Below are 72,089 nucleotides of genomic sequence, written 5' to 3' on the forward strand. Positions count from 1 at the left end.
TGAAGGGGTTACTTGTGACAACTACAATAAGTATTTGGGCTTACCTACTGTGGTAGAAAGGTCCCAATATAATACATTTAGAGGGCTCAAAGACAAGATTTGGAGAAGGATAAATAGCTGGAAGACAAATCTACTATCCTCAGCAGGGAAGGAAATGTTGGGTGCAAGGTTTTGTAGTACTCATCAAGAGTGTATTGCAGGCTATTCCAACCTATACTATGAGTGTATTTCGATTACCAAGGTCCTTACTTAAAGAAATTGAAGCCATGCTTGCAAGGTTTTGGTGGAGTCATAAAAAAGATGGGAAGGGTATACACTGGAAATGTTAGGATAGGCTTGGTATAGAAAAAATCAAGGCAGGGCTAGGTTTTCGTGATCTTAAGTGTTTTAATAGAGCCCTGCTTGCTAAACAATGGTGGAGAATCATTCAGGAGCCCTCTTCTTTGGGGGCGCGTATATAGAAAGAAAAATATTTTAAAGATGGTCAGCTAGTGGATGCCAAGTTAGGCTATTATCCATCTCATATCTGGAGGAGCATATGGTCAATCATGGATTTGGTTAAGGATGGATATGTTTTGAGGGTTGGGAATGGAAAGAGTATTAGAGTTTGGAGGGACAAATGGGTGCCTTGTCCCTCTACTTATCAGATCCAAACTCCAATTAACAAGCTTGAGTCTAATGCCACAGTGGATGCTTTAATTGATGAGGAGAACAAGACTTTGAAAAAAGAGGGGATTGATGCAGTTTTTAGTCTAGAAGAGGCTCATAGTATTTGCAGCATTCCCATTAGTGCAAGGGGATCTGAAGATAAAATTATATACCAGTGAAGGGGGTGTTCTCTGTGAAAAGTGTTTATTATGCTGATTTGGTGAAGAAAAAATAAATGGGTGGGGAGTCCTCAAGAGGTGTCTAGGATGAGGAACAATGGAGGAAACTGTGGAATTTAGTAGGCACAAGTAAGGTCAAATAACTAGTATGGAAAGCTCTCAATGGCATCTTACCAACCAAAGGTAATTTGTTTAAGAAACAGATTGTGGAGAATTCAATTTGTCCAATCTACAACAGAGAAGAGGAATCAATCATTCATGTTTTATGGGAGTGTCCAGCAGCAGCTGATGTATGGGGGGAGGAAGGAAGTGTGACGCCCGACTCCCACGTACAAAAAAAATACGGGAATCGTGACGTCAGGATGACGACAACTCGGTCACGCATCCCAACGAAAGTGCCAAGTGTGTGTACATACAACAGTGTACAGTAAACAACGCAGCGGATAATATAAATAAGTCTACTAAGTACCAGAATTTTAAATACAAATATTCAAAATAAATCATCTTTAAAAAGTTATACAGTCATCCTAAAATATATTACAAAACAAATATATAAATAATTGATAAAGCGAATCTCGATAAACAGGAGCAATCCCAGATCACTCCTCCAACGGAGCGAAGCTTAAGGCTCGTCATCCTCATCTGCATCAAAATCTGCGATACCATAAAATGGTACCACAGGTAAGTATAAACCAAACAACCATGAGATAAAAACATATTGATGCAACCAACATGCATGCATATGATGAAATATGCATTAGATCCAAAAGTACCATTTTTCCTGAAAATAGATATTTTCAACACACGCCAAAATCCCATTTTGGCCCAAAAATAATACTCTGTCATTTTTCCAGAAAATGACCCAAATCAATAAAACCTCATTTTCTCATAAAATGAATCACAAAAAAACCTTTTAATAAACACATGCTATTTTCCAAGAAAACAGCCCATTATTCCATTAACCAATGCACCATGATCTCTCCTAGGGATCATCCACACGTCCTGGCTTCGTAGCGATGCTCAGTTCCGCGCCTAGAGCGTTCGTGGCCAAGCACCCACTACCCAACGAGCGATGCCCAGTTCCCCGCCCAGTGCGTTCGTGGCCAAGCATCCTCTAACCCCCGCCAGCAGAGGGGCCACGAAGTCAACACGAGACCATCTCATCCGATCCCGTTGTCGCCCAGCGACAATCCAGGGGACGTCACTCAGTATATTCCGCTCCCGAGTGACCAGAGGAGCTCCACCGAGATAATACCCCATCTCGGCTTGGGGTCGTGATACACACGCACCCAAAATCTTTTAACACATGAAAACCCAGTTTTCATGAAACACATGAACATGAATGCATGTACACGAAAACCCAGTTTCCTTTACAAACATGATCATGCATGCAATATGCCATGTACATGAACAACACCATACCAACAACCAACATTTCACAGTACCAACCAAACACACAACTCCATCCACAATCAATCCGACCCCCGAACTCCTCAGACTCAGTCCGGCATGTCCAACCAGATCACAATAATATGAGTTAGTGCAAAAATATATTTAAATTACAATAGTTCTTTGGAAAAATACTTACAGTGCTATATGGTAATTTTTGAAGGATCATGGAGCTGCAAGAAGTGGCGGCACAGCAATGTAACAGTACAAAATGCATTGTGGCCGTGGGTCTCAAAAACTCACTTTTGAATGGGCACAAACTAAGACCCGAAATTGATAGGGTAGAGCTTAGGGATGTCGGTGAAGCTAGTGGTGGTGGTGGTTGGCCGTGAGTGGCGGCGCAAAGGGTGGTTGAAGACCAAAAATACCCAAATTGAAAATGAGGTTGGTTGTGCTTCACCGGTGATGGATTGGAGCTGGGGTTGGGTCCATTGGGTTGCTATGATGTCGAGGATGAAGTGGTGAAGAGATGGTGGCCGGAGGTGCCGTGACGGCGGCGCGTGAGCTTAAAGGGTGCCGCGGCTTAGTGTTGGGCATGAGGGCTATCGGCGGCGATGGAGGAGCTGGAAACGGAGGGAGGTGGTCGCCGGCCAGTGGGGGAGCTGAAGGGAGGGGCGGTGTCATGCACGACGGCGCGACGGCGGTGGGTTGGGTGAGGAAGAAGCAACGCACGGCAAGAGAAAGGGACGGCGCGCGGGAGAGAGCTGGGGGAAAAAGAAAAAGAAGAAAAAAGAAGGAGGAAAGAAAAAGAAAAGAGGAAAAAGAAAAGTGGGGAAAAGAAATGAGGTCTAATCCTCACATCTTGGGTCACAGAAAATGATTCAACGAAAATAATTTCAAAACAGTAAGTTAAATAAAATAATTTAAACGTAATGATAAAATGAAGATAAAAAAATTAAATCCAAAAATCAATTAATTTAAAAATAAGAACAATTTAAATGTACAACAATAAATAAATATTAAGAAAACATAACAAATTAATTTTCACAATTTAAAAATCATAAAATAAACCATTTAAAATATCCCATAATTTTAAAACAAGAGAATAAATTTTTGAATTAATAAAAATAATCATTCAATAAAAATATACTGTAACACCCCGTATTTTAGTGTATTTTTACTGAAGGAATTATTTTTATGTAATTAAAATTTATTCTCTTATTTTAAATTGGTTGGATTTTTAGTGAGTTTATTTCTATGATTTTTATTTGGTGAAAATTATTTTTATGTGCTTTCTTAATATTTATTTATTGTTATGCATTTAAATTGCTTTTAATATTTAAATTAATTACCGTGGGATTTAATTATTTCAATTTGACTTTACCATTACGTTTAAATTATTTTATTTAACTTGAGGTTTTGAAATCGTTTCCGTTAGATCATTTTTGTGACCCAAGTTATGAGGATTGGACCTCATTTCTTTTCCCTCCATTTTTCTTTTCCTTTTCTTTTTCTTTTCTTCTTTTCTTTTCTTTCTTTTCTTTTTCTTCTTCCTTATTTTTTTCTCCCCGTGCGCACGATTTCTCTCCCTCTCTCTCTCCCCGCGTCCGTTTCTCCCCCACCAGCTGCGCCGCCGTCCGTCGGCGGTGGTCGACACCGCCCAGCCCATTAGACTCCCCAGCCGCCGGCGACCTCACCCCACCAATATCACCGCCGTTCGTGCCGCCGTTAGCCCCCACAAAGCCCACGAAACCCACGAAGCCGCGGCACACTTTCCGCCATTGGCCACCATCTTCCTACCATTTCATCCCCGGCCTCTTGGCAACCCATTGGACCCAACCCCAGCTCCGATCCGTCACCGGTGAAGCCCCACCAAGTCCATCTCCGATTTGCACATTTTTGGCCTAAAACCACCCCTTGCGCCGCCACCCACGGCAAACCACCACCACCACTAGCTTCACCGACCTCCCTAGGCCCTACCCTATCAATCATAGGTCTTCGTTTGTCCTCGTTGAAAAGTTGGTATTTGTGACCCACGGCCACAGTGTATTTTACACTGTGGTGTTGCTCAAACGTCGTATTTTTCAACTTCGTGATCCTCGGAAAATTATTATATTGCACTGTAAGTATTTCTCCAAAGAACTTTCGTAATTTAAATGTATTTTTGCACTAACCCATTTCACTGTATTTTTGGCATGCCGGACTGAGTCCGAGGAGTTCGGGGGTCGGATGGATTTGTGATTGGAGTTGTTTGGTTGATTTGGTTGAATTGGATATTGGTTGTTGATGGGTTGGTTGGATTTGTTGGTATTGTTCATTGATGGATGTTAGATATTGTGTTGGTACATGTGCATTTCATTATTTCATGCATGATCATGTTTGTAAAAGAAAACTGGGTTTTCGTGTATTGCATTCATGTTCATGTGATTTGAAAAGCTATGATTTTATGTGATAATATTTTTGGTGCGTGTGTATCACGACCCCAAGCCGAGATGGGGCATTAACTCGGTGGAGCTCCTCTGGTTACTCGGGAGCGGAATATACTGAGTAACGTCCCCTGGATTGTCGCCGGGCGACAATGGGATCGGACGAGATGGTCTCGTGCTGACTCCGTGGTCCTTCTGCTGGCGGGGACTAGAGGATGTCTGGCCACGTACGCGCTGGGCGCGGAACTGGGCATCGCTCGTTGCGTAGTGTGAGTGCTTGGCCATGTACGCGCTGGGCGCGGAACTGAGCACCGCTGCGAAGCCAGGACGTGCGGATGGTCCATAGGGGAGACCATGGTGCATATGGAAATAATGCATGGTGCATTTGGGATTAATGCACTATTTTCTGGGAAAATAGTGCGAGTTGATTTTTGGGTAAATCATTTTCTGGGAAAATGTTTTACGGATAATTTGGACCAAAATGGGATTTTGGTGTGTGTTGGAAAATTATCATTTTCTGGGAAAATGATGTTTTGTGGAAAATGCATATTTTCACGTGCATGCATGTTAGTTGCATTTAATGCATTTTATATTACGTTGTGGTTTGGGTTATACTTACCTGCGAGACCATTTTGTGGTAACGCAGATTTTGATGCTGATGAGGAGGAGGAGGGCGAGCCTGAGGAGACGGCTCTGCCTGAGGAGTGATCTGGGATCACTCGTTTGTATATCTAACTATTGTAAATTATTTTATGGATGACTGTATAACTGCTATTTAAATCTTTACTGATGTTTGATTGTAAATAAATTCTGGTACTTAGTTGACTATCCGCTGCGTTATTTTATTTGTACACTGTTGCATGTACACACACTGGCACTTCGTTGGGATGTGTGACCGTGTTGTCACCATCCTGGCGTCTCGATCCCTGTGTATTTATATAAGGGGGATTGGGGGCGCCACAGGTGGTATCAGAGCAGTTCGGCTCTGGGTAAAACCACATGTCCCTTAGGATAGTACCAGAAAATTATTTTTATTATTATTTTAAAATAATAAATTTATTTTTTTTTTTTTTTAAAAGAGATGTAAGTTAAGTTATTTATTTTATATTATGAGTTTGTTGCTATGTCATTTTATGTTAATTGATGTTATTTAAATTATTTTATTTATCGCTTTAATTATTGTTTATTTTTGGTTGAGTATAAATTATCTGGATTTAAGCGGGGTTGGAGAATGTTCTATGACAGGATTATGGTGAGACCAAGAAGGCAAGCTGAGGTGCCTGAAGATGAGTTACCTAGAGGTGATGGAAATTATGCTATGGCAAGAGCATTAAATAGAATGACAGAATTTCTTCAACAGAATTTCCGACCGCCGCAGGGAGATTCAAGTAGAGGAGCCCAAGTGGGGTGTCCCTATGAGCGCTTCCTAACGCATAGGACCCCTGCCTTCACTGGGGAGGAGGACCCAATGCGAGCTAGGAGGTGGATTCAAGATTTGGAAAGAACATTTGAAGTTTGTGGATGCACGGAGGCTCAGATGGTATTATATGGAAGTTATATGCTGCAAGGTGAAGCGGCAAATTGGTGGGAGACCAAGCGGACATTATTAGAAATGGAGTTGGGTTCCTTGGCTGCTGTGTCTTGGCAGCGTTTCAAGAAAGAGTTCGATGACTGGTTCTTTCCTGCTTCAGTGAGAAGGCAAAAGGCTCGGGAGTTCAATAATTTGGTCCAAGGTGGCATGACTGTGGAGCAATATGCAAGAAAGTTTATGGAGCTTGGACGGTTCGCTCCTCACCTCATTACTACGGAGGAGTTGCGGGTCGAGCGCTTCCTGGAGGGTTTGCGCCATGAGGTACGTAAACAAGTGGCCTGCCTTCGGATTAAGGACTTTCAAGAGTTAGTGGATTTAGCCAGCATTGCAGAACGGGAAAACAGTTTTGGAGCAGGTTCCCCTCCGGGTCAGAAAAGGCGGAGTTACCTTGGCGAAGGGAGTAGTTCTGGGTCGCCTCATAAGTTCGTGCAAAGGACTAGTGCCCGTCCGTAGACGACCACCGGTGTTCGTGCTGGAGGTCGAGCTCCAGTTTGTAACAGGTGTAATAGAGCCCATGAGGGTGAGTGCGGCCAGAGAGGAATTCAGTGTTTTAGATGTGGCCAGCCGGGTCACTTTGCTCGGGAGTGTCCTGGTCAAGTTCAAGGAGGGCAAGAAGCGCGAGGAGCGCGAGGAGGTCGACGAGGTGGAAGGGGCAACCAGAGACAGTTGGTACAAGCTCGGGTTTATGCAGTGACCCCTGGTGATGTGGATTACGGAGCTCCAGAGACCCACGATGCTGGGGTTATTACTGGTATGCATTTAATCATTTAATTTGATTTAATATTTGTTATGGTTGGATTATTTGGGATTGTCGGGTGGATGTGTTTGCTTCAGGTAGAGTTCGCCTATATGATTTCTATGCATGTACTTTGTTTGATTCTGGGGCGTCTCGATCTTTTGTGTCTGCCACTTTTGCACGGATGTGTAATCTGGTCACGGAGCCTTTATCGCAAACTCTAGTAGTGGCACTTCCAAATGGTGAGATGGTGTGGTGCTCTAAAGTTGCTTTGGGCTGTCCTTTGGATTTTGGAGGGAGGACACTGGATGCAGATTTGATTGTATTCAAGTTGCTGGGATTTGATATAATTTTGGGAATGGACTGGCTATATCGATATTCAGCAAATATTGATTGTAGAAGTTGGGTAATTGGTTTTCAACTCTCGGATGATGATTATGTGGAATTCGAGGGAAGTAAGTTGAAGGCAAAACCAACAATTATATCAGCAATTCAAGCTAGGAGAGATATAGCTCGTGGAGCAGATGCTTTTTTGGTCCAAGTTGAGTCTACGCCATCTGAGAAGAAGTCGTTAGTAGATATTCCAGTTGTGGGCGAGTTTCCTGATGTGTTTGTAGATGATTTGCCCGGATTGCCTCCCGTTCGCGATATGGAATTTGTTATTGATTTGGAACCTGGTGCGGCTCCTGTGCATAAAGCACCTTATCGCATGGCACCGGCTGAATTAAAAGAGTTGAAGACTCAATTGCAAGAACTGGTCGACAAGGGATTTATTCAGCCTAGTACTTCACCGTGGGGAGCGCCCGTGTTGTTTGTCAAGAAGAAAGATGGTACTCTCCGAATGTGTATAGATTATCGGGAGCTTAACAAAGTGACTATTAAGAACAAGTATCCTCTACCAAGAATTGATGATTTGTTTGACCAACTTCAGGGAGCGGCTATCTTTTCGAAGATTGATTTGAGGTCAGGGTACTATCAGTTGAGAATAAGAGATAAGGACGTGCCCAAGACTGCTTTCAGGACGAGGTATGGGCATTATGAATTTAAGGTGATGTCTTTTGGGTTAGCTAATGCCCCTGCTGCTTTTATGGATTTAATGAATAGGGTGTTTCGGCCTTTCTTGGATTCTTTTGTGGTGGTGTTTCTCGACGACATTTTGATTTATTCTCGAGATTTGGAAGAGCATGCTTGTCACCTTCGCCTGGCACTTGGGAAATTAAGAGAACATCAATTGTACGCTAAGTTGAGCAAGTGTGAATTCTGGTTAGAAGAAGTTAAGTTTCTTGGACATGTGATTTCTCAAGAAGGGGTGGCTGTAGATCCTAGTAAAGTAGAAGCTGTTTTGTCGTGGCCTCGCCCTTCGACAGTTCGTGAGATACGAAGTTTCTTGGGACTTGTCGGTTACTATCGAAGATTTGTGGAAGGTTTTTCTCGACTATCAGGACCTCTCACTGCCTTGACTAGGAAGAATACTGAGTTTGTATGGTCTGACAAATGTGAGAGAAGTTTTCAAGAGTTGAAGAGAAGATTGACAACGGCACCTATTTTGGCACTTCCGGAGCCACACAAGCCATTTGTGATTTTCAGTGATGCATCCAAATTCGGGTTGGGATGCGTTCTTATGCAAGAGGGACGGGTTGTTGCTTATGCATCTCGTCAGCTGAAGATTCATGAAAGGAATTATCCCACGCATGATTTGGAGTTGGCGGCAATAGTTTTTGCGCTTAAGATCTGGCGGCATTATCTGTATGGCGAAGCCTGTGAAGTTTATACTGATCACAAGAGCTTGAAGCATCTGTTTACTCAGAAGAATCTAAACATGAGGCAGAGACGGTGGTTAGAGCTAATTAGCGACTATCAGTGTGAAATCAAGTATCATCCAGGAAAGGCAAATTTAGTCGCTGATGCCTTGAGTAGGAAGTCACAACAAGTGGATGAAGCGGAATCTTCAGATGTGGACTCTCTCCTTTGTGGAATGAGGAGACTTCTTATCGAGAGTTCACAGCAAGAAGAATTATTATCTTCAGTCTTGGATGTCCGAGTAGTGGATTTTGATGAATTAAAGACTCTTCAAAGAAAGGACCCTAATCTGTTGGCTATCAGGAAAAGAGTCAGAAAGTCTAGAGGACCCTTGCATTACAGCTTGGATAAGGATGGCATTCTTAGGTTTCGGGATCGTAGAGTGATTCCCCGAGATTCTGAATTTAAAGAGCGAATTTTAGCAGAAGCTCATGCAGCTCCTTATTCGGTTCATCCAGGCAGCACAAAGATGTATAGGGATTTAAAGAAGAATTTCTGGTGGGAAGGAATGAAGTCGGACATCGCTCTGTTTATTGAGAAATGTGGCACATGCCGACAGGTGAAGGCTGAACATCAGAGACCTGCAGGTAGACTCCAACCTCTCCCTATTCCGGAATGGAAGTGGGATGATATTTCTATGGATTTTGTGGTAGGGTTGCCGAGGACTCCTAGTGGGAAGAACTTCATTTGGGTGATTGTGGATCGGTTGACCAAGACTGCCCATTTCTTGCCTGTTAATAATACTGACTCGTTGGGTAAGTTGACTCGGTTATATGTCAAGGAGATAGTGCGTTTGCATGGAATACCCAAGAGTATTGTGTCAGATCGGGACTCGCGTTTCACGTCCCATTTCTGGAAGAGTTTGCAGGCGGCATTAGGCACTAAATTGAAGTTTAGTTCGGCGTATCACCCCCAAACGGACGGCCAATCAGAGCGTACTATTCAGACTCTGGAGGATATGTTGCGGTCTTGTGTCATGGAATTCCAGGGAAGTTGGGAGAATCACTTACCACTTATTGAGTTCTCTTATAATAACAGTTTTCATTCCTCCATTCAGATGGCCCCGTATGAAGCCTTATATGGACGGAAGTGCAGATCGCCTTTATGTTGGGATGAAGTTGGCGAGAACAAATTGCTTGGGCCTGAGTTAATTCAAGAAATGAAGGATCAAGTTCAGTTTATCAGGAAGAAGATGGCTGAAGCGCAAAGTCGCCAGAAAAGTTACGCAGATACAAGAAGAAGAGACTTATCCTTTGAAGAAGGAGATTGGGTTTATCTTAAAGTCTCTCCTATGAAAGGCGTTAAGCGCTTTGGTAAGAAAGGAAAGCTTAGTCCAAGATATATTGGCCCTTTTCAGATCGTAGAGAAGGTTGGGCTTGTTGCTTATAGAGTTGCCTTGCCAGATTATTTTGGAGATGTTCATGATGTGTTTCATGTGTCCTCATTGAAGAAGAGTTTTGGACAGCAAGAGCCACGTTTTGTGGATCCCGAACGCATTCAACTGCGGCCCAACCTTACTTATGAAGTTGCCCCAACCCAGATCGTAGATTGGAAAGAGCAAGAGTTAAGGTCCAAGGTAATACCTATGGTGAAAGTGGCATGGGGTGATCCGTTGGCTCAAGATTTCTCTTGGGAGAGAGAGGCCGACATGAGGGAGCAATATCCATACTTGTTTGATTGATTTTGACGGTATGTTCTAAGTATTCTCTTGGTTGAATCTTGATCTTGTCTTGGTGCAATATTTGACCTTGCCAATTTCGTGGACGAAATTTTTTTTTAAGGGGGGAGGATGTAACACCCCGTATTTTAGTGTATTTTTACTGAAGGAATTATTTTTATGTAATTAAAATTTATTCTCTTATTTTAAATTGGTTGGATTTTTAGTGAGTTTATTTCTATGATTTTTATTTGGTGAAAATTATTTTTATGTGCTTTCTTAATATTTATTTATTGTTATGCATTTAAATTGCTTTTAATATTTAAATTAATTACCGTGGGATTTAATTATTTCAATTTGACTTTACCATTACGTTTAAATTATTTTATTTAACTTGAGGTTTTGAAATCGTTTCCGTTAGATCATTTTTGTGACCCAAGTTATGAGGATTGGACCTCATTTCTTTTCCCTCCATTTTTCTTTTCCTTTTCTTTTTCTTTTCTTCTTTTCTTTTCTTTCTTTTCTTTTTCTTCTTCCTTATTTTTTTCTCCCCGTGCGCACGATTTCTCTCCCTCTCTCTCTCCCCGCGTCCGTTTCTCCCCCACCAGCTGCGCCGCCGTCCGTCGGCGGTGGTCGACACCGCCCAGCCCATTAGACTCCCCAGCCGCCGGCGACCTCACCCCACCAATATCACCGCCGTTCGTGCCGCCGTTAGCCCCCACAAAGCCCACGAAACCCACGAAGCCGCGGCACACTTTCCGCCATTGCGCCGCCGTCGCACCGCCATTGGCCACCATCTTCCTACCACTTCATCCCCGGCCTCTTGGCAACCCATTGGACCCAACCCCAGCTTCGATCCGTCACCGGTGAAGCCCCACCAAGTCCATCTCCGATTTGCACATTTTTGGCCTAAAACCACCCCTTGCGCCGCCACCCACGGCAAACCACCACCACCACTAGCTTCACCAACCTCCCTAGGCCCTACCCTATCAATCTTGGGTCTTCGTTTGTCCTCGTTGAAAAGTTGGTATTTGTGACCCACGGCCACAGTGTATTTTACACTGTGGTGTTGCTCAAACGTCGCATTTTTCAACTTCGTGATCCTCGGAAAATTATTATATTGCACTGTAAGTATTTCTCCAAAGAACTTTTGTAATTTAAATGTATTTTTGCACTAACCCATTTCTCTGTGTTTTTGGAATGCCGGACTGAGTCCGAGGAGTTCGGGGGTCGGATGGATTTGTGATTGGAGTTGTTTGGTTGATTTGGTTGAATTGGATATTGGTTGTTGATGGGTTGGTTGGATTTGTTGGTATTGTTCATTGATGGATGTTAGATATTGTGTTGGTACATGTGCATTTCATTATTTCATGCATGATCATGTTTGTAAAAGAAAACTGGGTTTTCGTGTATTGCATTCATGTTCATGTGATTTGAAAAGCTATGATTTTATGTGATAATATTTTTGGTGCGTGTGTATCACGACCCCAAGCCGAGATGGGGCATTAACTCGGTGGAGCTCCTCTGGTTACTCGGGAGCGGAATATACTGAGTAACGTCCCCTGGATTGTCGCCGGGCGACAATGGGATCGGACGAGATGGTCTCGTGCCGACTCCGTGGTCCTTCTGCTGGCGGGGACTAGAGGATGTCTGGCCACGTACGCGCTGGGCGCGGAACTGGGCATCGCTCGTTGCGTAGTGTGAGTGCTTGGCCATGTACGCGCTGGGCGCGGAACTGAGCACCGCTGCGAAGCCAGGACGTGCGGATGGTCCATAGGGGAGACCATGGTGCATATGGAAATAATGCATGGTGCATTTGGGATTAATGCACTATTTTCTGGGAAAATAGTGCGAGTTGATTTTTGGGTAAATCATTTTCTGGGAAAATGTTTTACGAATAATTTGGACCAAAATGGGATTTTGGTGTGTGTTGAAAAATTATCATTTTCGGGGAAAATGATGTTTTGTGGAAAATGCATATTTTCACGTGCATGGATGTTAGTTGCATTTAATGCATTTTATATTACGTTGTGGTTTGGGTTATACTTACCTGCGAGACTATTTTGTGGTAACGCAGATTTTGATGCTGATGAGGAGGAGGAGGGCGAGCCTGAGGAGACGGCTCTGCCTGAGGAGTGATCTGGGATCACTCGTTTGTATATCTAACTATTGTAAATTATTTTATGGATGACTGTATAACTGCTATTTAAATCTTTACTGATGTTTGATTGTAAATAAATTCTGGTACTTAGTTGACTATCCGCTGCGTTATTTTATTTGTACACTGTTGCATGTACACACACTGGCACTTCGTTGGGATGTGTGACCGTGTTGTCACCATCCTGGCGTCTCGATCCCTGTGTATTTATATAAGGGGGATTGGGGGCGCCACATATACTAACATACGGAATATTACAGGAAGTCTAGTAAAGAAATGGAGAAGGAATTATGATGATTTTTCACCTTTGTGGTCTAATCTCATTACTAGACTTAATTCTGATAGTTTGGACTTGATTGCAGTAGTTTTCCATTGGTTGTGGAGTAGGAGAAACGAGTTAGCTTTTGAAAATAAGTTTAGAGGTCCTACTATTGTGTTCAATTTGGCAATACAGGATCTTGAAACTTACAAACTAGCCCACTTTAAGAGTTGTAATACACCTAAAAGGGTGGTGATATTTGTAGAAAGGCAGATTTGGAGACCACCAACTACATCTTGGTTTAAGGTGAATGTTGATGATGCCTTTGACAAAGTGGGGGAAAGGATGAGGATTGGTATTGTGATTAGAGATTACAGGGGAGATGTGGAGGTTGTGCTTGCTACTCCAAAGAAGTTTGTCAAATCTCTTTATGTTGTTGAGAGCTACGCTTTGCTGATAACTGTTAATTTATGTCATGAGTTGGGATTTAGGCAGGTGGTACTTGAAGGGGATGTTAAGGCTGTGGTGGATTCTATTAATGCTACCAGAGTAGATTCCTCTTGGACAGAGCAAGTAATCGAAGACATCAAAAGATAGTTTTGTCACGACATCCAAGTTGGCTGCTCTCATTCATTCGCAGAGAAGGAAATCAAGTTGCTCATGCAGCTACAGAACTGGCATTGTCTTTAGACTTTGAGCATGTATGGATCGATGAAGGAAGGACCTGTTGAGGTTCTTGTTTAAGTTCATGTATTGTTTAAGTTCAATGAATTGAACTTTCCTTTAAAAAAAAAATTTCTTGTTCTTAGTTGCCCCTGGGTCAACGTGCAGGGCATTAAATTTAAAGATGCATGTTATCCTTATTTAGAATTAATTAAATAATTTCCCTCCGTTTATTAAAGTATAAATAAATAAGTTAGTATTTCATGGGGACCGTGCATGGGAACCATATTTCTTCGGTGGGCCAAGAATTTCTTCTTTTTATTCAACTTTTGTTTTGTTTTGTTTCGTTTTTATTTTTTTGAAGTGTGGGAGACGATTATACTATTCCATCTATTACAGATGGGGTAAAGGGTAATATAGTTATTTTATTGTCAAAGTTAATTCCCTGATCAGACTCATAAATCAAGTCCTTATAATTAATAGCAAGAAGTTTGATTAAGCGGTGATTTGTCATGAGTTTGGAGATGGATTTGAGATTAAATAATGTTAGATACAGTCATAGATTATGCAAGTATTGTACACTTTTTTAGAAAAAAAATGAAATCTATTATTAAAAAATTAATTTTTTTATATAGATCTCATCTTTATTTATTTTTGTTAAAAGAGTACGGGGCACTTACGCAATCAATGACTGTAAATATCATTTCTGTTTAACATTAGATGACAGTTTAAAGAGATTTTTTTTTTTCCACATTTAGCCCTTCGATCGGTTGTAAACTTTATTAATTAATTTTTTCTTTAATTTTATAAAAAAAAAAATAGAATTTAAAATCGAAAATCTTTTTGCACATGCACTGTGTCCGTCCAGGCTGACGTGCCAGTGTCATGTGGCACTACTACGTCGGCTTGGTCAATGTAGCACTCTGCATGGTCAGTCAAGGATATTGAAGAAAGTACCGAACATAAGAACATGGGAAGATAAGAAAGAACCTACCGGGTTATCAGTATCTGCCAACAGCAAATGCATCCAACAAAAGTTCCATAAAAGTGAGGTTTAAATTGAAAGAGGCCATGATTCCCGGCCAATTCCATTATTATCGTTTGGACCAGTTACTAAAATAGAAAAATTTATAGGATCTGAAATATATTTTGGTGTGAAATATTCTTTTATCTTTGCTATATTTGCATCTTCCTGCGCTTATCTGACCAGAAAAAATGGAATTACATTTCTTGAGATGTTTGATTATATGATGAATTGTAAGAAGATCGGTAAGTATGATGTAATGCGTTATTATTATTAGGTAATGGTATACAATCTTGTTCTAATCACATGATGACATGTCATTAAAGTTACAACTTTTCCAAACTTACACGAAAAATACAAAAAATAATTAAACTTTTTCAAATCTCAAAAAAAAAATATTAAAAAATTATATTCTAATAATGTTTTAACTTTATAATATTTTTTTTAATTTTTTCTCTCATTTTTTAAAACTCCATAAAATATTTTAACTCAAACAATTCTATTACTATTAACAAATTATCTCACTAACTACTATTCACAGATTTCTTATCATATCTCATATATGTAACCAAACAATATCTAAATCTGAACGAGGACTTCGGTTTTAGTGATAGCTCTCTATTGTGAAATAATATGCAAAGCGCAACGAAGGCAAATAAAGTAAAAGCAACACAATCAAGAACATGACACACAATATACGTGGTTCGGCAAATTGTCTACGTCCACAGAGCTACAAAAATCTTATTAACCAGAGGAGATTACAATCACTCAATCTCAACTCGTACTCTTTAAGACTTTTTACTCTCTCACACAATACGCACTCACTAGACAATTGTTCTCTCTCAAAATATGCTTAAGGCCGTCCAACACAAGTCTAATATGACATATATATAGTGAGTGGTCCTGGAAACCCTAATCTGACAAAAATTGCGTACTTCGTTCAAGCAGAGTGTCAAGTAAATACTAGGGTTTGTGTCTAGCTCGAGCGGAGTGTCGAGCGAGACTCAAGCGAACTCTCTCTGACTTGCCTTTACTCGAGCGGTCTGTCGAGCGAACCTTGGCTCGAGCCAACAGTCGAGCCAACTTCAACAAACACTTTTTCAGCTCCAAAACCAGTCTCCACATATACCCCTCTCGTGGGCAGCTCAACTTCCTGTCAAAAGCTAGGTGTAATTTATTCTCATGCCAGTGGGTTCTACTAATATTAGGACAGTCAACTTGGTTTTGCGATAGTCAAGCCAAACAACTTGGCCAGCCCGGCCATGATCTCTTTTTTCGTGATTCTTTCATGCGTGCATGCAACAACTACTTAATTTGTATATATCTAATCCAATACACGTACAGGAAACGTCTTGCATGTCAAGATAATTTCGAATATATTGTCTCACCATAGTGTACACTTCAATCATATATGTTCTTTAACCATAGATCAATAAATTAGCCTATAAAACCCCCATGCATGCGGGAGTACTCCTTCGAAAACCAAGCCAGAAAAGTCTATAAACCTATTTGCGGCCTTTGCCACTCAGCTCCCTGTTCTAATAACATGACTCGTCTTGTGGCTAAGCAAGGGCCCCTAACTGCAGATCAGGTACGGGGTATTATTAAAAAATACGATGCTAACAACGACGGGGGTCTAAACAAGGAAGAGCTAAAGGATGCCTTCCGAGCCCTCGGTGCTCGTCTGCCCGGCTGGAGAGCTCGTCGTGCAATCCACCATGCTGATGCTAACGGAGATGGATTAATCGGGGAGGAGGAGCTTGGCGCCCTTCTGCAATATGCTTCGAAACATGGATATAACATATAGTGATCTTCTCCTATACCTTATAATATATATATATATATATATATATATATATATGGTGTGTCAGGTAACATGTTAGTATATAAAAGTAGTAGCTAGCTAAGTTTCAGCTTCACATAATGTAAGAACCAAGCGGCGGCCGGCTCCTTGCGTACTGCAAGGTTCAGTGCTTGTATGTGTTTTGGTTCAGTACTGCTTGTATATGTATATATTTTATATGATGAAGTAGTGCTTCTTTGTGTTAGCTTGTTATTTTCCTTCTATATAGTGTTTTCGTCAGCTTGTAACCAATGGGAAGATTACTATAAGTTTAACCAATTCCAAGCAATTTTCCTTATGAATTTTAAACTTGCTACAATTGGATCCTTTTGGGGATCGACTCGTCTCTAATTAATACTTCTTGTCTATAATGCTTTTGGTGGATTTGCTAAAAAATAGGTGGAGTGGGAAAGTAAGATGATTATTTAACAAAGTAGAAACGTGGTAAGCAGCTAGGGCTCTTGAGTAGAGCACTCAAACTCGGATTGTTGCACTCGAGAAGCCAAACTAAACTGCAAATATATATATATATATGAGAATTATCTTTAGATTGCTGACGTAAATTGGGATATTATTTATGATCAACCTTGCAATTACAAGGTTGAGAGTGGATCTCAATTTACAAAAAATAACCATAACATACAATTTGAGAAGGGTAATAAGTTATAACCATCTGCCTACAACCTGACGAATTCAGCCTTAATCTAATTCTAACCACAACAAGGGTCGAATTGTAGGTAGCTAATATACAGGTTTTTACATCTCCTAGAGTTCTTGTCTAAAGTACTCTAGGACTTAGAGTAGGAGATAAAAGATAGAAGATAGACATACAAAGTGGATCTAATCACAATATTTATTAAGTACTTAATGCTGCCAACAAAATTTACTCGGGAAGCTTTAAATGGTATGGGACTCATTATATGTGTCTATCTCTCTTGTTCTCAATCTAGATCTTGGTGTATGCAGATCATGCACAGTCCTTTTGAAAAAAGTGGAACAAAATTTCAGACTCATGGTCAACTAGTTTTTGGTGGAATATTGTCAGTTCAACATTAACCTGGATTATACTTCAGATAATGCTATATATATATATATATATATATGTATATATCTTACTAGGATCATTCGAGTTTTTATGTAAACAATTAAGAGTAATTAAAAGGAATTGAAAGATTCGTTTCTTTGTTTCTTTTCTAATTGTTTTGATGACTACGTACATGGCCCACAAATTTGGATAAGGATCCTCCCTACTTCACATGATATCGGAATGTACGGCACAACTGTCGGTCCTGGCCGCCGGTGGACAGCACCAAAAGCCACTTGAAATGTTATATAATCTTTCTTAAAAAGACAACGACAAACATATATACCTTATGTTTAGTACAAACTTAATTGATGTTATCTATAACATTTCAAGTGAAATGGAGATCATGATATTCTTTATCCAACCTGCTGCTTTCAGATTTTCTTGCCAATTGCAGATCATTACCATATTTTGATGACCATGAAACTATTATAGGGTGGATCAAATATGAGGGCATCAGTTTGTTCAACCAATAAAACCTTTATAATAACTTTTATAAATTTTGAAGTATGATTCAACTCAAATATATTCATGAGCTACCCAAATTATATTGTACAAGTTTAACCTTTCATATACTTAATATCTATTGAATCCCAACTTAGCACAATATCTATTGTTCATGATCTCTACATGAGTACTGTTGGCACAATAAGTGAATTACTTTTGCCATATTTCATGTGTTAATTCTATTCTCATAATTTGTACCGCACGCTCTAAAATTTGTTCTCCTATTGACAGGTTCTACTAGTAATAGGACATTAGTCGACAATATTATTGGGTTCTGCGAGGGTCAAACCGAACAACTTGTTGAGTATTGTGGAGTCTGGTCCACACCGCTCGAGCAGAGCCTCTAGCCGCTCGAGCGTAGACGAGTTCACTTAAGACAGCTTGACAGACTGCATGAGCAAACGCAAGTCAGAGAGTTCGCTCAATACCGCTCGACACACCGCTCGAGCGGAGGGAAGTCAGAGAGTGCACTTGAAGAGCTGCTCGACACATGGCTCGAGCGATTGTGGGAAACAGGTTCGCTCGATGCGGGCTCAACACGCCGCTCAAGCGAACATGACTATTTCTAAATTCCTTAGGGTTTCCACCGCATAACATATATATATGTTTTTTGTTTTGACTTGTGATCATCAGAGTGAACAGTAGCCATCCCACACATATTGTATTCTGATTCCTTAAGAAATAAAATCCTCTGCAGCTCTCGTGGATGTAGGCAATTTGCCGAACTACGTAAATACTGTGTCGTGTGTGATTGCTTATTTTTCTCGTGTTTGCTTTTACTTTATTGTCATCGTTTTTCACAACAATTGGTATCAAAAGCCAGGGTTCATGTCTGAGGAAAAACGATGGCTAGAAAGGAAGTGAAGGTATCGGGGATCGAGAGGTTTGATGGCACGAATTATGGGTATTGGAGGATGCAGATAGAGGATTACCTCTATGGGAAGAAACTTCATCTTCCATTATTAGGGAAGAAGCCGGATAGCATGTCAGTTGCTGATTGGACCCTGTTGGATCGATAGGTTCTGGGGATTATTTGGTTAACCCTGTCGAGATTCGTTGCCCACAACATCATCAAGGAGAAGACGACTACGGATCTCATAGCGGCTTTGTCAGGTATGTATGAAAAGCCATCAGCAAATAACAAGGTACATCTAATGAAAAAGTTATTTAATTTGAAGATAGCAGATGATACGTCTGTTGCACAACATCTGAATGATTTTAATACTATCACAAATCAATTGTCGTCTGTTGAAATTGAATTTGATGATGAGATACGTGCATTGATACTATTAGCATTACTGCCAAATAGTTGGGAAGCCATGAGAATGGCTGTCAGTAATTCTATCGGTAAGTCAAAATTGAAATATGATGATATTCGTGATTTGATTTTGGCTGAAGAGGTGCACAGGAGAGATTCAGGCGATACCTCAGGTTCGAGTTCAGCACTGAATGTTGACTCTAAGGGAGAGCACAAGACAGGAACTCAAACAGAGGCAAATCAAAATCAAAGAATAGGGGCAAGAGCAAGTCAAGGCCTGGTCAGCAGGCAACTTGCTGGAATTGTGGCAAAGCTGGCCACATTAAGAAAAATTGCAGAAATCCCAAGAAGACCGAGAATGATAGTGCTAATGTGGTAACTGAAGTAGTATAGGATGCACTATTGCTTGCAGTTCATAGTCCGGTTGATGATTAGATACTTGATTCAACGACTTCCTTCCATACATCTTCCCACCGGGAGATAATGCAGAACTATGTTGCAGGTGATTTTGGGAAGGTGTATTTGGTTGATGGAGAGGCTTTGAATGTAGTAGGGATGAGAGACATTGACATTGCACTCCCTAACAAGAACAAATGGACCTTGCAGAAGGTCAGACACATTCCTGAGTTGAAGAAGAATCTCATTTCTGTTGGGCAGCTTGATGATTGTGGTCATTCAGTGGTGTTCTCATATAGCACCTGGAAGGTTACCAAAGGGGCATTGGTACTAGCTCGAGGTAAGAAAACTGGTACACTCTATATGACTACTAGTTTGAATAACACTATTGCTACTACCATTGCAGAGAGCATAGCAGATTTGTGGCATTGTAGGCTTGGCCATATGAGTTAGAAGGGCATGAAAGAACTTCTATCTAGAGGCAAGCTACCAGAACTGAAGTCAGTTGATCTCAGTATGTGTGAGAGTTGCATTATGGGGAAATAGAAGAATGTTAGTTTCTTGAAGAGTGGCAGAACATTGAAGTCAGGGAGACTAGATCTTATGCACACTGATGTGTGGGGACCTTCCCCAGTGGCATCTCTTGGAGGTTCTCGTTATTATGTTACATTTATTGATGACCACAACAGGAAGGTATGGGTCTATTTTTTGAAGAATAAATCTGATGTATTTAATGTGTTCAAATTTGGAAGGCCATGGTCGAGACAGAAACAGACTTGAAACTAAAATGTATGAGGTCTGATAATGGTGGTGAATATATTGATGGTGGGCTCAAAGAGTGTTGTGCAACTCAGGGTATCAGAATGGAGAAGACTATTCCTGGGACACCACAGCAAAATGGAGTTGCTAAACACATGAATAGAACCATAAATGAGTGTGCTAGAAGCATGAGGCTGCATGCTGGGCTACCACCTACTTTCTGGGTAGATACAGTTAGCACTACAATATACTTGATAAACAGAGGGCCATCAGTTCCACTGGATTATGGATTGCCTGAGGAGGCTTGGAGCGGGAAAGAGGTCAAATTTTCTCATCTTAAAACTTTTGGCTATCTTTCTTGTGTTCTTATTGATTCTGATGCTCGTAGTAAACTTGAGGCTAAGTCAAGTAAATGTTATTTCATTGGCTATGGAGACGAAGCATTTAGCTATCGTTTCTGGGATGATCAAGGTTGGAAGATTATAAGAAGTAAGAATGTGATTTTCAATGAGAAGATTGTGTACAAGGACAAGTCTAGTACAGTTGCTGAAGCAGCTCCTCAGGAGTCTGAGTTTATGAGTTTGGATGATCTACCAGAGGCCACAGTGCAGTATAGAGGAATGAGTGACAGGGAGAGTGGGTCTAGCACACCCACTCCTATTATTCTGCAGTCAGATCCAGAGCCGTCCACTCCTATAGCTGTAGTTCACAGATTAGTTAGGACTATATGTCCTCCACAGCGTTTCTCACCTACTTTGAATTATATTCTATTGACAGATGGTGGAGAACCGCAGAGTTACCAAGAAATCTTGCAAGATAAAAATTCTAGCAAGTGGGAGCTGGCCATGAAGGATGAGATGGATTCCTTGTTAGGGAATCAGACATGGGAGTTGACAGAACTTCCATCAGGGAAGAAGACATTACACAACAAGTGGGTGTACCGGGTGAAAACTGAGCATGATGGCAGTAAGAGGTACAAGGCCAGACTTGTTGTAAAAGACTTCTAGCAGAAACAGGGCATTGATTACTCTGAGATCTTCTCACACATGGTAAAAATCACAACCATCAGGTTAATGTTGGCTATGGTTGCTACTGAAGATCTATTTCTTGAGCAGTTAGATGTGAAGACAGTTTTTCTTCATAGAGATCTTCAAGAAGACATCTACATGCACCAACCTGAGGAGTTTATGGTACAGGGAAAGGAAGGTTCAGTTTGTAGAGTGAAGAAGAGCTTGTATGGCCTAAAGCAAGCTCATAGACAGTGGTACAAGAAATTTGACAGCTTCATGTGCAATGCAGGGTATATCAGATGTCAAGCAGATCACTGCTGCTATGTCAGGCAGTTTGACAATTCCTACATTATTTTGTTGCTATATGTAGATGACATGCTTATTGCAGGGGCTAGTATTGATGAGATCAATAATCTGAAGAAGCAGATGTCAGAGCACTTTGCAATGAAGGATTTGGGAGCTGCAAAGCAAATTCTTGGCATGAGAATTGTCAGAGATAGAGTCAGATGCACATTGAGACTCTCACAGGCTGAGTATGTGAAAAAGGTACTTAGCAGGTTCAATATGGATAAGGCCAAGTCAGTTGGCACACCCTTGGATAGTCACTTTAGACTCAACAAGGATCAGGCACCAAAGTCAGAAGAGGAATAAGACTACATGAGTAAGGTTCCTTATGCCTCAGCTATTGGTTCACTTATGTATGCTATGGTCTGCACTAGACCAGATATTGCTCATGCAGTGGGAGTTGTGAGTAGATACATGAGTAACCCTGGAAAATAACATTGGGAAGCAGTAAAGTGGATTTTGAGGAACCTTAAAGGCTCCTCAGAAACGTGCTTGTGTTTCTCAACACAGAGGGGTTAGATGTGCAGGGCTATGTTGATGCTGATTTAGCCAGAGATACTGATAGCAGAAAAAGTACCACAGGGTTTGTTTACACTCTGGGTGGTACTGCAGTTTCATGGGGTTCCAATTTACAGAAGACAGTTTCTTTGTCTACTACAGAAGCTTAGTATATTGCAGTTTCAAAAGCTGCAAAAGAGATGGTTTGCTTACAGGGCTTCTTGGAGGAATTGGGTAAAAAGAATCAGAAGGGCACTCTCTACAGTGACGGTCAGAGTGCCATATTCCTTACCAAGAACCCAGCGTTTCATTCCAAGACTAAGCACATTCAGATCAAGTATCACTTTATACGATCATTGTTAGATGACAGACAATTGTTACTTGAGAAAATTTGTGGAAGTAAGAACCCTGTTGATATGTTGACAAAGGGTGTTACACTTGAGAAATTAAAGTTGTGCACAACTTCAGTTGGTCTTCTAGCATGAAGACAGAGGCAGTGAGTTGCAGAGGTGGAGGATATCATGTTTGAGGCAGAGAGCGATATTGTGAGTGTACCAGTCTCCAAGTGGGAGAATTGTTGAGTATTGTAGAGTCTGGTCCACACTGCTCGAGCAAAGTCTCTAGCCGCTCGAGCGAAGACAAGTCAGAGAGTTCGGTCAAAACAGCTCGACAAACCACTCGAGCAAATGCAAGTCAAAGAGTTCGCTCGACACTACTCGACACACCGCTCGAGCAGAGGGAAGTCAGAGAGTTCGCTTGAAGAGCCGCTCGACACATAGCTCGAGCGATTGCGGGAAACAGGTTCGCTCGATACGGGCTCGACACGCCGCTCGAGCAAACATGACTATTTCTGAATTCCTTAGGGTTTCTGCCACATAACATATATATATGTTTTTTGTTTTGACTTGTGATCATTAGAGTGAATAGTAGCCATCCCACACATCTTGTATTGTGATTCCTCAAGAAATAAAATCATCTGCAACTCTCGTGGATGTAGGCAATTTGCCGAACCACGTAAATACTGTGTCGTGTGTGATTGCTTATTTTTTCCGTGTTTGCTTTTATTTTATTGTCATCGTTTTTCACAACACAACTTGGTCCCCCGGGCGCCCCTAGTCCTGTTGTTTGTCCTCCGTCGACACGATTGCATGCAACATGAAGTAACACTTGCTTGTCATGATCAATACAATTTAATTCGAATAAATGCTTCAATCATGCATATATGCTGCATGCTCGAGTCATTTGAAAATCTAACCCAAAATGCCTATAAACCTATATATTAATTTGCCTTTGCGACCACCCAGCTCCACATCCCTCGGATACCTTTTGTAATAACGTCATGAGCCCCGAACTGAAAATCAGTTATGGACTATTTCAAAGAACGCAATGCTAACGGCCATGACGGTCTTCTCAGAACAGAAGACCTAAAAGATGCCTTCCAGTCCCTCGGTTCTCCTTTTACCCAACTTTAGAGCTCTTCGTGCCCTCCACCATGCTGGTGCAAACGGAGATGGATTAATCGGAGAGGAGGAGCTCGACAGCGTCATGCAATATGCTATGAAAAAGGGATATGATGGTAACATGCTGTACAAAAACTAAAGGGCTATCTCTATATAAATATTGCAGTAGCTAAGTTTCAACTAATTCTAATTAGCTGATGTAAGAACCAAACGGCGGCCAGCTCCGGCCTTGTCATGTGCAAGGTTCAATGCTTGTATGTGTTTTGGTTTTATTATGTATGATGAAGTAGTGCTTCTTAATTTGTGTAAGCTTGGTTTTCTGTCATGCATGCTTCTATATATGTTTCTAGTATTATCCAATGGGATGATTACTATATCTGCATGGACTCGTCTCTAAATAGTTCTTGCCTATAATGCTTTTGGTAGATTCACTAAAAAAATAGGTGGAGTAGTGGGAGAGTGAGATCATGATTAATTTAACAAAGTAGAAACGTGATAAGGGCTATTCATCCGCTCATGAGCACTGAAACTTGATGTTTTCAGAGAAATTAAGTCGGATTTTTTTCACTCGAGAAGCCAAACTAAACTGCAAATATATATAAGAATTATCTTTAGATTTTACATGACGTAAATTGGAATATTTATCAAGTCGATTGATCATTTTGTGAAAATGTGAGAGAACAGTTAGCTAGGTAACTAGTAAAATGTTAAATTTGATGGAATTTTATGGAAACTATTTAGACAATTAATCACGAAATTTAAAAAAATAAATAAATAAATAAAACCTCTTCAATTTGGCCGACATGATGCTTTTAGCCTCCTTATCTTTCATTTTTTTTAGATTTTTGTTCATTTCGGTCTCGCTTTGTTACACATATGAGATGAGAGAAAATGAAATAAGATGAGATGAGAAATCTATGAATAGTAATGAAATGATTTGAGTTAAGATTTTTATGAGATTTTGGAAAATTAGAGGAAAAAAAGTTGACTAAAAGAATTATAAAGTTAAAAGTAGGTTAGAATATTATTTTTTAATATTATTTTTATTTTGGGGTTTGAAAAAAGTTGAATTGTTTTTTTGTATTTATTTTTTTATTTTAAGTTTGGGAAAGTTGTAATGATTAAATGAATTATTAAGTTGAAATTTGAAATTGAAAAATATTTGTATTTGAATGGTGTTTAGATGTTGAAATGAAACAAGATGAGATCATGAGATGGGATGAAATGATTTCAAAGGTTTATGAAACCAAACCAAGCCAATACCTTTCAATTACAAGGTTGAGAATGGATCTCAACTACAAACAATAAAAGTAGAAAAGGGAAGGGGGTGATTTTTTTTTTTTTTTTTTTTTTTGGCTATGGGAGAAGTTGATAGGAGCCCTTGAGAAATTAAAACTATAAGAGATAGTTATCCAGTTTAGAAAAATTTGGTTGAGAAGGAATAGTTTTGTTTTTGGAAAAAGACTCATTTTTCCAAAAAATTGTTATCAATAGCAATTGAGACCCTGGAGAACTTTAAACAGGAAAAGAACAGAAGCTCTGCAAGTTGTAAATGTAGGTAATAAGGCAAGTTGGGTTAGACCTGTAGCGGAGTTTGTAAAGGTGAATTGGGATACATCTTTGGATATGAAGAAGAGGAGAATGAGGATAGGGATGATTATTAGAGATGAGAATGGAGAGACATAGCTTGTAGCTTGTGACAGTAGGATGAATGTGCAAATAGCTAAAATAGCATAATGTCAAGCTTTGTGGAAGGCATTGCAGGTATGTAGTGAACTCAATATTCAGAAAGCTATATTCGAAGGAGATGCAAATGCAATCATAATGGTTGTGAAGTGTGAAGAAGAAAAAATGTCTTACTTTGATCCTTTAATTGATGACATTAGGAATGTATTGAAGAGTAGGAAGGATTGGTTTTTATAGTTTGATTATAGAGAAAAAAAACACTATTGCTCATAATTTGGCAAAGGCTGCCTTAAACTTAGTTGAGGAAAAAGTTTGGATAGAAGAAGTTCCAGATTTCATCGTAAATAGTCTGGAAAATGATAGAAGATGTATGTAAAAAGTCATATATGAAATACTGAGGTTTTATTCAAACAAAAAACTACAAACAATAACCACAACTTACAACTTAAGATGGGTAAGTTCTAACCATCTGCCTGCAAGACACATTTAGCCATAATCTAATTCTAACCACAATAATTCCTTGTAAAAAAAAAAATCTAACCACAACAAGGGTCTATTAATGGTGGTAGCTAATATATAAGGATTTACATCCCCTAGAGTTCTTGTCTAATTTCTAGGACCTAGAGTAGGAGATAGACATATAAAGTAAATCTCACAATATTTATTGAGTATTTAAATGCTGCCAACGAGATTTACTCAATCAGGCAAAAATGTTGTGAGACCTATTTTATGTGTCTATCTCTCTCACTCTAAGCTCTAGAGTCCAAATAAGCTCATTTGCAATGGTCGACCTCACCAATAGGAAACTCACATCCAACTCTGGAGACAAAGAAGAACTTCTAATCCTAATTCTTAAGTACATGAGAATAGCGAGGCTCCAGATGGGCAACCCTATAGCCCTTTCGCAAGCAAAAGCTACATTGGTTCCCATTGTGCCGCCAAACACTATGAGTACAAAAGCATTCATGGGCAAGGAGATCAGGGTTCTCCTCGCCCGCAGTTTCCAAGGCTTGCCACCAAACAATCCAGCATGATAGCTTGATCCTCCAAGCATTGGGCAATAGCTGTGTAGGAGCCATCCCTAGGAAATCTAAGACGTCGGGGACTAGGCGACAAAAAGGAAGTCGTAGCCCCCAATTGAAACATGTCTACAAACAATCCGGTGCGCTCGGTGAGCCCCTCAAGATTAGTGATGTCATCGAGCGAACTAGGGAAAGTCAACTCGATGGACTCTAAATCTTGTAGCAGTCCCTTGCAAAATTTAACTCTGCTTGGGTAGCGAAGGTAGTCCTATGACAGCCTTTGAAGGCTTTCGATGGCGAAGATACGCCACCACAAGACCTGTTGAAGGGCTAATGTGATTAAGAAGATCGGGACGTGAAGCGGGAAGAATTTTTGGGAGCCATTCATGTTGATGCAATTTACCAGGAAGCCTGCGGCCAACCCTCTATCCTGCGATTAGAAAGTAAGACTCGAGGACCCCCAAGGGGGAACACATGAGATTATTAAGTTAGACTTAGTGTGCAAATGCCCAAAAAAAAAAAGGAAAAACTAATGCCTTGTTCGTTTTCATATATGAGATGAGTTGAGTTGAGATAAAGTTGAAAATTGAATAAAATATTGTTAGAATATATTTTTTTAATATTATTTTTATTTTTAAATTTGAAAAATTTGAATTGTTTATTTTATTTTGTGTAAGAATTTAAAAAAATGTAATAATGAGATGAAATAAATTGATAAATTTTATGAAAATAAACGAGGAGTTTACGTCGCTTACTGTCATGGAAAGTGTGATATAGCCTCTCTTTCCCCTGGCATCTGACTTTCATGGTCTGTCATGTTCACGTCTCCTAAGTGTCCATTTTGGGGCATTAAATGCGGTAACCCCTCTAGGACACGCGGTAATCCCTTTGGGGCTAATTTGACTGCCAACAAGGTAAATTTAGTGCACCCACTCTGCATGGATTGATCATTATGGGACCATATCCTGTTGAGATATGGCCATTTCGGTGGACATATCTTTAAGGTCTATCTTGGTGGGTCGGCCCCGGTGTTAGGAGGATGGGGTCGGTAGGCCCGATCCTCGAGCCCAAAGAGAGCATTTACATCCGCTACATGATTCTCACGTGGCTGTGGCCTTTAGCCGGCCGTGGTTCTTTGTCCACCTAGGTATATTTATACCCAACAGATTTCATGTATTTTTGTATATGTGTTTGCTTTCATATCAAAGAGGAGATGAAAGAACAGAAATTAGTACGTGCACTGAAAATAATCGCCTACAATTAATTAAGGAGATTGCAAGGGATGACTAAGAAATAAAGAATAACATAGCATGGGAAGAAAATTAGCTAGAGCGAACCTACTAGCTAGAGGCCGGGTCGATCTTCATGATCTGTATCTTCTAACCTCAAATATTGTATCCGAAAGTTAGATCGATAAGACTGAGGCTATGAAAAAGTTTATTCCCCATTCCATGAAAAATGTTTGGACCACTTAATTGAAAACTTTATACGATCCGATATTATTTTGATGTGAAATAAATATTCCGTTATGTTTGAAATATTTGCATATTAAACTTATGTCTACTGACTTGATGTTATATGATCACATGCACGATGTCATGATATCATTAAAATTATTGATGTCGTTACATTAATCTATGATAAGATGAGAATTACACGTTATCAATAGTTCTAAACTATCTAATAATTTTCCAATTTAAACTAAAACGAGAGCTTCAGCTGATCTAGTGATAGTTCAGCCAATATTGTCAGTTTAATGATTCTTTATTGAATTATATATATCTCCATCTTATCTTTATTCCCATTCTTGTATGTAAGCAGGCATTTTAATATATACTTGTAAAATATGGTTTTTCTTTTAAAGAAATTAAAAAGAAAGAAGGGTTGTAGCATCCAATGTCCAATCATGATTTAATTGAAATAGACATAATTCCCAATTAAGCATTGGATTACCTGTCAATATAAGTGGGAATATATTCTCTCACCAGAATATAACGTTTACATGAAGAAATTAGCCTATAAAATCTCCATGCTGGGGTCCTTTGAAAATCACACTCCAAAAAAAAAAAAAAAGCATGCAACACCTAGCTTCGACAACAACGAGACAAATTAATTTAGATATAGTTAGCAGGTAAGAAATGCATTTTCAAATTATTTAATAATTATTAATTAATGTTATTCTTGGAATAAATGAGATTGGCATGTCAGTGGTAAAGATGACAGGATTCCACTCCATCTTCTTATAAAGTAAATGGAACCACTTGAATTATTTAGATTCCTTCCTTGAACCGATCGAGTGCCTTTACATCTCCATTCTATCTTTATTCCAATCCTAATTATATGTAAACATTTTTATATATTCTATTCTCAAGCCAGTGTGCAGACCAACACGTCATCCACATCATTTAAATTTTAAGATTTGATTTGTAATACTCGAATTTTAAAATTTATCCTCTAAATCAAGTTATGTCATGTAAACACTTTAGTAAATGCATGTTTTTGCTCTACCTACACACCAAGTTGAGATTAGAATTATTCTAATTGAAATAGACATAGTTTTCAATAGACAAGATATGATCATCACTTGCGTATCAAGATAAGTTAAGAATATATTCGATCTGTTCTCTCACCAGGCCATGATAGTATTCATGTTTACACTTGAATGGTCCTTAACCATAGAAGAAGCCTATAAAAAACCCCCACATGACCAAAAAAGTCTAGAAACGTTCGTAGCTAAGCTATTTGCCTTTGCCACCGGCCAGCTCTAGATCATCTGGTAGTACTCCGCCCATCCCTTGGGTACGTACGTACGTCCCTTTTGTAATAATATGACTCGTCGATATGTTAATACTGCGTCCAAGAAATCAGGGCCCCAAACTGAAGAGCAGTTACGGGATATTCTCAAGAAACACGACACCAACAATGGTGGTCATCTCGACAAGGAAGAGCTAAGGGCGGCGCTCCAATCTCTTGGTAATCGTCTGCCCGGCTGGAGAGCCTCTCGTGCGCTCCATCATGCCGATGCCAATAATGATGGACTCATCGATGAGGAGGAGCTCAAAGCCCTCATCCAGTATGCTAGTAAAATTGGATACTCTGTTAAATAATATATATACCCAAACTACATATACTACTGATCATGTTGTACTCATGTCCAAGTAGTTATAAAATCATGTTCTGTTTAAAACTGATTAAATACTGTTGATCTATACATGTCATCATGTTTTGGTTTTATTATGTACTGAAATAGCAGTACTACTGCTTCTACATATAATTTGTTATAAAGTTTGGGTATATATATTATAGATATTTTTCATTCATGCTTAATTCTATGCGACATGTTTTCATTTATAATATATCTGGAGTTCCTCTCTCTATTGATCGCTAGTACTTAGCTCTCAACGTTTATGATTGTCGATGCTTAATTTTGATGGATTCACCAACAAATAATATGTGGTGTGGAATGATGATCAAGTTTTGAGAACAAATCGACCACCTTTGGGCGGGGGCTAGCGGCGGCCGCCCTATGGATGATCCAATCTAAATCATATAAAGTGTGGATCATGATGACGACCCTTTTAATTTTATATTTTCTAATTATTTATTCTTTTTGTTTATTTTGGGGAAAGGAATTTTAGGTAATTCACTTAAAAATTTTAGGATTTCGTCGTATTTAATTGACTAGTTGGAAATTGGTTGATTAGTTTGTGGTGCTAATTCGTTGGGTTTTTATAGTTTGAGGTGCAATTTGAAAATGAGAAATAAACTAAACATTAAACTTTAAGGTTGCTAATAAAATGCTAGGAGGTATTGGCTAGTTTCTATCTTGCTCAAGAGAAAAGGCTAAAGCCTAAAGTAATTATCAATTTCTTCAAAGAAAAAAAAATGTAAAATTAAGTTAAAAATAAAACTTCCCAATGGGTTGTTGGGCTTGAGCCAGCTAACCCAAGCTTCAAGCCTTCAAATCATCTGCTCGTCAACATACTACTCGTTGTGGGAGAGAGATATATATATATAAATATATATATATATATTAATTATTTAAAAAAAAAACTTAATTATCAATACTTCTTTTTATCATTGTGAGTAAATAAATTGCAAATATAATTTTTTATTTTTTCAGTTTGTAATTGGCGGGACCCACGGGAGCAAACACCATTCACTTCACACAAAAAAAAATTAAATTAAATTAAATTAAACAGTCCAAGAATATGTCATGATTAACTAGCTTTGAATTTTCAAGATAATTCATAATTTAACATAAATGAAAGAAAGGTTACGAGTTCGAAATCTCTAAAATTCATTTCTTTAGATAATTCATGATTTATTAATTTCGTATTCCCTCTACAAATTAAAGAGAAGTAGATAATAATCTTAAAATATTACAAAGATGGATGCTCGAGATTGTAACATCGTGATATCCTGATCCTATTCAGCTTTTCTAATAATATTTGCTGGTATTATTCTCTAGCTCATTGGATAAATATATAGTTAGCTCTTCTTTCATTGAAATTTTGGTAGACTAAAAATATTTTTAGTTCTTTTGTTGTTTGAATAATTTGGTTTTGCCTTTCGTGATTAGCAATAATTTGGTTTTGCAGGAAAATGATAAGCTTACTACTAAGATTAGTCTACATTTATCGTCTGTGACTACTTGAATATGTAAAACTTCCGTCACACGAATAAATATTGATTATAGATATGTTATTCTATTTCAAGATGCAATTTTATTTATTATCTTAAATTTTAAATCTAAGACTCTCCTCTCTGGGTTTTCTCGCAAGAAATAGAGGTGGTGTGCGTGAGGGAATATTCTAACTAACTTTTTTCGTGAATGGCGGAGACGGGGGGTGGCGGAGTGGAGATCACTGGAGGAGCTATGGGAAAATTTGCATCTAACGAATGAGGAAAGCATGAAGATCGAGTTAGATGGAGCAGAGGAAAACATGATAGATAAAGGGGATAGGAGTTTAGTCGGCAAAGTATGCATGGATCGTAAGATTGGGAGGGAGTTGATTACTACTACAATGGCGAAAGTTTGGAGGGTGAGTGGACCGGCAAGATTCCAAGAAATCGGAAGCATCACATTTGCAACCCAAGCGGACAAGATGAGGGTGATGGAGGGAAGGCCATGGCTCTTTGACAATCACTTATTGCACTCCAAATGTTCGATGTATGTACGCAGCTAAGCAACTTGAAGTTCGAGAGCGATGCATTCTGGATCCAAGTACATAACTTAGCCCTGGGTTGTATGAATGAGAAGTGTGGTCTACAAATTGGGGCCTCGGTGGGAAGAGTGTTAGAGGTGGATGTACCAGAAGATGGAATAGGATGGGGAAGGTTCTTAAGGGTAAGGTTGAGGTTCCAATCCGAAAGGCAATTGGAGATGAAGGTTTATTTCGGTGAATGGGGAGGGAATTTGGGTGAACTTATAGTATGAGAAATTACCTAGGATGTGTTTCAAATGTGGATGGATGGTCCATGGTTAGAATGGCTGCTCTGTGAAATGAGAGACTGAGGGGGGAGAATGACCAATTTGGTCCATGGTTGCATGCTTAGAAGAATCCACGAGGTGGAGTATGGAGAAAGAAATCTAGAAAAGAGAGAGGGAGGTTATGAAGGCCAGATGGGGAAAGAAAGTGAGATAGGGGCAGAGGGAGAGGTTGGTGGAGGTAGTGAGGGTAAGGATAAAAATGATGGTAGTTGTGAAGGAGAAAATAGTTGGTTAGGGATGAAGAGGAGCCAGAGAGGAAGTCTGGGAAATGAATCAGGGATGAAATCTTGGAGAAAAGGGTTGAGGGTAGGGAAGGGAAGGGAGGGAAGTAAAGGGAAACCAGGATGAGGGCAGTTTGGTGGAGATGGTGAAAGGTGGAGAAGAAAGATCAGGGGGAAGTATGAAGGAGGGGCTAGAGAGGAAGAAAAAATTATTCAAGAGCAAAGAGAAGGAAAAAATGAGAGGGTGGGAATTCTCAAAAGGTGTATGGCCAAAGGAAAGAAAGTAACAACGAATCTAAGGCAAGATGAAAACGCAGGGCTAGAGAGAAAGGAGAGGGGAAAAAGAAGATAGAGGGATCTATTTCAAAAGAAAAAAAAATGGGAGATCGAGGGATTGAAGGGGTGGTGGGGAAGGAAAAGACTAATGGTTTGAAGAAGGTAAAACAAGGGGAGGGAGAGAATGTTGAAAATTCTAAGATGGGATTGGCGATGGCTGTTAAGTAGCCCCGCAGGAGTCATGAAAATATTAAGTTGGAACTATCGGGGGCTTGGGAACCTGACTTACTCAAAAATGAGCAGCACAAAGGCTATCCCAAGTGCAGGAGGATGTCGTGTAATAATTAGAAATAAATTCCTAGATCGTCTCCTCAGGGAAAGTTACTTAAAATCAAACTCGTTTAAAATGGTAAAAATATTCACAAAGAGAAAATAAAAATGATGATATGTGCAATGAATGGAAGAATGTAACGGGAATAAAAAGGCCACTAGTCGTGGACTAGATTCATATTTTTAGATTTTTTAGTGTCGAAATGAAATATAAAAGACTAACAAATTGAAATTAACAATCAAATAATCAACTAAACTAAACAATCTTAATTAATCTAAAAATTAAATAATAAAACTGAAATTATTTAAGTCCTAATTAAGCTTTAATCAATCTAATAGCAATGAAATTAAAATATTAATAAAACTAAGGTAAGAATTAAACTAGATTAGAAAATAATTGACAAAATATGAATTGAGAATTGAAAAGCCCCAAAATCAAGATTCTAGAGATCATCCTTGTATTCAAATCACAAATTTTCAAAATCAATCCATACCAATTGTAATAACTGTTAAATGAAAGCTTAAAGAAGCGAGAAAAATAATTAACACGAAGTAAATAAACAGCAAATATGTAACACCCCGTATTTTAGTATATTTTTATTGAAGGATTATTTTAATAATTCAAAATTTATTCTCTTATTTTATAATTATCGAATATTTTAAATGGGTTATTTTATGATCTTTAAATTGTGAAAATTAAATTGTTATATTTTCTTAATATTTATTTATTGTTATACATTTAAATTGTTCTTCTTTTAAATTAATTGATTGTGGGACTTAATTATTTTATTTTCATTGTATCATTACGTTTAAATTATTTTAATTGATTTGCTGTTTTAAAATCATTTCCGTTGGATCATTATTGTAACCCAAGATGTGAGGATTGGACCTCATTTCTTTCCATCTATTTTCTCTTTCCTCTCTTTTTCTTTTCTTTTTCTTTTCTTTTTCTTCTTTTTTTTCTTCTTCTTCCAGTTCTCTCCCGCGCGACGCTCCTCCCTCTCTCCCCGTGCGCTTCTCCTTCTCCACCCAGTCGCCGCTGCGCGCCGCCGTGCGCGACACCATCCCTCTCATCAGCTTCCCCACCGGCCGGCGACACCACCCCGTCAATCCCAGCCCCTATCTCGCCGGCGTTCTCCTCCACGCACGGCTTGAAGCCACAGCATTCCTTGTGCCCGCTCGCCGCCGTCGCGCCACCTCAGGTCACCAACTCTTCACCACTTCATCCCCGACCTCTTGGCAACCCAATGGACCCAACCCCAGCTCCGATCCGTCACCGGTGAAGCACAACCAAGCCCATCTCCGTTTCAGACTTTTTGGCCTTAAAACCACCCTTTGCGCCGCCACCCACTGCAAACCACCACCACTATTGGCTTCACCGACCTCTCTAGGCCATACCCTATCAATTTCGGGTCTTAGTTTGTCTCCGTTGAAAAGTGAGTTTTTGAGACCCACGGCCACAGTGTATTTTACACTATTTTGTTGCTGAGCCGCTACCTTTTGCAACTCCATGGTCCTCCAGAAATTATAATATAGCACTGTAAGTATTTTTCCAAAGAACTTTCGTGATTTAAATGTATTTTTGCACTAACACATATTACTATGAACTGGTTGGTTATGCTGGACTGAGTCTGAGGAGTTCGGGGGTCGGATGGATTGCGGACGGAGTTGATTGTATGTTTGGTTTGTGATTGGATTGTGTTGACATTGTTGGTTGTTGGATATTGGTGTCGTGTTTTGTTCACTGCATTTGCACGCATGTTCATGTTTGTAACTGAAAACTGGGTTTTCGCATGATTGCATACATGTTCATGTGTTTATTTGAAAACTGGATTTTCATGTGAGAAATGATTTTTGGGTGTGTTTGAAACTACCGGATTGACTGGTTTGAGAAAAAGGAAAAGAGACTGTAGGGACGGTGGTAAGCAGGAATGGTGGTAGAGTCCCGCCTGTGATTTCCGCCTACGGTGCACGCGGTAGGGATGGTGGTTGTTTTCCGCCTGTGATTCTCGCCTACGGTGCACGCGCTAGGGATGGTGGTAAGCAGGGATGGTGGTAGAGTCCCGCCTGTGATTCCGCCTACGGTGCACGCGGTAGGGATGGTGGTAAGCAGAGATGGTGGTTGTATCCCGCCTGTGATTCCAGCCTACGGTGCACGCGGTAGGGATGGTGGTAAGCAAGGACGGTGGTAGAGTCCCGCCTGCGATTCTCGCCTACAGTGTCCGATAATTGGTTTGTTTTGTGTGAATCATTTTATGGGAAAATGACAGACTATGTTTTTGGGCCAAAATGAAATTTTGGCGTGTGTTGGAAATAATCATTTTTGGAGAAAAATGGTATTTTAGAGCTAAGTGGATTTTGTCGTATGAATGTATGTTGGTTGCATTAATATATTTTTATCCCGAGAGTTGTTTGGTTTATACTTACCTGTGGTACCATTTTATGGTATCGCAGATTTTGATGCAAATGAGGATGAAGAGCCTTAGCTTGGCTCCGTTGGTGGAGTGATCTGGGATTGCTCCTGTTTATCGACTTTCATTTTTTTTTTTATCAATTTATGTGTTGCCTTTGTAATATATTTGGGATGACTGTATAACTCTTTAAAGGTAATTTGTTTTGAATATTTGTATTTAAATTTCTGGTACTTAGATGACTTATTTATATTATCCGCTGCGATTTTTATTGTGCACTCGTGCATGTTGCACACACTTGAGCACATTTTGTTAGGTTGCGTGACCCGTGTTGTCATCATCCCGGCGTCTCGATTCCCCTGTCTCCTTACATTGGGGTCGTGGGCACTACAAAATAAAATGCCCAAAGGTCTAAACCAAATATCTCAAAAATACATCACGAACTTTAAACTAAAATTAAATAAATAGTAGAGAGTGAAAAGAGCAAGCCAAATGAATGGAGATGGAGGTGGTAGGCAATGGAGGAGAAGGCTGGAGCGCAGCAGTTGGATCTCGAGGTTCTTCACGCCGAGTTGTGTGTGTCTCCAAAAAAGAAAATATGTTGTTCCGTCCCTCCTCCAAACGAAAAATCCCCTTGCCTTTTTTATTTCTTTTCGGTGCGGCGTGCGTGCGTGTGTTTCTCTTTTTTTTTTCTTTCTTTGTTACTTCTGTCCAATAACCAAACACCAAGAGATTGGTGTCATTTTTACTTCTTTTTGACTTTTTGACTTGTCTTCTTCTTTGACTTTTCTCATGCATTTCTTTACCTATATAAAATAAATAAAAATTAGAAAAGAAATAAAATAAAATAAAAAAGAAGAATAGAATATAAAAAACATATGTTATGCATGTGAATGAACATTGTCCAATTAAATCACAAGTTATAAAATTAAGCATAATCATGCTATTAACCAATTTAAATCACAATTCGAATTTATTCATCTTAACCATTTTTTCATCAAAAATCAATAATAATGTAATGAAATAATTAACATATAATGGTTCTAGATATATAAAATATGCAATAAGTCAGCTCAATCAGAACCCCCGGACAGTTCAGGCCCTTTGCTTGATAGTGAAGGAGAAGTTGCCCGATGTATTGTTTCTAATGGAGACAAAAATTAAGGGGAGTATGGCTAGTTTCCTGAGAAGGAGATTGGGGTTTGTGGGGTGTTTAGTGGTGGATCCAGTAGGGTTAAGTGGTGGTCTAATTTTGATGTGGACAAAAGAGAAGAATGTTGAGGTAATCAATTACTCATAGAGGCATATAAATGTTTGTGGGTAAAGGGAAATGACTCAAAATGGTTGTTAACAGGGTTTTAAGGACACCCAGATGCAAGTAAAAGAAAAGAAGCGTGGGATCTGTTGGCTTCCTTTAAACCTGAGGATGGTATGAGTTGGTGTGTACTGAGGGACTTCAATGAGATTGTATGTCAAGGAGAAAATCAAGGTGGAAGACAGAGGGGTGAGGAACAAATGGACCAATTTAGAAGGGAGTTGGAGGGAAATTTATCTGATTTAGGGTGGATGGAAAATAAATTCACCTGCTGCAATGGGCACCAGGATAATACTTTTATAAGAGAAAGGCTTGATCATGTTGTTGCAAATCAAGCCTAGTTAAGTATATTTCCTGAAGTAAAAAATGAAGTTATGGTGACCATGTGTTCTGATCGCAATCCTTTACTTCTGAATTGTAGTAGGAGCAGACAGGAGCTAGGGGGTTGTAGATAAAATATCTTCAAATATGAGTTGAGTTGGGAGATGGAAGAGGGGTGCAAGGAGGTAATAAAGAAGGAATGGTGCAAGGGAAATAATGAAGAGAATTCGATGAAAAGGCTTCAAATTCTGTTATTTGGGTGTAGATGTGCACTCAATGGGTGGAATAGAGGCATAAGGAGGGAGAAAGATAAGGTTATAAGAGATAAAACAGAAAAAATAAAATTTTTCAAGAAGAAGAAGGACCTGGGCAGATGCTGGAAATCAAAAGAAGACAGAAGGAAATTGAAGTGCTCCTAGATCAAGAGAATTTGAAATGGAAGTTGGCAAAAAAACACTAGCTTAAAAAAGGGGGCAGGAACATGAAGTTTTATCATGCATGTGCTAACCAAAGAATGAGGAAGAACGCAATTGTGAGGATTCAAGACCGAAGTAGAAGGGTAGTAACTGATAAAGAACAGACTGCAATCACTTTTAGAAAATATTTTGCAGAAGTTTATACTTTCTCAAAGCCAACGGCAGATCAGCTAGAAGAATGACTTGGGTCTGTGGAGATGAAAATTTCTGATGAAATGAGGGGTATGCTAGAGAAGGATTTCAAAGTGGAGGAGGTGGAAAGGGCACTGAAGCAAATGATAGCACTCAAATCACCTGGTTCATACGAGTTTAAGGCTGATTTTTATAAAAGTCACTGGGAGACTGTAGGCAAGGAGACATGCAAGGCAGTTATTGAGTTTCTGAAAGAAGAGGGAGATACAGGGAAGTATTAATCATACTCATTTAGCCTTAATCTCAAAGGTCAAGGAACCAACTTCTGTGAAGGATTATCGCCCAATCAGCTTATGTAATGTTATCTATAAGCTAATTTCTAAAGTGCTAACAAATTGGATGGGGGTGCTAAATGAGATCATTGCTACTAATCAGAGTGCCTTCATCCCAGGAAGGCTTATCACGGATAACATTATGATTGCTTATGAACTACTGCATTATATGAAGACATGAAAGAAGGAAGGCAAAGGTAGTATGGCAATCAAGTTAGATATGTCCAATGCCTATGACAGAGTTGAATAGCCTTTTTTTGGGGCAATGCTAAGAAGGCTAGGCTTTGGACTGAAAATAACCAAGCTGATTTTGGAATGTGTAAGCTCAGTGAAGTACTCAGTGCAGATTAATGAGATGCCAGGGAAGGCAAGGGGTCCCCTTTCTCCTTACCATTTTATTATTTGTGCTGAAGGTTTACGCCAGCTTTTCAAAGAAGCAGAAATGAGGGGAGAAATAAGGGGTGTGGCTATGGCAAAGAGGGTACAAGTGTAAACCATTTGATGTTTGCTGATGATTGTGTTATATTCAATAGAGCAAGGCATGAGGAATGGAAACATATGCAAGAAATTCTGGGCAGATATGAAAAGGCCTCAGGGAAAACATTAAATAAACAAAAGACATCAATTTTGTTTAGCTAGAATACAAGCAGTGCTATAAAGAGGCAGATTGTTAATGAAGTTGGGGCAGTGTCTTGTGAGAATTATGAAAAATACCTGGGATTACCAGCAGTGGTTGGGAGGGCAAAGTATAATATCTTTAGTAGTATAAAAGAGAGGGTGTGGAAAATGATACAGAACTGGAAAAAAATCTTTTCTTTCTAAAACTGGGAAAGAGGTGCTTATTAAGGTAGTGTTGTTGGCCATACCAACATACTCAACGAGTGTGTTCAGACTCCCAAAGAAGCTTTGTAAAGATTTGGAGGCTATGTTTTTGAGATTTTGGTGGAGGAATAAACAAAATGAGAAGGGTATACATTGGTGGTGTTTGGATAAAATGAGCTATTCAAAAGCTATGGGAGGGATGGGATTTAGAAATATGGAATTGTTTAATAAGGCAATGTTGGCTAAACAAGCGTGAAGACTAATGCAGTACCCTAATGCCTTAGTTGCTACTATTTTTAAAGAAAAATACTATAAATCTATCTCTTTTGCAAAGTCAAATGTTGGAAGTGCACCCTCACTGATATGGAGAAGTGTCTGGTCAGCTAAGGAGGTGGTGATGAGAGGGCTAAGGTGGAGGGTGGGGAATGGAAAGGAGATAAAAATATGGGGTCAGAAATGGTTGCCAACTCCTGTGACTTTTTGTGAGCAATCTCCTTTCAGCTTGTTGAATGCAGAATCTCGAGTAAGTGAGCTCATTGATGAAGAAAAAAGAGAATGGAAAGTTGAGCATATTAACAGTATTTTTCGAAGGGAAGAAGTAGAAGTAATCTGCTCTATTCCAAGAAGCAGACTGGGAGGTGAGGATAAACGTTTTAGGGGTTTGACTAGACGTGGGAAAGTTACAGTACGGAGTGCATATTATAGTGAGATGTTGAGACTGAATGAGAAAGAGGGAGAGCCTTCAGAAGGGAAAAGGGAGCAGAAACATTGGAAACAAATTTGGGAACTTGATATAACAGGGGTTTGTTAACAATTCCTTTGGAAAGCAGTGAGCAATAATCTACCTATAAGGGGAAATTTGTATATAGAGAGTGGTTGTAACACCCGAGTCCAGTGCCAAGTTATTTTCAAAAAAAGTTTGGATTTTTATGTGCGAAAAACCCATTTGAGTCTTCAAATTGTTTTTTTAAAATAGATTACGGGCCTAAAATTTCTGTTTTTGTGTATCATGATTTTTTGTGAGTTTGATATTTAGGTTAAAAAAAAAATTTAAGGGTCGAGATATTTTTCTAAGATAAATTGTATTATTTGTAGAGATTGAGCCGAGGCCTTTAATTCACTGAAAAAGCCCAAGCCCGCGTTACCTTACTTCAGACTCCACATTCTTCACGGTTTCACGTCCGTTTTATGCCTATGCATGCACGCCACTTTCTCTCCTCTCTAGGGTTTTATTTTTGGTCTTTCAATCACCTATATATACACATCCTTCGTGCATGAAGAAAACCCAGAATAGGGTTGTCGTCTCCTTCCCCAAGCTAGGGCTGCCGCATGATTAGCTCCCCACGCCTCCACGTTTAGCTAGCACCAAACTCACGCACACAACCCAGTATCCACCCTCTGATATTTTGGTTTTTCTTCCATAGCCACCAAGTCCCACAAACGACAAGTTGCCTCGCACCCCAACCCGAAATGCACAAACCACATCTCCTGCTCGACGGAAACCACCGTATATTAGCATTGCCCAGCCCATACTCAGACTATATCACAACATAACCACCACCACCACCACGTCATAGTCTCATCCCTCTCAATCACTGTGCAAGGTAAAAATCCTCCACGTTCAACCACTGTGGAAGAACGACAGCAGCAGTCATTTGCCATCAGAAACATCCTTCCTGCACGAGGCCCAGTAGCGCAACACCCCCCAGCTCGGCCACAGGCCACCCAATCGCACCACCTAGTCACTGCGGTGCATCCCTCCCTTCAACCACCAAGGTTGCACCACACGACAACCGTAAAACCATACCACTTCCACACCAAAGAAGCCCCTGTTTTTTACTCCCAAAAACAGAGCAAGCCACTTCCACGCCGACAGCCCTGTTTCCTCCACACCTCCACCGCACGGGCCCTTGTTTGTGCTCCTCAGGATATTTTTCAAACGCTGCCAGCGACGGAAGCCGCCACCCATTGTCATGACTGCTCACCGTAACCCGTAAGCCGTAAGCCGTTGTCTCTTCTTCTCTCACATTATATTCCTCTCTCTCATCATTTTCTCTCTCACCCAGTGCCCTGTCGCCGCACTCACCACCACCGAACTCAGCCAACTCCCTGTACCGTCACACGTTCCCTTCCCTCACAATGAGCCTCTGCCACGCAAACCTTACTTCACGTATTATGAGCATGTTTTCAAATAACAAATTTTCTACTGAAGCTTACCGTGTAGCTAGTCAAGCATATATTAATTGAGATGAAGTTACATTATTACCCTTTAAGTACAAGCTGCATTAGTGTGTTTTAAACTTTTAATATGTATTAGTGGACTCTATTTTATTTATGCTTACAGAAATCTTTTAAGCAATTTAAATTGTTATTAAGTAAAGATTTCTTTCAAAAGTAAACGATAATGATGTAATTTTATTTTTAAACACTTTAGATATGATCTAGTTATTAAATTTTGGTTGTTGTTTAATTTAAAATATTTTGGTATAATTATATGATCTAGTATTAAATGTTGTAGTTTGAATACACTAGTGAATAAGTTAGGATTTAATGATTTAGTCGGAGTTATTAAGTAGACACGGATGAATTTAGAAAGTTATGGTATTTTAGAGTTAAGAGATATTTTAGGTTTTGAGGAATTAAAATGGGTTATTTTAGAAGCTTAGGCTTAAATATTGAAATACGTGATTGATTGAAAATTTACGAGAACTACGTGATTATTTTATAAGTGACGATTGATTTTTGTTCAGTACTGCTATGGAGAAATTTTGATAAGGTAAGAAGTTCAGGTAAGCGGGATTCCTATGCTAGACTTTGCATAAAATAAACATGAACTGAGGTTGATTTATGAAAATGTGCATTATGTGTTTGAAAACAAATGTGTAAATAACCTTAGTTATTTGTTCGTCATTACTCATTGAACTCTGATGAAAGAGAAAGCATTTTTGTCATAACCGGTGTAGACATGAGTTTATTTTTAATATTCTATTTCTAACCTATGCAAAAAGAGCGAATATGAAAACTTGTGCATAATTATGTAAATATGCTACGGATCTGCTTTGATTACGAGGATGGTATGATTTTGTTCAATACTCTGTTTGGATATGTGATTTCTGAAAAACCTTTGGCATGACTCTTTGATTTTGAATTTGATTATGTTTCCGTTCTGTTCAGTTACGGCCCTGCCATAGGTTATAATAGTGGATACGGCCCAACCACGGGTAATAATAGTGGATACGGCCCAACTACGATTACAATAGTGGATACGGCCCAACCACGGGTAATAATAGTGGATACAGCCCAACTACGAGTTACAATAGTTGATACGGCCCAATCACGAGTAATAATAGTGGATACGGCCCAATCACAGGTTATAATAGTGGATACGGCTCTGCCACAGGTTATAGTAGTCGTCTCTGTTTTGAGTGCACACCTTGGTGACAGAGTGATTTATGTTCTGCTTGGCTATCCGCAGATGCACAACACTACCACAGAGGTATACATGGCTTCTGTTCTGATGATGATCATCATCATCATTTATGCTATGCCAAATGATATTTTTGAATGAAATTATTTCTGAATTTTTGCTCTGATATTTTGATAACATGTTTTGCTTCCGCACTCTGAAAATGAAAATGTTTTGTTCTGCATTATGATATCAATAAATGCTCATGTTTACACACTGGTATATGTTCTCTGCTCACTAAGTTGTTGATAACTCACCCCTTATCTTCAAATATTTTTCAGATAATTTTGATGGTTCAGCTGGAGAACAAAAGTATGAAGTTTTAGCAAGGTGCGATGATCGTAGTGGAATAAGTGTCTGAGGGTACAAGTTTATTGGAGAGTCTTATTGAGTAGGTTTATGATTTTCAGATTTTGAATAAATGGATTTGTACTTTTTTAGAATATTGGAGTATTTAAATATGTTATGGAAGTTGGATTTAGGTTACAAGAGCTAACTCTCCGGGATCGGGGCGTTACTGTGGTTGAGAACCCTATGTGTCTGTTGTGCTCAAGTGAAGAGGAGACAGTGTCCCATGTACTATTTGTCCAACTACAGGGGATGTATGGGCAGAAAAAGGGATTCAAGTGCATAAGTGGCAAGTAGATGGGAGGGATTTTAAGCAATTATGGGTGGAGATGTATGATGCCTCACAAAGGATAATTTGGAGTTAGTAGTGGTGATTATGAATAAAATATGGGGGAGAAGAAACACTTTTATATTTGAGAATAAATTTTCAAGCCCAGGGAGGGTAGTGCAAGGGGCAATAGCAGGCCTATAAGCTTATCAGGAGGCTAATAATATAGTGAATGATGAGCTGAGAATGGATGCTACTTATAAAAGAGAGCAAAAATGGAAGAAGCCCTAAGGAAACAAATACAAAATCAACTTTGATGCAGCTTTGGACATGAAGAATCAGAAGATAGGACAAGGAATAATTGCCAGAAATCATGAAGGGGAAATTTTGGCTGTTATGAGCTCCCAAATGAGGTATGTGACTTCTCCTTTTTTTAGCTGAATGCCATGCGCTGTGGAGACTGTCTGAAGCAGCAGATGAATCGAGCAAGGGTCAAGCGGTTTAATATCTCAAGACAAGATTAAAGTTGAATTCAAGATGGACTTCAGCTTTTATACATAGGTAGGGGAATGAAGTAGCACATACTTTAGCAAAATTGGTTGTAAAGGGGGATAGGGAAATATGTTGGATAGAAGGACCACAACAGATAGAACATTTAATTGTAAAGGAAAAAGAATGTATTGAGCCGAGTATATAATGAAAAGAAAAGTATGGTTCTTCCAAAAAAAGGATGCACTTTCATTAAAAAAGAGTAATTATATAAACAATTTTTAACTATATTGTATCATAAAATAGGAAAACAATATTATTATGTTGTCTATATTCTAAATAGCCCATATATATTTTTACTACAATAATTAGCCCATATTTGCAAGCTCTGCGCACTTTCATTTAAAAAATAAAATAAAACCTATTATAAAAAAATAATTTTTTAATGTAAACTTTAAATTTGTCCATTTTTTTCGAAGAGACTGTGCGAAACTTGCACACTCTGAAACGGTATAAATCATTTTCTTTTTCAAATGTCTATACTAGCCTCTCAATTAGTCAATTTGAAACTTTTTAGATTTCTGTAAATAAATATTAAAGGAAGGCAAGTTATAGCCATTCTCCTGTCTACTTTCATTTGTCCATAATTGGATCATGAATAACATAATACTCCCTTTTTGGATATATCTATCTATCAAACTTTGTATCTATTTCTAGAAGTTCGAGAACAAAAATGTCGATATCTAATCCTAGAATATGATAATAAGATTTTATTATTGTCTCTGCTTCCCTTTTTGTTTGGCTTATTATTTTTTTTATTGGCAGCAGAGGTCCGAGAACAAAGTCTCAACTAATCTCAAAGATGAACAGGTCATCGGCAAGGAGTTTCTCATAAATTCACTTTAAGTAATTTAAGGAAAAGTTCCCCAATCCAATGGCCCTAGAAATTGTTTGCACCCAAGAGGATTTGAACCTTAGACCTGAAGAGCACATACCACCAAGACCAAGGATTTTACCAGTTGAGTCAACCCCTAGGAATTGTTTTTCCTTATTATTAACATATCTTCATTTAGATTTTTTTTTTTTTTTTTTTTTTATACATGGGGGATGGGGGATTCAAGCCTTGGTTCTCTTAGTAAGAAACCAAGGTGTTGTCAATTGGTCTAAAGGACCTTGGCATCATTTAGATATAAATAAAGAATATCCATTAATATTAACAAAAACGCTGAATACAGTTGCCTTACGTAAATGGCTCGCAAACGGCTGCTAATGTGGAACAAGCAAAACGCATCATTTCGTTTACAAATCAAAACCACGCCGCACTTCCCCTTAGTTTCCCTCTCCTCAATTCCCTCACTCTCTGCATTTCTTCCTCACGAAAAAACTGACTCCCACACTAAGTTGAAGATGATTCCACCGCGACCTCAGGTTCGTCTCCCACAAAAGCGATTCCACCTCTCTCTCTCTCTCTCTCTCTCTCTCTCTCTCTCTCTCTCTCTCTCTCTCTCTCTCTCTCTCTCTCCTGCGATCCCCAAATCAGATTTGTAGTAATGGTAGTCATCGTGTCTCGTTTGATTTGGTAACAACCATATGGAGACCATAACCTCTGTTCTAGTCGGCTTTGATAATTATCTGGTAACATACATCCTAGCAAACCACAGAGATAGCATATGTGTTGGCATTCTCAGGCAGCACAAACTTCCTCATGAAGTTGCCGACCCTCCTCTCCATCCTCACATACTTGGCTCCCTCTTTTTCCTCCTCCCATCTCCTCTCGCCGCTTATCACGAGCACATTGTCTTCCTTTACCTGGACCTTGATATCCCCGGACTTGAGCTCCGGCATGTCAATGATGAACACGTAGGAGCTTGGGTACTCCTTGACATCGGCTGGAGTGGTAGCCATGGCCTTGGCGTTGCGCATGTAGGTGCATGTAGGAGTGTTGAAGGACGACTTTTCGGTGTCATCGGCCAGGTCCATCATCTGCTACAGGGTGGTGAACAGTGGAGAATCCATACCCATGATTTTGAGATCCATCTCTCTCTTCTAAGTTGGCTGGTTTCGTCACTGAAACACGAAATGCTAGACAAGTTTTTGGATAACTTTTGAAATGGAATTGATCAAATTTCTCTAAGAAAAAAGGTCAGGTGCTTCGGTGATTTATAGGTGCATCCGCAGGGGAAGGTAGTGTTGGGGCGATGGAGAGAAGGGGAAAGTTCTAGAGGGAAGTGGAAGACCCACGGAGAAGACCCACACGGAGAAAATCCACACAAAGAAGACCCACAGAAAATACCCACGAAAATGGAGACCCACGATTAACATGAAAACTCAGAAGCAATGTCGGTAGCAATTCCCCAGATCATATGAGCAGGAAGACAACAACTGGGCAACCATTACACATGAAACCATTGCACGCAACCAAAAGAAACAGATGCCATACGAGCGGGAACACGAAGACCCATATGATGTCGAGCTCTGTTTTTTCTTCAGTTCTTCTTTCAGCCATTACACATGAAGCTGACGAACCATTACACGCAAGACCCAGACGCAGCATGAGTGGGAAGACGAAAACCAAGCTCTGTTTACTTTCTTCAATCAATTCTTCTTTTGGTTTCTGGGGGCTTCTTTTCCTATTCTTCTGCTATAGACTTTTTTTTATTTTTTTTTATTTTTTTAAAATCTGACGTGGCTTCCAGACTGCACACCGGCTGCATAACTCGACTGTATATAGCAGAAGTGTAATATTAATTGTGAGGTTTTTTTAACCTTTTATTTCTTAATTTAATATTTCATTAAAAGATGATAATTCATGTCACACAAAATGGAACACTTTATGGTTTAACATGATATATGGTTTAATAGCAAAGAAGAGAAGAGGAAAAAATAAAAAATAAAAAGACATGATAGCTTAATCACCAGAAAATGGTCTTTTGAATGAGCCCTATAGGATGTACCGTTTAGTTTTGTCCAGACCTACCGCACTCTGGCGACCGACTACCTACATGCCCCCACCACGCAACCTCCCAGCCACCGATCTACTAGGACGAAGTGGAACTGCAGGAAAAATCTCCGCGCGTGACCCTCATGCACAACTTGTGCACCTCGTGCCAACCATGCGCCACCTTGCCATAATGCATCTAACGGCTACACACGTCATACTAGTAGTGTCATCACCTCAATATCTTTTAGATCTAACCCACCCCATTTCACAATCACCGGCGCATGGTCTCCACACGCCGTCATAGGCAAAACTCGGTCAGCCACAGTCCAAGTCATTCAATGTCAGTCTTCCTACTATGTTTTTTACTTTTCCTAATTGTTGGTCTTGAGGTAGGGAATATGGATCTCGTCAAGAAACATCTCAAGACAACAAACTGCAGTGCACCTTTAACATCTACCGCCTCCAGCAGTGACATCATAGTTCGTACAGCTATGCAAACTATAAAAAAATAAATAAATAAAAAAAAATTGCTATTTAAGACAGTGTCCTCTTTGTAGGGTATGGGTACTGGTGACCAAGTTTTTTGTCCCAAAACTCTTCTTTTTTTTTTTTTTTTTTTTATTTACTTTTGCAATGTGATTATTGTAATGGGGTGTTTGTTGAGAAACCCCGCCCCTTCTCTTATATCTTGTTTTTCTTACGGTAATGATATATATGCTTGATTAGGGAAAAAAAAATGAGCCCTACAGAAAAAGGTCTATGGTTGGGAAAGAGAAACTCTGGTTGCTAAATCCAATGCAATTGATAAGCATACAGTATTTGCAGCTCCTGAAATAACCTTCAATTACAAGTGTGCCTTCCACCTGGTCGGTTGTTGTGCCCTTTATGCTCTTTCATGGATTTCCAGTGGTGGTTCAAAGGGGAAAAAAAAGCTTTAATCTGAGTGGGGTTTTGATCTGGTGGAATAGTAGAGATATAAATTTTATTTGCAAGTGAGTTTACTAATTATAAATAAAACGCATCATTAATGTGAATGTTTGACACATTAGATGTGTAACTCTTTCGTATTCTCTTTAAAAAAAAAATGATAAATTTAGCACCCACGTAAAAGAAATCAACCTTTGAACATTGGACTCTACATTTTTTCAAAATAAGTGCACGATATTTACATACTCTAAGGCCACATCTAATATTACTTTTTGTTTTTATAGTGGTTGCTGTGAGTGCCCATGGTTTGATAAATAAACAAAATACAGCAAATAAATGAAGTACAAAGATTTTCCAGACATCGATGCTTAGGTCGAAGTTAATATGTGAAATCCACTATAATGGTGTTTGATACACAATCTCAAAGTACTTCCATAGAGCTCTATATATGTTGCAGCGGAGATAGAAAAAGCATTATCTTGAGAGATGTTAACGATTATATAAAGGGTCCTGACTCCTGAGAAGGACTCAATCGATTGCACCCATCATTACATTAATTGTCATCCCTTCTTATCTATCTATATATAGATATATATTATATATATCATTGTCAAAATCCAAAACATAGCACTACATGACTTTGTGTCCATCACATGCACATAATTCTACGTTAATGTAAATCATGTGTCATTCTTGTACACTGTTTCTTTTTATACACACTGCAGCCCATCAATTCATGAGACCCACGGCTTCCTTTAATCCCATCCACATTTTCCTTTTTCAAAGCCCTGATCCCACTGCATAATGATTAGAAAAGGTTTATTTTATCTTTTTTTTTTTTTTTTTAAGCAAGCATTTCATAGATAAACTAATTAGCAGTGATCACAGCCCTCAACAAGCATCCCAAAACCAACATATATAACACGAAAAATAGAACAGAGGGATTTGGGGCTAAAGATTTAGCTCCCATTTATTTTCCACAAAGGGAAAGCCGCTTGAAATGATTTTTATATAGTCTAATAAACAAACTATAAAATTACAACTAGAAGTCACAGTGGATTATTGTGTGCTGCATTTTACTGGTCTGGACTAGCTGAATGAGACTTTCATGACCACTTTATCTTGATCCTTGGTTAGAAAAAGTGAGAACATAGAGAAATAGCAACCAGAAGATGAGTCGATTCGCCGACAAATGATCGACACTAGCTGTGGAGGTGCATGTAGGTCATGTGCCACTTTTGAAAAGAAGGTGAAAGTCATATCTAAGATATCCGAAGCCACTAACCCTTATGGTGCTGGGCGTGGCAGCAGCAGACTCCCCATGGTGTGGTAGGGCGTGAAACTCACGTGAGACGTGTAGGTCACGTGCAGTTTGAGCTGAGCATGAGACGTACGTGCTGCTCTTTCGGTCCGTTTTCTTCTGTCATCCGACAAATCAACGGCTAGAGAATCTGGTGGTGGGGCCCCTAGCAGTTTAGGAGGCTGATAGGCAGCAAATCAATACATCTCGGTGCTATGGATGGAAACAAAAACAAAAATCGATGGACAGGGGGAGGGTGGGCGATGGGAGGGTTATACCGATCTGCTGGAAGAGAGAAAAAAAAAATCGCCTGGAAGAAAATGTTCACTCCCAGGCCTACGACATTGAATCAAAGTTTCAGATTAGAAAAGGTTTAAGTTCTTTTTCATTTTTTTTCCTTTCTTTTCTCTTAAGGGGATTCATTCCCTTGATGAAACTGATGAAACTGCTCCCACCCTGTTGATAGTATTGATAGTTTTGAACCTAGTTTTGTGATCGAGTAATGATACTCTTTTTTGTGAATGAGTAATAATTTGTATAAATTTCAAATAGATAATTTTTGTAAAAAACTGAACTCAACTATGAAAAAGTGTAAAAAAAACCATTTATTTTTTTAGTGGGACCTATTTTTTTACAAATGATCAATGCGAGACTTGTTTATTTAGAATTTGTACCTAACATTACTTATTGTGAATTTATCATCTCTAATCACTCTAGTTGATATGATGTAATTTAAGCGACTTTCCGTATTAACTACTTGAACGAAAAACTAATTGAAATAAAATTTAAGATGAAGAACAACATTTTCTCTAGTAGTTTGTCTCTCTTAATATATATTACAAAATAAGATGTGTTTGGCAAAGAAGAGCACTAACTGGATTTGAGAAGCTACGTATGATTTGATTCCTAGCCTCCAGCTGAAAGCGTTTATGCGGGTAGATATACACATTAGTTGGCATTGATATCAACTAACACCTGCCATGGCCCATTAATCTCCCAACACCTACATGAGAGAAGTACTGTAAAACTACAATAATACTTCTTCAGACAGACAAACCAGGAAAAAAAATAAAGGTATTTTTTAATTCTAGTTGGGATGCTTGGATACACCTTCCAAATGAGAAAAGTTGCAACCATGAATTGTGTAACTGCTACGTAATTACTTTGAAAAAAGTAAATAAAACATGGGACTCATATGAAAAGAATTAATTTTTTAATAGTAGATCTCACTCTTTTTCAAAGCGATTACGCTGCATTTACGCACTTCACAGTTGTATGTAGAATTGCTCCCTTCAAATATATGTAAGTCTATTGTATTATATTTCCTACATGGGGTTTTAAACTTTGGTGGATTCTGTCAAAATAAAGTCATCAATAGCATTACAGGATAAGTGAAGAACTTGGGTCCTTTTGTTTATATGCTAAAATTAACAAAGATTCAAAAGAATGCTTTATTACAACTTAGTTGTTTATTGTATATAAATAAAACAGTTAAATTTCCATGGAGATTTTCAGCACTCATGAAACAGTTGAGCAGGCATCTGATTCCTCAAATGGTTTGAGATAAACTTGAAGGTTCATCAAACCCAGTTAATAGAGTTTACCTTGCAAGCATTGAAAACAAGAAAGCAACCTTTTTTTGTGCAACCAAATTCCTATTAGAAAAGAGTAACTACATTGGTGCATGGCCCAGAGTATTAAGAGCAGAAATACATCATGCAACTACCAAATACATGAATGAACCCAACCTCTCCTTATTACACTATAGCCAATCAAATCAACAGTAGACCCATGGAGGCATTCTGACACCCATTTACATTATCATTCATGCAGCCCTCTTCAGCATAAACAGAAAATGGATACAGTTTGGCCATCCACAAAGCCCAGGATTGATGGACCTCTCCTTAACAGCAAGTTCCAGCACACCCATAAAACTGTCATGCATAATAGCAAAGCATAGTCCACCATGCCATGAAGTACACCTGGTGGTACCAATAAATGCATCAGAACCAGCATCAAAAAACATATTACAACACAAATTCTTTCAATTATCCTGGAGAAGTACTGCATATATTATTGGAAATCCGCCCCAAGATGTCACAACTTACAAGCCATGCATTTTTTAGAGCAAACACATCCCTCGATTGACATATTCCTCACCCAAAACAATATATCTCATTCCACTTTTTCTCAACTGGTTGAAGAAAGTCTGGAGCTCCTTTCCATCCAAATAGATTGTAGACAGCAGTAGCAGCAACCATGAATTTAATGGTTTAGTGCTTTAAACACTGGCCATTGAAATTAGCTGCCAGCCATTGTCCTGTTTCTATCCGGTTTTTCACTCTTGGGATATAAAGCTTGGCATATAGGTAAAACCAGATTTTCACAGAGAAGGAATAAGGAGGGAAAAAGAAAAGTGCTCGAGATTTTCCTCTTCTGCGTCACAAAAGAAACATTTAACATGCTGAATTAGATCAACTTCCCAAAGTCTCTCCTGCAAGTTAAGTCTCCCTCTGATGGCAAAACCATAGAATAAAAGGTACTGATAGGGTTACTACTATTTTACTACCCATTTACTACTTATAGTATATTTATTTTTTATCATTTTTTAAGTATTCTTTTAACATTCAGAAAAAAATTTTAAAAATATATAATTTATTAATAGTCACTTCTTTAATCATTATGTAAAAAAAATCAAATACAAAAAGAATAGTAAATAGATAGTAGGAGGATACTAATCCTGTCATTTTCTTAGAATAAAAGCATACCTCTAAACCTTGATATGATGCCAATCAAATCGAGGGCCTCTATATCAAATCAGGTTGCGTGCACTCTCAATGGAAGAGATAACATTCTGGGTAGCTGTCCACCAAACCTGGTACCAAAGAGGTATTGGGGTTGAAATCAGGGGAAGCATTTGTCGTGAGTTCCCTCGATTCTAGAGAATTCAACGAGGGCCAATTCCAAGAAGCACCAAAAACAATCTCCGCTACTTTTACCTTGTCTCCCATGCGATAACTGTTTAAAAAACTTCTGCACAATCTCCTTTTCTCAGTGTCTTTTCAAACTCTTCAAATATACACTTCTATTTATATAACACAAACGTCCCTGTAATAATCAAACTTAGAATGGAAATTGAAATATCAATCTAATCTAAGCTTTTGATTATCTCTTCCTTCGAAATTGAATTCTTGCAATGAGCAATCGCAGCTTGAATAGCTGCCTGCAACTCTTCCATGGTGCTGTCACTAGTAGAAGAAGGAAGCGCTGCAGTTGCTACAAGAAGACCACCATTTTGTGGAGATGTCCTCATTGACGCTGGTGCTGAAAACTCTCCTCTTCTTCCTCCCAACTCTTGCTTATTTCTCATGCTCAGGTCACCTGAAAACGAATACGGTTGGCGACGTAATCGGATATTCTCTCCTCTCCTTCTGAAGAACATTAATGGCCGGAACATCCTCACGTACCTCCTCAACACATGACTCACATCGAACCTCAGCTTCCTCTTGCGTTTCTCCTTCTCTTTCTTCTCTGTAACTTCAGGCCCCCTTCGCCGTCTTGCCAACCCAAATAACGAGAAAGTCTTCGACTTGATTCTTCCCATTGTTTCCCCAAAGTTACCTTGGGATCTTGGGATCTTGCTCATCCAATGAGCCTCTGATTGGGAGGCTGAAGCTGTCCAAGGCATTAGTAGAGGAGCGAGGAGAGACAGGGAGGTGAGCGAGGAGGCGGAGAGGAAGCAGGTGGCCATGGAAGAAAATGTCATCTGCAGGGGACATATCGGCTGCAAATGAAGGTGGCAAATTGGTTTTATCATGGATTGGTGTTGAGGAAGAGTGGAGAGAGATTGTGAAGGAGAATTCATGGGATGGAGAGGAGGATGCTGAAGGTGGTGATACATGAGGAGATGTTGGTGACTGTTGCTTTGCTGCTATGGCTTCTTTTCCTTCTTGTTTTGACTTCCTATCTTCATGATGCTTGTCTACTAATTTCACTCTGGTGTTTCTGTCCATAACTCAAAAAGATTATTCTGCAGACAGATACTAAGATCTGGAACTCTATCCGAAATCCTCTCACTTTTAGTTTTCGATTCTATGGATGTTAGCAAACCTTTGGAGAGGGATAAAGGGATCAGAAAGCAGTGGAGAGAGAGAGAGAGAGAGAGAGAGAGAGAGAGAGAGAGAGAGACTCTTGTCAGTCTTTTTGTGCAGAAAATTGCATCATACATTCACCTATTGTCATGCATTTATCTGTTGGTGATGTAGACGAAGGTTGTGGTGACCATCATACCATCTAAGTGAAACGTGAAGAAATGATAAAATTTGATTATGTGTAAAAAAGAAGTTGGTGGGTCCTCGAATCTAACTTCTCTCTAGATGTTGGGGTCTTGATATCTTCTCTCTAGAAGTTGGGGTCTTGATATGGAAAATGAGATTACAAATATCCAATTGTGCCAAAAGTTGGATTAGGTTTGATTTGTTTAGCGAGTGAAAAAGGCAACCAAAGAAGTTTGAATGCACACCCATTTTTCAAAAGGTATCTTAGCGACTATATTGGGAAATGTGTTTTTTTAGTTTTATGTGTTACTGAGTAACAATCTTAAGACAAATAATGTGGCCAAATGTAGTTAGGCTTCTTTTTTTTTCAAATGTAGTTGGGACTACATACACAAAGGTGATGTGACTCGAGGACTTGAGTCTTTAAGAACATTTATGGGAAAATATAAATTGACCTCATTCTATTTTATTTTTTAAATAAACAAAATATTAAATATTAAGATCTTGATGTAGAGGATCCGAGTCTGATGATGTTAAGCTGGCAAACTCGACACAAATAGCACTTGAGTACCTCAAGAAGGCAAATCAACACAAAACCCATAGGAAAATGTGAAGATTCCTCAATTCAACAAGAAAAGACTAGCATCCTCGATTAGGCGAGGAAAGGTTGGCATTCCTCGGATGGGCAAGGAAAGGGGGGTGACATCGCACATGCGTCAGTAGTTTGGCCATAACTTTAGCTACAGATATAAGAATCTCGCATATGACCCCAATTGGGAAAGCTCTCTTCGACGCAAACGTTATGGTCACCATGCTACGCCTGGTTGTCCTTGTTTTGACCCAAAATCAAGCCTTTTTCACTCTGAATCATCATTTAAGTTATTGTTTCTATTTTTAAGTCATTTTTATTTTATGGTAATGTTTATTTTAAAGAACGGTTTTATTCCGGATTTTTACCTAGATACTTATCTTATTCCATATTTTATTATTTGTCCACAATTGACATTTTGCTTTATTTTCCTTAGCTATTTTAGCCCAGCTTGTGGGCTTCAAAACATATATTCAATTTTTATAAAGAAACCAATCTCAGAGTTTTCTCCCTATTTACCGTTTTCTTAATCGTAATCTCTAACTTCCATTGCTTAGCTAGCCATCAGAATAATTCTTATTCTGCTCCAGCGTCAGTGGGCATCAGAGCATTAGCATTTTCATGAGGTGATTTATCATCAGTTTTCATGACTAGTGGTAGAGGTCATGGTCGGCTTGGGTAGGTTTCGATTGAGGAAGTTCCTCACCGCAATCGTAACATACAAGACGCGATGATTGCAGATTTGTAGAGGCAAATAGTAGAATTATCCCCACGACTAGAGGAGAAAAACCTGGAGGGTCAGATGTATGATCCAATTAGGGTTGTACATCGATAGGTTCGGTGTAGGTTTCAACACAAAACTGAGACACCACCAACGTCTGCCATTGGTCTATTGAACTGGCCTAAACCGTGGGTTTGGAAAGAGAAAACCGATCATATCGGTCTCGACATGTGTCGGTGTCGTTCTATTATATACCCTAGATCCCTAGATCCAATATTCTAACTCCAATTTTGAGAACTCATATCACAATTGTGCTCCATTTCGGGAGTAACGTGGTAGGGAGGAGCAAGGTGGAGACCTAGGCTTCAAAGTTGATCTACCGGAATTTTCTGATAATCTGCAGGCTAAGGGTTTCATCGACTAGTTGCATGAGGTGGAGCATATATTTGATTACAAACATATCCCAGATCATATGAAAGTGAGTTGGTCGCCATTAAGTTGAACAGCCGAGCGTCTGCCTGGTTGAAGCAATCTTGAGAGTGACAGGGCAAGGCCAAGATTGGCGAATGGGAGAAGATGAAGGTCACTTTTTTTTCGTTCAGATATACTCAAATGTTTCAACGACTTCACATATTAAGGTAGGGGCAAGATCCGTTAATGATTACACTAAGGAATTCTATCAATTAGTGGCTCGGAATGATCTTTCTGAGACTAAAGAGCAGATGGTGGCACTATATTTGGGTGGCTTGCGTCATCCTTTTTGCAAGACGTTCTCAACCTCTACTCTCTATGGACTGTTTTTTAGGTCATCAGTGTGCTCTAATCATGAAAAGTAGCAAACTAGGCGACCGATGCCTAGAGGAGACCAAAACACACGAGGGGGGGCCATCCACAAGATACTCGGGCCTGCTCTGCAAACAACTCAAGGTCAGAGTTCAAGTGCCACTAATATTCGGTGTTTCAAATGTGGGAAGCCCAGTCATAAGGCAACTGAATATAGAAAGTCTGCTAATTAGAAAGGAAAAAACCTTCTGATTAACGAGGATGACATAGAGGATGTTGAGGACATTGGAGAACCAGTCTATGACGAGGACAACAATGGAGGGGATGTTTTGCACAGAGATGGTAACGAGACCTTTGTCGTCAAAAAATTTTACTAACTCCAAAGGGTTATTCGGGTGAAGACTGGTTACGGACTAATATTTTTCACACTACTTATACTATTTTTTAAAAGGTGTGCAAACTGATCATAGATATTGGTAGTTGTGAGAACATGGTCTCCGAGGAAGCAGTTCAAAAGCTCCAACTCAAAACATACCGTCACTCGAAGTCGTGCTAGTTGTCGTGGTTGAAGAAAGGCAGTGAGGTCACAATCGACTGGTAGTGTTTTGTGTCTTTTTCAATTGGCCGAAAGTATTTTGGCAATGCATGGTGTGATGTGGTATCTATGGATGTTTGCAACTTACTATTAGGAAGACTATGGTAGTATGATCGTAGTGTGGTTAATGATGGGTGCAAAAACAACTATTCCCATAGCATTAAAGAGAAGAATGTCATTTTAGCACCTTATAGGGAGGAAGGTGCTTCCACTCTTGAGGCCAAAAAGGGAAACAATCTTCTATCAAGGGCTAGGTTCTAAGAGAAGGCTAAGAAAGAGAGCATGTTATTCGCCTAAGTGCCATGTAACGGTAGTGGTGGGGTTGATCGTAATTTACCTCCAGAAGTGCAACAAATGTTGTCTGAGTTTGTAGATCTAATGTCGGAGGACCTTCCCCCTGGACTTCTGCCCATGAGACATATACAACATCATATTGACTTGGTGCCAAGATCCAACTTGCCCAATAAATCAACATATCACCTCAGCCCCAAAGAGTTTGAGGAGTTACAACACCAAGTATTGGAGTAGTTGGAGAGGGGCTATATCCATGAAAGCATGAGCCCGTGTGTAGTTCCTACCATCGTGGTGCCCAAGAAGGAAAGTTCATGGCTTATGTGTGTGGATAGTAGAGCTATTAACAGGATCACCTTGAAGTACAGATTTCCAATTTCTCGCCTAGATGACATGTTAGGCCAATTGTCAGGCTTTAAGATATTTTCCAAAAGAATTTTGCTACGGACAACCGGCTTGCGCAAAAGGGATGCAACCGGTTGTACATGGCAAAACTTATGTGGAAAAAAAATAATAAAGAAAAAAACAAAAAGTTAAAAAGCTGCAAAAACGTAAAAAGGAAAAAGCAAATGGACATGAAGAAAAGTCTTCGTGGGTCTTCTTCGTGGGACTTGTATTAAAAAGCTGCTAATTTCTTAGAAGACCAACGGATGCCCAAATGAAATTAGCAGAGGGGTCGTCTTCGTGGGTCTCAGCTCCGTGCTTGTTCGTGGGTAGGAGAAAAATCAGAGATTTGGGTCATCTTTTGATTCTTCTTCTGAGATTCTACTCAGTTTCTGAGATTCCCACTCGGTTCCTGAGATTCTACTGTCAGATTCGGTGCTTCAAGAAGGGTGGAGGTGGAGGTGGAGGTGGAGGTTCATGGATCTCGTTGGTGCTAAGGATTTTTCCCGTTTTATTTTTTTTTTTTTCTCTGCCATATACACACAAGAAAAGAAAAATAAAAATCAATTTGCTTCCAAAAACTTAACCTTCTTCACTGCCGTTGCTCATAGTTTTCTTCGAAGTGGAGTTTTTTGCGAAGTTCATCTTCCATTTTCCACTGGGAGTTAGCTCAAACTTTCACCGAATTGAACTTTGAGGAGATGTGAATACAGGTGTCAAATTGCGGTATTTTTTGTGTTCTTGGTGGAGGCAACGTGTGGAGGAGTTAGTGTATGGACAATCTAGATAGAAGCCTCAGACGTCGTCGGTGGAGAAGACGATAGCAACTGAAGAGAAGCCTTAGACGTCGTCGTCTTTGGCAAACATGGGGGCGTTGCATTCGTCGATGGAGAAGACTTGGGAATTTTAGAAATAGCACAGACGAAGACTCATGGGATGGAGGCCTCTGCACTTTCAAACAAAACCGAAACGGCGTCATTTTTTTTAATGCCACGTCGGACTCGATGCCGCGGGGGTTCCCCAGGCAGGTTGCATCCATCATTTTTCTTTCTAGAATTGACCTTAAGAGCAGGTATCACTAGATCAAGATATACCCTGGCAAGGAATGGAATATGGCATTCAAAACGGAACATGATCTGTATAACTGGATGGTCATGCCTTTCGGACTATCCAACACACCTAGTACATTCATGATGTGTATGCATCAAGTATTGTGACCGTTTGTGGGGAAGTTAATCGTTGTTTACTTCAAGGACATCCTCATGTACAGTTTGATGTTGGAGGCGCATATAGAGCACCTCATATATATCTTTGAAACTATACGAAATGAGTGTTTGTTCGTTAATCGGAAGAAGTGTTCATATTTTTACCACTTCTATCACATTCGTTGGTTTTGTTGTTTCTACTAACGGTGTTCATGCAGATCAGTCCAAAATAGAAGTCATTTTGGAGTGGCCAATGCCCGCGATTCTGCACAAGGTGCAGAGTTTCCATGGATTGGCGTCCTTATATCATTGATTCATCCAAAGTTTCAACTTACTCCCATCACCTACTACCTAAAGGGGCGGACATTCTATTGCATCGAAGAAGTAGAAACCAATTTCCGACTAGTTAAGCAAAAGATGACCGAAACACCAGTTTTGGCAATCCCTGATTTTGAGAAAATCTTCAAGGTGAACTGTGATGCTTCTAGAGTGGGTGTTGGCAGTGTTCTAAGCCAAGAAACCTATTGCATTCTTCAATGAAAGACTTTTGTGTTCGAAGAAAAAATTCCACGTTATATTTATAGTTTTGTGCCATCGCACAATCACTGAAGCACTAGCGGCACTATTTGGTATTCTAATAACTGACCACGATCCCTTGAAGTACATCAATGGCTAATAGAAATTGAGTAGGCGACATGCCAAGCGGGTTGCCTATCTACAAGAGTTTACTAGTAACACCCGGTATTTCAGTGTATTTTAAATTGAATGATTATTTTTATTAATTTAAAAATTGATTCTCTTGTTTTAAATTTGTCGAATTTTTTAGTGGGTTTATTTTTATAATTTTTAATTTGTGAAAATTAATTTGATATGTTTCCTTAATATTAATTATTGTTATGCATTTAAATTTCTCTTTATTTTAAATTAATTTATTGTTGGATTTAATTATTTTATTTTAATTTAATCACTACGTTTAAATTATTTTATTTAACTTGTTGTTTTGAAATCTTTTTCGTTTGATTATTTTTGTGATCCAAGATGTGAGGACTAGACCTCATTTCTTTCCCTCACTTTTTTCTTTTTCTTTTTTCTTTTCCTCTTTTTCTTTTCTTCTTCTTTTCTTTTCTCCTCCATTTCTTTTCTCTCTTTCTTCTCTCCCGCGTGATTTTTCCTCCCTTTCTCCCATCCGTTGCTTCGTCCACCACCACTGCCGTCGTGCATTACCGTGTGCCACACCGCCCCTCCCTTCTCTTCCTCACCGGCCGGCGACCACCCCCCTTCATTCCCAGCCCCTCTAGCGTCGCCATTCTCCTCCACGCACGGCTTCAAGTCACGACCACCATTTGTTCCAACACCGCCGTCGCACCACCTCCAGCCACCATTTCTTCACCACATCATCATTGACCTCCCAGCAACCTAAACCACCCATCCCAGCTCCGATCCGCCACTGGTGAAACTCCACCATCCACATTTCCTTTTTGAGCATTTTGGCCTCCAAACACCTCCCACGCCGCCACCCACGGCCAACTACCACCATCATTAGCTTCACCAACATCCCTACGCTATTTCCTAGTAATCTCGAGTCTTAGTTTGTCCCTGTTCAAAAGTGAGTTTTTGAGACCCACGGCCTAGTGCATTTTGCACTGTTACGTTGTTGTACGCCACCTCTTGCACTTCCGTGATCCTTCAAGAATTATACTATAGCGCTGTAAGTATTTTCCAAAGAACTTTCATGATTTAAATGTATTTTTGCATTGACTCATTTTACTGTGATCTGATTGGTTATGCTGGACTGAATCCAAGGAGTAAGGGGGTCGGATGGATTGGAGAATGGCTTTGTTTGTATGTTTTGTTTGTGTTGTGAATTGTTGGTTGTTGAATAATGCGTCGTTTCATGTACATTGCATATTCGCACGCATGATCGTATTTGTAAATGAAAACTGGTTTTCGCATGATTGCATACATGTTCATGTGTTTATTTGAAAACTAGTTTTCATGTGTGAAATGGTTTTAGGTGCGTGTGTATCACGATCCCAAGTCAAGATGGGGCATTATCTTGGTGGAGCTCCTCTGGTCACTCAGGAGCGGAATATATTGAGTGATGTCCCCTAGGTTGTCGCTAGGCGACAACAGGATCGGACGGGATGGTAATGCTCTCATGCCTACTCTGTAGCCCCTCTGCTGGCGGGGGTTAGAGGATGCTTGGCCGCGAACATGCTTGGTAAGGAACTAGGCATCACTCGTTACGAAGTCATTTGCATGGTCGTTACCCGTGGTGTGATGATGGGAGCCAGGGTGTGCGAATGATTCCTATGGGAGATCATGGTGCATACGGTTAAAATAGATATTGGGCTATTTTCTAAGAAAATAACGTGTGTTGGATAAAATGATTTTATGTGAACCATTTTCTAGGAAAATGGTGGATTATTGTCTTGGGCCATTTTCAGGGAAAATGGCGGGAAATGTTTTTATGGAAATATTTTAGGCCAAATGGGATTTTTGGCGTGCATTGAAAAATATTCATTTTCCTTGAAAATGATGTTTTGGACATAATGCATATTTCATCATATCCATGCATAATCGTTGGTTGCATTAATGCATCTTTATTCTCGATGGTTGTTTGGATTGTACTTACCTGCGGTACCATTTTATGGTAACACAGATTTCGATGCAGATGAAGCTGAGGATGAGCCTGAGGATTTGGCTCCGCCCGAGGAGTGATATAGGATCACTCGTTATTGTATTTGGACTTGTATTATATTTTATTTTGGGATAACTGTATAACTCCTTTTAATCATTTTACTTATGTAAATTTGTATTAAAAATTTTGGTACTTAACTGACTTACTTAAATTATATGCCACGTTGTCATCATCCGAGTGTCTCGACTCCTGTGTTTCCGTACATGGGGGTCGGGGGCGCCACATTACGTCCTCACTGAGGCACCAGTCTGGAAGCTTGAACCAGGTAGTAGATGCTTTAAGTCGACGGGTGTCATCCCTCACTACTATGAGCGCCAGATTGGCGAGCTTTGACACTTTTAGAGATTCGTATGCAAAAGATCCTTCCTTCTGGAAAATATTCACCAAGGTAACTGAAGCTTGCAAAAAGACTATGGATGCCTCACAAATCACCCATCTTTATTTCAAGTATATTGTTCGCCTACATGGCATTCCTCAGTCCACCACCTCATATTGAGATACGAAGTTTATGAGTGACTTTTGGAAGAGCTTGTGGGAGAAAATGAGGGCGAAGCTAAACTTTAGCAATGCCTACCATCCCCAAGCAGATGGATAGACTGAGGTGGTGAATTGTAGTTTGGGAAACCTACAAAGCTTGGCCACTACTAAGCCAAAACAATGGGACCTTGCCTCATCTTAGGCCGAGTTCGCTTACAATTGCTCCAAGAACAGAACTACAGAATAGAACCTATTTGAGGTTGTGTATGGGCAGAATTTGTCGAGCATACTTGACTTGGCACCCATTCCACATATTGGTCGTCCGAATGTTAAGGCCTAGGAGATGGCAGTGCACCTTTAGGGAGTACACAACAATTGCCGTCATTAGATAATTTTTTATGTTGGGGATTTTGTTTGGGCTATGCTAACCGGTCATCGTTTTCTTGTTGGTGAGTACCATAAGTTGAAGGATAAGAAGATTGGACCTTGTGAAGTCCTCCAAAAGATCAATGACAATGCATACAGGTTACGTCGTCCCAATCATATGAAAACTTCGAATGCGTTCAACGTCAAACACCTCAGTCCATGATTTATCAATGATAGCGTGAACTTGAGGGCAAGTTCTTTCCAACTCGAGGAGACTGATGCAAGAGGATCTGAATTCGATGATAATGAACTGGCTGACTTGACGCTAATAGCACTGGACTATCTTAAAAAGGAAAATCATCGCAAAAACTGCAAGAAAAGGTGAAGATTTCTTGGTTCGACGAGGAAAGGCTGCTATTCCTCAGTTAGGCGAGGAAAGGTTGGCATTCCTCGATTGGATGAGAAAAGGGGGGCAACATGGCATTCCTTGGTTGGGCGAGGAAAGATGGGCGACAATGCACACAAGTCAGTATTTTGGCCATAACTTTGGTTATGGATATCATAATAGCTCATATGACCCCAATTCAGAAAGCTCTATTTGACTCACACGTCTTGGTCACCACGTTACGCTTGGTGGTCCCCTTTTATACCCCAAAATTAGCTATTTTTCCCTCTGAATCGTCATTTTAAGTTATTTTTTCCATTTTTAAGTCATTTTTCTTTTATGGTAATGTTTATTTTTAGGAACAATTTTATTCCCGATTTTTGGCTAGCTTTTAGAGATATACTTATCTTATTCCGTATTTTAATTATTTCTCCATAATTGGAATTTTACTTTCTTTTCCTTAGTTATTTAAGCCCGACTTGTGGGCTTCAAAACATATATTCTATTTTTATAAAGTAATCCTAATTTCAGAGTTTATCTTAGAGTTTTCTATTTTGCTTACATTTTTCTCAATCTCAATCTCAATCTCTAGCTTCCGTTACTTAGTTTATCTCAAAACAATTCTTATTCTGCTCTAGCGTCAAATCTCATTTTATTTTATTTTTTAATTGTATCATCCAATGACAAATCATGCGGATCTTACAATATTAACACATGCGAGTATCAACCTCTCTCAACCCCGACCCCAACCTCCTTACCTGCCAATAATTGCAGAACAAGCAGGAGGGTTGCCAAGGCAAGTGTTTGGATACCCAACCCATATCTATATCTTTCTGCCAATCTCATACAAAATCAAACCCCAATCATTCTAGGACCTCAAACCAAAAGCAAATCCATCCAAGATGTCTCTCATTTATACCTTCAAGACCGTAGGTATAATTGTGGTCCTCATCGGTGTCAACCTTTGAGACTCGTCAATCTTTACCTTCAAGACCCACGATGTGATCACAAGTATGTCCTTTGAGACACATGATGTGGCCGTAGACCACGACAACTTCCAAGACCTGCGACATAGCCTTGGGTCTGTGCACATGGACCATGAGAAATGATAGAGGAAGAAGAAGAAGAAGATATAGAGAAGTCGAGCGGCCAAGGAAATGAGAGAGTTTTTTTTTTCATGTACTCATTGATCGTGAATGTGTGGAGGTCTTTTATCGAGCTAGTGGGGTATCTATTCGATTCTTCAAAAATTTACTCTTAATATGCCTATTTGGCTCATTGGGCGGGCAAGTTCAAGTGACAAGTCTCAACCGAGGAGTTGCTCCTACTTAGAAGTGGCGGCAAGGTGGTTCATGCTAGCGTGTTGGTGTTTTGCAAGAGCTTCTACTCTCTCTTCATGAATTCATACACTTCTTTACACATTTGCTCATTGAAATGTGTATTAATTAATGATATTTGTAAATACAAATCTATTTTTGCTCATGTCAAATGTAGGATGGTTAGTTTCATATTTCTTACAAACAACCTTTATACTTCATAATTTTCAAAAATGATAAATGTTACAGCCACAAAGATATCTCATAAAAGTAAACTTACACACTTGCATGTTTTCATATAATACGTTAGATCTATTTTATAATAAAATTAGCTTTACAATAAAAGTAGTTTTACAATGTAATATACTACATCAGTTTATGAGTTTAATTTTGTAGAATCTCTTTGTAGTTAAAGTATTTCTCTTGAGTTATGAGACACATCATCATACATCTCATAATATCATTATAAAAGAAAAATTTCTTCTTATAACCACAGCTTCATCTACTGATCTTCCGTTGTATTATTATCAATAAAACTAAATAATATATACCATTAATAAAACTTATTGAATGAGTAACTAAACGACTCATTTTTATTTAAATTAAATTCAACAAATCAAAAAAATACTTTAATTAAATAACTAATTTTTATTTAAATGTATTAGCCCTTCAATTTTCAAAACATGTATCTTCTGTGTTATCAACTTATCATGTGTTTTTTTTATTATTATTATTGGTTAAAAAAATAAAAGTGTTCAACAAGATAGGCTTCCTGATCTTTTTTCTTAAATCAACATAAAAGGAGGGATATTAGCAAGTCTTTGTCGACACATATTTCAGTCAGCAACTGCTAAACTAATTCTGATATTGTAGTTCAACCTCCTTATAGTTTTGGTGGCCAGTTTGTAAAGTGCCCCAAACCCTTTGGAAGTACCAAAATGTTCTGCATCTCATTCACACAGACAACATAAGATGATCAAACTTTTATTCTTGGATTAACAGATGACCCCAAAATGATTATTGATTATAACACAGGAAAGCAGAAATGGCCTCCGACATGGCAATTTGATTTATTTTCACTGTAACGGAGATTGTTTGACTAAATTAGACAGTTTAATTTTAGAGAAAGATAGACACATCAAGTGAACTCTATAATATTTAATGCTGATCACGGTATTAAATCACACGTAAATATTCAGTATTGTTTCTATCGCACTCTACATTCGACTATTCAAATTAGCCATCAAGTTAAAGGGGAATGAATGTCAATTGAGTTTCACCCATTAATCAATTTATACCAGAAGAAACGAGTGTGGTTCATAGATGGCAGCCATGTGACTACCTGTTTATGACCGTCCGATCTTTTATTAGACGGTAAAGAAAACTATAGCCAGATAAAGAGGGGTAATGGACCTGAAAATGAAATTTCACTGTTAGGTGTTGGCCCACACACACGTGCAGAAGCTGGTCCAACCAGCATAGAGGAATTTTGTGAGTCTAGTTAAGGTCAACACATCAATCATGGAGACATTATTTTGGTATACTGACTCTCATCTTTCTCATTAAACCACGCAGAAATCAATTACATTGAAAAGAATTTCAGATAAAGAGTGAAGACTAGTAAACAGGGCATGCAGCAAATTCCTTTTCTGCCTTTTGCCACTGGCCACTAGAGGTATGTCTGTCACAAATAATGGTATATACAAGTTTAGAATATGTAAATTTCGTGTATCCTTTCGGCAAAAATAGAAAGATCCACCATAAAAAATAGGATTTTTCAAGTGAGACCCCATCACTTTTAGGCCCTGTTTAGATTCAAAAAGTGTTTCATCTCATCTCATCTCATCTCATCATTACAACTTTTTTAAATTCTCACACAAAATATAATAAATAATTCAATTTTTTCAAATCTCAAAATAATAATATTATTAAAAAATAATATTCTAATAATATTTTTTTTAACTTTCAACTAAAATCATCTCATCTCATCTCATGAATCCAAACCAACCCTCAATGGTAGGTCTTACTTATTTCAAAGAATCTGCACGACACTTGCACTCTTTAGAGCCGCACAAATCATTTTCCACCTCATACTTTCTCCATAACTAACTCAGACTTGGGGACAAAAGCCAAGAAGCAAAGGTGGCAGACAAAAAGTATCTATCATCTTTACTCTGTATGGGCAAGAATATTGGTGGTGAATATGGGTGCTTTAAAAACTTGTGAAGTAAAAATTAGGAGTTATCAATTTATCTCCAAGAATAAAGAGTCAAGTCAAGACCATGAAATGGACCCAGAACCAAAAAGGTGTAAACTTAATGGAGCTTTCTGTACTGTATTCTTTCTGTACTATATTCTATAAAGAATGAATCACTAACCACTGCCAAGTGAAAGAGTTCATGCCTCGTTTCGAGGGGATGTTAAATTTGAAAGATAATAGCTTTGTTTAGCTTGTTATGTGAATCCAGCTCGGATGCTTACTCCTCTCATTGATCTCAACAGAACAAGTGCAAGATGAACACAATAGCAAGGACAGCAAAGAAGAAAATTAGTCAGTTAACCTGTAAGTTATCTCCAACAAACCTACAGGAGCATTGTCTAATTCTTGTCCCATCCAAAGTCCGTCTCAATCATAAGATTCTAAACCACAGCCTAAAGAGACAAACATGGCATTACAAAAGTTAATATGCAACAATATATAATGAGGGAGTGCATCAATTAACTAGATTGAATGCCTAGACTAAGCAAGGTCAAATAAAACTTGTCAATTGATTCAAACAGTTATTTGCATCGACAAATTTGAATTACAATAGGCGGCTCACTTTGAATTTGATGACGATAACATAACCGAAGAAATTGTACAAGGTAAAGCGGCAGATATTTTGTTTCAAGAGATTCCAAGTTAGTTATTGATTTATAAAACAAAGGAGATACAGCTTAGCAATGAGTACCACATTAAACAAAACAAAAGCAGAAAATCAATGTTAATCTTCTATTCTGAAAGCTCATCTTCCTACTACTCAAAGGAAGGATGAATTTTATGCTACATGAACACATTCTTCAGCAAGCTGGTAAAACAAGTTTCCCAAATTTGGACTGAATCTAGAGGTCTCATCAAACTCCTATATAATACATTACACCAAACGCTGCTTTCATCAATTGTTAACTCTATGAAATGGCAGAACTGGCGTGTAGTGGAATCAATCCAGAAAGAAATGAATTACCTACAATGCGTGATTCTGCACTGGTGAATTTATCAAAGCATCCACAACTCTTTTAAGGGAGGAAGGCTCAGGAAGTGTTGTTGGGAGGTCAGATAACGAATCTTCAAAACAGCAAGCACCTCTAACTGTGATCATCTGACTTGAAGAACTGAAATTTTAAAAGGTGATCCTCAAAAAGATCCAAAGTGGAATGCCAAATAGATCCAAGAGCTGAACACCATCCATGTGAAATTGAAGGGGAATAATATTTTTCTGGAAGCTTCAACTTTCCATTTACGATCAAATTTGAAACAACCGTTAATGCTCTCAAAATATGGATATAGCTGAGAGATGACTAGTCACTTCCACTACTATGTCTATCTGAAAAAGAAAAGAGCAAGATTAAATTAAGAAGCATAAGTTAAATTTTCGAAACAATGTAAAGGGAGAGGGAGAATTGTCATACCTCCAGATGATCTTTTCCCTTCCATGGCTTCTTTCTTCTCTTGGCAACTTAAGCAAAGGAAAGGGCCATCCCATGGACGCAACCTTCCTGGGTTTGATGAACCATAATGTATTGAAACACCCTCTCCGGGTTTCATCTCTACTTGACAGACTGCACACGTGAATAACCTAAACATGTTGCAGAGCGGGTACTTCGTATCTAACCTGAATTCCACATAAGCACATCTTGCATTACAAAGATATAAATTCACACGATCACTCAAGCACACGAGATCGTGCCAACATAATGGACAGGTATGAAAATAGGCATCGGTCACATGATACCAGATATGGGGAAAACTCAGACTAATAGACATAGTGTTCAAAGCACCAACCTCTCTGAAAGCATAGCAGATCCTTCCTCAAATAGTTCCTCCATCACATCAGGCTCAATGTATTCTTTATCAACATGAGAAGATGATTCCGAGGACTTTCTACGAAACATAGACTTAAACACGCCTTTTCCCAGCTTCTTGGGCGCTGGTAAAGGAGCAACTAGCTTCTGCTGTGGTAATATGTCAATTACAATGCAGGTTGTATCGTCACGAAGTCCCTTTGCTTGTAATGCTTCCTGAAGTAGAACAAGAAAGAGTAAAACAAGCCGTAGAAGTAGGCAAGCAGGCATGGAATTTGAAAAGTTTAGGAGTCAGGGCTGTAAATGTTGTGATTAACTGGAAGGAATTTTGAAGTGTTCTTAAAAAGCAGCATCTGTTTTAATTATATAACATACTTTAACAATTTGTGCAGCTGCAGCATCTACCGGCATCTCACGACAACAATCAAAAGCTGTCTCAGCAGTTAAAGCATCCCAAACACCATCACTTGAGATAATAAGCCTACCACCAGCTGTAGATAGCTGCAGATATAAGATTTCAAATGTTATAAAAGGTCAACTAAATAGTTTAGTTGTGTTAATAGTTAAAGCATCCCAAACACCATCACTTCTGTAAATAGTTTACTTGCGTAATTCAGTACACTTCGTGCTGGGGTGTTACTGTTATAATGTACATTGTAATATCTATATGATAAATCTCAACTAGCAGTTTGAATAATATTGTGTTGTTAGAAAATTTAATATAGTTTCCCGTGTATCTACAGTTTAACCCCCCCCCCCCCCCCCCCGGGCGGGCGCACAGACATCCGAAGATTACGCTGGTGTATATGGCACATCCTCCATACCGCTAACCTGGTAAAATTTGATTTGCAAGATAATTTAATTTTAAACTTCTTTTACAACTCAAAGCGGTGTGGAGTGTGTTCTCCACACCAGCTTGCAAGTAGAAGGACTTGTATTGAAATAGGTACATATGCAAACAAGGAAGATCAAACAAAAAATTCGCATAGAGAGAGGATCCTCGAATTTAATCATACAATTGGAGATTTCCAGAAGTAGAAGAAGAAGAAAAGTAGAGTATCCTCGAACCTTCACTTGCTTTACATAAGGAACAGGAACAATAAACTCGCCAACATCCATATCACCAATTGATCGGGAAAGGCACAAACCACCAGGCCAACACCTAAGAGGACCAATCTACAAAAAAAAAAAAAAAAAATCATTAGACTAGTTAAATAACCAGCTTTATTTCATGGATGTAAAATCATATGTACAATTCCTCAATGTGAGTGTTCAAAGATTCCAAAGAATGCAACAGGAGGAGAAATCGATTTAGCATCGTATACAGGCAGATTGACATCATGGGTTGTATCTGAACAGAAAATATTTAATTGCAAAAGATTTTGAAAGATTCTAAAATCTTGTATGCTTTAAGTTATATGTTCCTATGATTCAAATCAATCATAACCTAGAAACTATGGTTCATTTGGTAAGAATTGCCCATGCTTTTATCAATGATTCTGGTTGACCTGGTTTTCATTCAAATTTTCATGTCTGGAATCAAAATCAATGATGAAAAAAAAGAATTATAATTACGAAGGGCGATGGATTACAACTTTCTCACCACTTTATTAAGTTTGAGAATTAATTCAAAAGAAATTCAAACAAATAGATACCTCTGCACCACCACCTGTATTAAGCCGACCCACCTCACCCCCACTAGAAGTGATTCGCTCCCTCCTAATAAAATAGAGAAAACTTAGGGCTGAAAGGGGCATTGATAAGTGAGTCTAAACACCTTATATTGATAACTTACTCCTCTTCATTGCAATCAAGTCTGTGATCTGCCGACAAGTAATAAATACCACCTTCAGCAGGTTCAAGTATGCAACGGGAATCACCAACAGATGCAACTGTTATGACCCATCCTTCTATTATTACAAAGGTGACAGTTGTTCCTGATCTCTGTGCTGAGGTAACCATAACAAATGCATCAATGGCATGCATGGAAAGTATAGTACAAGAAAATGAAATAGAGACATTATAGGTAGAGACATAAAGCTACATAGCAAACTGTCCAGCACACTAACCTTTACAAGAAGAAAAACAAAAGTTAATCATTGTTACTACTGCTTTTTTTATAGGTAATCATTGTTTTTTTTTTTTTTGATAAGTTATAGGTAATCATTGTTACTATTGTTACACATGTATACATGACAAGTAGACTGTGTATCTGCATTTTTGGAAAGATGATATGGAAAACCGTTAGCTACCAACCTAAACAACTAGAACTACATAAATGGCACACAAGTAGAAATACAGAATTCCAGAGCTTTTAAATCAAGGGCAAAAATATAATTCTAAGCCTACATAAAAGCTCCACGACAATGAATCTGGCAAAACCTAAGGTCCTGAACTTGTGAATATGCCAGGAGTTACAAAGGCATTGATTAATAGATTAATAATCTGAATAAGTTAGGTTAAAATTACAGGAGCCAACTTGATTATATCTACATTGAACCCGGATTAACTCTTTATATATTTAAAAAAAAAAAAATAGATGCTATGAAGCCTACGAATAAGAAAATGAAACAAAAAATTAACATTTGTGTAGAAACTACTCATACCTTGCTCTTGAAAGTCTTTATCTGTTTTAACAAAGCCTGCAACCAAAGCCCTAGGAAGTGCTGCAACCCATTCATCTCTATTAAGATCTGAAGGAATAGCGCCTAACACATTATTGAGGAGATTCTCCTTAGAGTATATAGCAGCAGCAGATCCATTATGTCCGTCAAATAGCTGCAAAACATGGTTTAGTAAGAGCAGCCTACAAAATATGAAGGGGGACTGTGAAGGATCAAATACTACAATATAACATAGATGAAATGTAGGCACCAATACTCCAATGGTTTTCAAGCTCATAGATAACTAATATAGTAGTAAAATGGCACAAATATACCAAAACTGAACCAAAAACCACAAATCAGCATAAACAAAAATGGAGAAAATATAAGCAAAATCACATCAAACTAACTGATGACCACATACCCAAAAGGCAAGCCTTTATATTCCTTGTCTGGCTTAAAATATTGTGAAGACCAAGTCAATCTTTTGCCAAAAAGGGAAGACCTGTATACAGAAAATCATTCATGTCTAGCTAAGAGCCAACTCGAGATCAACCTAACCTTGACTTTCCCAAGGAACTCCCCATCATTAAACACCTGCATATTCTGATTCCTTTCAGCTATCAACTAGCATTTGAACGGTTTAGATCTAGACATGCACGTAATGGAATGTGGCACTAAGCAATTAAGGTCAATGATAGACAAGGTAGAAATAACATTATTTTCCATGTTTATGAGCAACAATTTTTAATGTATAAGTTTAGGGCCTATAATATTAAGCTTCTGCCAATTCATCAACCTTAATTCCATTCAAACTGCTAAAAGATCATGATTTACGTCCTATACAATCAACCCATATCTCAAAAGTAGTCCACCACAAATAACAAGAAACTCTAAAGTCAAAGAACGTACTGAACGAAGTACCAATCAATCAACATATCAAACCAGGGCAAGAAATTTTGATGCAATCCCACACAATGTAATATTCAAACAAAAAAACCATACCCCGAAAACAGAGTAAGTAGAGATCCCATCTCCAACCACCCTTTGGCATTCCGTCTTCAGTAAGGTAAAATCCTCCCCTTTCTTGCTCTGGCTGGCCTGACCATGGACAATTTCGGGCCTCTCAATCCTCTCGTTGTCCAATTCACGCTTGAGCAGCAGCGAAAGTGGGACTGTGTGACGCTCACTCCTCGTTGACATTGTTCTCGCCGCAAGAAATCCCAATATAGACTCTCGCCAAAGAATGTACCCACCCACCAACCTCTAATCCTCCATGTGCTCTCAGCAAAGCCCTGAAACAATCAACCAATTCTCAAGAATCAGACACTTCATAAATAAGTTCCCAAAATTTCCAACTATGACCGGAAAATCATAGATTCGAAAGCTTCACAGCGATCACTGAGACGAAAGAGTTAGGATCTTCAAATACAATGGATACACATAGAAAGGAGAAATAATATTACAACGAAGAATTTATTACATAGAAAAATAAACCGTAATTCTCCATAACGGAGTAACTCATCCTAAACTGATCAGAAAACGCATATGAGAAAATAATGTCGTAAACCCATTTCAATGTAGATGATTAAAAATCCACAGAAAGCTTTGAAAAGGCTAGATTTCACAAATGCTGATGGATACAATCACAAGATCGAGAAACAAACATGAATTGAAAAAGGGAAATATTTACGGAAGGGAATGGAAGCTGACGGTGACTACGAGCGGCGAAGGGAAAGAGATGATAGCAATCGGAACAGGCGCTGCGACCAAGGAACATAGATCCCGGCGTACTGCAAAAATTCCATCGTCGAAGAAAAAACAAGAGTATCCAAAATTAAAAAAATAGAACAAGAAGAAAAGCGCAAGTGCAGCTGTTCTCTCCTCTTAAGCAGCCAACATGGCACCAAAACGCAAAGTCCAAGCTCGTTCGGCGCCCACGACCCGAGCCGACGTGTGGGCTCGACCCAACATCGTTGTCTTTCGCTTGCGGCTCTTTCCGAACCGTCGGATTAGGCAATTTTAGGGACGTAAAGGCCGACCCACCTTCTAAAATGTGGATAGTTTGGGTAATCCCGGACACGTGGCTTCTTATATGGATGATGTTAAATGATAGAAATGATATTTGTAGTGTTTAAACGCTGTTTAATCTTTTAAAAAATAAATAAATAAATAAGAAATTTATATAAAAAAAATTAATTTTTTAATAATAAATTTAATTTTTTTAAAATAATTACGTGACGTCTTTTTATAAATTTATTTTTATAAAAACTATTTATAGCTAAAATATTTTTTATTTCTTGCAGAATAACAAAAAAATGTGATGAAGAAGCTTTACTCCCCTTTTGCCAATGGGTTGGTTGGCGTTGGATAAGAGATCTTTTGTTTAAGTACATATTTGGATGCCGGATTAAATCACCTATATAAGAGTAGTTTTTCATTTACAGCAAAAATATTAAATATTATAAAAATTTATTATTTATATAATTTTTAGAGTAGAACCCACATTTATATCAAAGAAAAATGTTAAACGTATTTAAGAAAAATTTACAAAATCTCTCCTCCATTTCTTGATTGCTTTTAAGAAGTCAATAATTAAAATCTGGTTTGAATAGAAGAAGTATTTCATCTCATCTCATTTTATCTTATTTTATCGTTACAATATTTTCAAATTCACATATAATATAATAAATAATTTAATTTTTTTAAAATCTTAAAATAATAATTATATTAAAATATAATATTCTAATAATATTTTATTCAACTTTCAACTTTCATCTCGACTTACTGTACCTTATTCTTTTAAGAAACTTCTCAACATTTTACATCCAAACATCCTCTTCATCATTTAATTTAATTAAATGTTTCACATCAATAAGTATTGTTAATAATAATAAATATTATTACAAGAAAATACTATCCATCATAAAAATGATTATTAAAATTATCATTAATAACATATTTTTAAGAGTATCATGTCAATTTGATCAGAACCAAAGATTTGTCTCTTGTGGAGGGGTAGCTATCGGACTCTTGTTGCTCGAGTAGTTATTAGTTAATTTCAAAG

The 72,089-nt window shown here is 38.8% G+C and overlaps 3 protein-coding genes, 1 long non-coding RNA gene and 1 pseudogene across 6 annotated transcripts; 2 read left to right on the plus strand and 3 right to left on the minus strand.

Annotated features, from left to right (window-relative positions):
* Nucleotides 1-15,965: 15,965 nt before the first annotated feature.
* Nucleotides 15,966-23,999, plus strand: LOC121244571 (calmodulin-like protein 5). The gene is made up of 2 exons (XM_041142698.1): nucleotides 15,966-16,290; nucleotides 23,705-23,999. The coding sequence occupies exons 1-2, from the start codon at nucleotides 15,990-15,992 to the stop codon at nucleotides 23,827-23,829; spliced, it is 426 nt and encodes a 141-aa protein (XP_040998632.1). The 5' UTR covers nucleotides 15,966-15,989; the 3' UTR covers nucleotides 23,830-23,999.
* Nucleotides 24,000-28,433: 4,434 nt separating this feature from the next.
* On the plus strand, nucleotides 28,434-29,585 carry LOC121243943. Its single transcript, XR_005936346.1, has 2 exons — nucleotides 28,434-28,529; nucleotides 29,305-29,585. It is a non-coding gene; the product is annotated as an uncharacterized LOC121243943 (long non-coding RNA).
* Nucleotides 29,586-44,663: 15,078 nt separating this feature from the next.
* Nucleotides 44,664-45,341, minus strand: LOC121244647 (17.1 kDa class II heat shock protein-like). Its single transcript, XM_041142809.1, has one exon. It carries the CDS (start codon nucleotides 45,080-45,082, stop codon nucleotides 44,747-44,749), a length of 336 nt encoding a protein of 111 aa, XP_040998743.1. The 5' UTR covers nucleotides 45,083-45,341; the 3' UTR covers nucleotides 44,664-44,746.
* A 4,547-nt stretch (nucleotides 45,342-49,888) lies between these two features.
* On the minus strand, nucleotides 49,889-52,426 carry LOC121243823 (annotated as a pseudogene).
* A 12,811-nt stretch (nucleotides 52,427-65,237) lies between these two features.
* On the minus strand, nucleotides 65,238-70,893 carry LOC121244825 (probable protein phosphatase 2C 12). Of its 3 annotated transcripts, none has more exons than XM_041143040.1 (10): nucleotides 70,736-70,893; nucleotides 70,028-70,317; nucleotides 69,026-69,197; nucleotides 68,215-68,368; nucleotides 68,075-68,138; nucleotides 67,488-67,595; nucleotides 66,795-66,920; nucleotides 66,400-66,635; nucleotides 66,027-66,229; nucleotides 65,238-65,937 (listed from the first exon to the last, which is right to left on the minus strand). In XM_041143040.1, exons 2-10 carry the CDS (start codon nucleotides 70,223-70,225, stop codon nucleotides 65,888-65,890), a joined length of 1,311 nt encoding a protein of 436 aa, XP_040998974.1. In that variant the 5' UTR covers nucleotides 70,226-70,317; nucleotides 70,736-70,893; the 3' UTR covers nucleotides 65,238-65,887. The 3 variants fall into 3 exon arrangements, with proteins under 3 accessions (XP_040998974.1, XP_040998973.1, XP_040998975.1); XM_041143039.1 differs by having other exon boundaries at nucleotides 70,716-70,884; XM_041143041.1 differs by having other exon boundaries at nucleotides 65,238-65,941; nucleotides 70,716-70,883.
* Between the last annotated feature and the right edge of the window lie 1,196 nt (nucleotides 70,894-72,089).

Source organism: Juglans microcarpa x Juglans regia, chromosome 8S, assembly GCF_004785595.1.
Source record: "Juglans microcarpa x Juglans regia isolate MS1-56 chromosome 8S, Jm3101_v1.0, whole genome shotgun sequence".
NCBI classification, from domain to species: Eukaryota; Viridiplantae; Streptophyta; class Magnoliopsida; order Fagales; family Juglandaceae; genus Juglans; species Juglans microcarpa x Juglans regia.

What these genes read in the sequence shown, in the direction of transcription:
- LOC121244825 (XM_041143040.1), bottom strand. Translation starts at nt 70,225, where the DNA reads ATGTCAACGAGGAGTGAGCGTCACACAGTCCCACTTTCGCTGCTGCTC. An exon ending in TAAAGACTTTCAAGAGCAAG is followed by an intron (nt 68,369 to 69,025) that starts GTATGAGTAGTT and finishes TGGTTACCTCAG; the next exon opens with CACAGAGATCAGGAACAACT. An exon ending in ATACAGGTGGTGGTGCAGAG is followed by an intron (nt 67,596 to 68,074) that starts GTATCTATTTGT and finishes TTTTTTTTGTAG; the next exon opens with ATTGGTCCTCTTAGGTGTTG.
- LOC121244647 (XM_041142809.1), bottom strand. Translation starts at nt 45,082, where the DNA reads ATGATGGACCTGGCCGATGACACCGAAAAGTCGTCCTTCAACACTCCT.
- LOC121244571 (XM_041142698.1), top strand. Translation starts at nt 15,990, where the DNA reads ATGCGGGAGTACTCCTTCGAAAACCAAGCCAGAAAAGTCTATAAACCT. An exon ending in ATTAATCGGGGAGGAGGAGC is followed by an intron (nt 16,291 to 23,704) that starts TTGGCGCCCTTC and finishes CCAACTTTAGAG; the next exon opens with CTCTTCGTGCCCTCCACCAT.